This window comes from Odontesthes bonariensis, chromosome 11 (genome assembly GCF_027942865.1).
Source record: "Odontesthes bonariensis isolate fOdoBon6 chromosome 11, fOdoBon6.hap1, whole genome shotgun sequence".
In the NCBI taxonomy this organism is placed as follows: domain Eukaryota; kingdom Metazoa; phylum Chordata; class Actinopteri; order Atheriniformes; family Atherinopsidae; genus Odontesthes; species Odontesthes bonariensis.
This window is the reverse complement of record NC_134516.1, coordinates 17,817,615-17,878,562: the sequence shown is the minus strand read 5'-3', so window position 1 is coordinate 17,878,562 and position 60,948 is coordinate 17,817,615. Positions and strand designations below refer to the sequence as shown.

The 60,948-nt window shown below is 42.1% G+C and overlaps 1 protein-coding gene across 2 annotated transcripts; it reads left to right on the top strand.

Moving 5' to 3' along the window:
• The first annotated feature begins 436 nt into the window (after positions 1-436).
• Positions 437-47,417, top strand: cckbra (cholecystokinin B receptor a). Of its 2 annotated transcripts, none has more exons than XM_075477803.1 (5): positions 437-931; positions 18,325-18,573; positions 33,391-33,652; positions 42,203-42,330; positions 44,904-47,417. In XM_075477803.1, the coding sequence occupies exons 1-5, from the start codon at positions 799-801 to the stop codon at positions 45,467-45,469; spliced, it is 1,338 nt and encodes a 445-aa protein (XP_075333918.1). In that variant the 5' UTR covers positions 437-798; the 3' UTR covers positions 45,470-47,417. The 2 variants fall into 2 exon arrangements, with proteins under 2 accessions (XP_075333918.1, XP_075333917.1); XM_075477802.1 differs by having other exon boundaries at positions 439-931; positions 44,883-47,417.
• The last annotated feature ends 13,531 nt before the right edge of the window (positions 47,418-60,948 follow it).

Sequence of the window (60,948 nt, the reverse complement as noted above, 5' to 3'; positions counted from 1 at the left end):
ACAACAACTGATATTTTTCATGAAAGAGTTTATATTATGTTCTATTGTGAATAAAATATTAGTTTAATATTTATTTATACATTTTACAACTTCTTTGAAAAATGGGGTTGTTTTTTCAATTACAATTAAATGTCATTTTTTGCATGTTTTACTTAACTTTACAAAACTGTCTTTTCACCCCTTTTTTTGGCCCACAAAATTGGTGCTTAAAGCGTCTGAGATCTCCACAAGTTTGAACAAAACCTGCACTCACGTATCTGTGCTTTATTTATAGGTCGGCCGTCATCAACACCTACGCACGCACACCATGTAAACACCTTAACGAGGTTATTTTCAGTCACTAAAAGCGTTCATGGTGGGAACCATCCTTCAGAGAAACGACCCTCACTTCCAGTCTTTGGTGCAGCACCGCAGCTACAGATGAGAAGCCCCCCGTGCGCGGCTTCAGACTCAACATATAGTGCCGGTCGTGAGTTGAATGAAGAGGAGGAGGGAGGGAAGAGGCGCGCGCGCGTGAGGAAGAGGAGAGCTCCTCAGTTGCCTTAGCAGCGCAGCCTCATTCCTCCACAGTCCGCTGCTTAGAGCGCTCCTCGCGACTTAACATCAGTTTAACACGTGCGGTCATTGTCCAATTATTGCAAGCTGCTGATTCTAGGACCGGTTCACTCTACTTTGAGCTCCCTCCAAGTTTCTCAACGCCCCCTTCTCCGGCTGGGATGAAGAAAAAGGCGAGTTGATCCAGTTTGTGCGCAGGTAGAATAACAGCGCTGCTGAGGACTGTCTCCGTGCACGGAGAGGATGGCTCTGCAGGCGGTGAACGGCAGCGCGCGGGGCTGCGGGGAGCAGGGGAACCTCAGCGTGGAAGTTACCGAGTATAACATGAGCTGCGCCAACAGCTCCGACCTCCCCGGACCGGCCGCCAGAACCTTAGGTAAGACCCCGACCCAGAACCTTATGTAAGACCCCGACCCAGAACCTTATGTAAGACCCGGGATCCAGATGATCCAAACTGAGGCGTTAAACTGCTTCAGGCCTGCCCCCATAAACTGATCCTTTATGAACAAATACCTTTTCTACATTTAGAATATGTTTTTTTATTGCAAACAGTCTCTTTCTGTTTTTTTTTTTTTTTGGAATAAGATGTCCATCAACTTTCACTCTTCTTCTCATAAAACTAAGTCTTACAGCGAATATTTACAATAAATAATTACAGACTGCCGTCTATGACTCATTAACTCATTAAAAATGTAATTAACAGACTTAATTTTATCATAAAACTAAGTCTTATAGCGAATATTTACAATAAAGAATCTAAAATAATCACAGACTGATTACCTCATTAAAAATGTAATTAACAGACCTAATTTCATCATAAAACTAAGTCTTATAGCGAATATTTACAATAAATAATTACAGACTGCCGTCTATGACTCATTAACTCATTAAAAATGTAATTAACAGACTTAATTTTATCATAAAACTAAGTCTTATAGCGAATATTTACAATAAAGAATCTAAAATAATCACAGACTGATTAACTCATTAAAAATGTAATTAACAGACCTAATTTTTTCATAAAACTAAGTCTTACAGTGAAAATTTACAATAAAGAATACAAAAATAATTACAGACTCATTAAAAATTTAATTAACAGACCTAATTTCCTCCCAGATATCAAACCCACACACATTTGCCCATGCTCTATCTGTGTTTTTACCAGAAGATAATTGTGTTCTGTTTAAATCAACTTCTCCGGTCTGGGTGAATGCAATCAGTCCCCCAGCAGCCCCGTTTAACGCCGCCTCCCTCTGTTTCAGCAGCGCCGGGCGCTGGATGGGCGAACGTTGTGAAAAGTGGTTTTAATTCAGGATGTTTGTTTATGCTCGCCTCTAATTCCGAAGAGCTAAAGGAGATTAAAGCCGGCGCTGCAGGAGATAAGGTCCCCGACTCCTCCGTCAGGACACCGGTTGAACATGGGGGCCGACTTCGTAATGAGCTCTAAGCACGAGCAAGAGTTCCTATTAATATTTTGCCCTCGCCTTGGCTGCGGCACTCAAAACATCTCCAATCGTTCCCCTATAAATTATTCGGCCGGTCCTCCCTCTGTGCTAAATTACTTTTTAAGACCTTGTATGTGCGGAGGTCAGGCACCTCAGAGGCAGCTCACGCACCCAAAGATGCAGTCGGTGTTCATGTTCTACTCTCGCAGACCTCTTCAGGTCAAAGGGGAGCGTCAGAGCCCGGTGATGCAGGTCTGCTGCTGCTCACAGGGGTCCACACCTGGGCCAGGAAATTAAATCCCACCCCCACTGCCTGTGGAACCAGATGTATTGCTCTTTGCTTGCAGAAGCTTACAGAAATCATTCAAGGCCAACAGGAGCTGCTGCCTTCGTGTCTGTGCTGGATTGTTGGGACGCTGTTTCCACGCCTCACATGTTTAGATTCAGCCCGTCACGGAGCTCTGATGTTTACACCTGATTTTACATCTAACTCACCTCGTGTTGCTCGGCCCACTTTGTCTACACGTAGAGGCTGTTCTTAGCCTGTTTCCTCCTTATTTATCTGTGTAAAAGATAAGTTCCCCAGAGCCTGTGCTGAACCGGGGGGAAGGGCATTTAATTTAGCTGCTCCCTTTGATTGGAATCAACTTCAAAATCACTTCAAATCAAAGAAGCTGATCTCTTTTGGGACTTAGAGGCAGAAGCTTTGAAACGACGATCATTCTTATCGTTTATGTTTTTCTCATTTCACTTTTTATTTTCATGTCTGATTCTTCTGCTTTTTAGTTACAATATTAATCAGAATATCTCACAACCGCTGCAGCAGAAACAGTTGATCACATTACAATAGATCTGTAGTGCTCAAATAACTCTGGCTTTTATTCTATTATATTCACTTTTACATACTTAATTCCTCTATAAAGTATCACAGTATAGTAAAAGAATCTCCATCCCAGTGGCCTAAACCCCATGATGTCTCCTCGGCTAATAGCAAAGACTGTCATAATAATGAAATTCTATGCTGTTATTAACATTTTAATTGGCTCTTTGCTCGTTTTTATGCCACAGCTGGTTTAAGTGTTCCAGGCTCATACGAGTGAATCACGGTAACGTGTTTCCTCAGTTTATAATAATAACCTCAGTTTTCTGTTTATCTGATAGACTCGGCTCAGATGTGGCTTTATTTTAACGTGCTGAATGACAGACTGTTATCTTTGTGTCTCAGTTGTGTATCTTAGATCAGGTTTCTGACTGGTTATTACACGTAGCTTACCGTGCACGCTGTGCAATAAGCACCAACCAACTAGACTAACAGCAGCAGCAGGAAGTGCACAATATCCGCCCCGAGTATAACCTCTGCTGTTAAAAAATGGTGGTAAATACTGCTCACATAAAAGTGGCTTGAATCTGCTTTTGAGGACAATTTCCACTCATGCTTCTGTATGAGTGGACATCAGCCATCCTCAAAAAGGCCATCAGTAACTTCAGAGACTCCGATAGCACCAATGAAAACTTTTTATATGCCCGCCCCTTAGCTAACACTTTAGTGGAGCCTGAATCTATTGCGACTATAAAGAAAAGTAATGGAGCTAAAGGACCTGCTGTGGTGTGGAGACCCCTTCACTCATTGAACAGAGACGCCCCCGGGCCGACTCACCGCATTAAGTTAAAGGCTGCCTACTACTCCCACTACTCCGACTAACTTTAACTTTTTTTAAGTTCCCGGATGCATACTAGATTCTCTGAAATGTTGGGTATGCATCATGAGGTTACTACTCATACTCAAACTACCCAAGATGCAACGTAACGTGACGTCGCCGATCGGCATTTCCTGTCAAAACGGCAGTTTCAAGCTAGCTACAACGAGGGTAGGTTCACTTCCTGTTTTCAAAACAAAAGCACCAATTGTATCGTAATGGCTTTCCCTGTGATAAAAGGCAACAGGTATTTTATTTTGTGAAAATAACCGGAAGTGCGTCGCTCACTGCGGCTAGCTTTAGTAGCGCCGAATTCGTGGGAACAAAATTGTAAATAGCCGGTATTTTGTCAGGTTTTCAACACGTTGGGGATCTAAACGACTACTTTCTCACCTGAAAATGTTTCAAATGTTGCTTAAGTTTACAGAGTTTAGAGCTTAAGCAAAATCAGCTTCGGGCCGGCTGATTTCGGCTCGGGCAGGAGCGAAATGCATTGTGGGTAAACACTTTGCATACTGTCTGATCGATGAGTATGTGTGGGAGAGAAATGTCATGAAATGGCTTAATTACATCGTGTGCCTTGCTGTTCGGTTCATATGAATATTGTTTAAGGTTAGAATGAGCTTGTTTACGATAATGGCGAAAGTCAGGCGCCTGAGAGAGATTTGGGCTTGAGCCACGTACGCACTGTATGATACAGAACGGTATAAAGGCTTGGCACAAACTGAGGTCAGAGGGAATTTCCAGACATTCTGAATGCACATGTCTCTGTGACGGTTTGTTCAATAAACTTCCCCATGAGAGGCTGACTGCGCGGATCCGACTCCTTTTTCTCCACAACATAATGGTGACCCCGACGTGATCACGTCATGACATTTCTCTCCCACATATGTAGTATGTAGTATGTAGTATGTAGTATGTAATTTGAGGTTTCGAACACAGCCAAAGTCTCTGTTTGCCTTTGGGAGGCAAAACTCAGCTTTAAAATCTTGTGTTTCAACTTGAAAAACAACCTTTTTATTTGATAAAAGGGTGTGCCCACGTCTGTCTGACATGACAGTGACATACACAAATATTTGTATTAGGGCTGGGCGAGTTCACTCGTTATTATCGCGTTAACTTGTTAATTATTTAACGATAAATATTTTATTGCGCATTAACGCAGGTTTTATTATTGTAAAAGTCTGTTGAATGCATCACATTCATAGCCTGGCTGACGTGTCCACAATCTCGATGAGATGGTGGTCTGGGAACTAGGTGTGCATTTTCTCGTATTTGAGGCGTGGTTTACGAATGCCTAGAGCCGTTTATTGGGCGCTACGAATGTCTATCAAATGGCGTCTGGTTCTTCCCATGCTGCTTTGCGCGCGATTCATAGCCAATTGTATCACTTATACCAGATGACGACAGAAATTCGACGAGAAAGAAGAAGAAAAAAAAGTAAAATAAAAGTAAACTTGCGCTCTAAGCTACTTAAAACACTTTCTAAGGCTGCATCGAACGGTAACGTTGTGTCCGCTGCCATGTTGGATTAACACTCTACAAGCTTCGGTGTAGCGCATAGACATCGTCATTGTCTTGCCCCCCCCCCCGTTCTGTGATTGGTTCCCAAACTCTGGCAAAAATAAGGGCGGTGGTTTCCAGGCTGACTTTCCAGTGAGAATGAAATCACGCGCAAAGCAGCATGGGAATTCCCAGGCTATCACATTCACACAGTTACAGCAAACACCACGAAGCATAGAGTAATAAAATAAAAATAAACTAGCAGGTAACATCACCGCTACAGGTGCTCCTCGGTCTCTGTGTGAAGCTCACGGAGCTAACCGGCGCTACTTCCTGTTTTACTTGTTTCAACATAAAAGCACGAATTTCAAAATAAATGAAAAAAACTCCTGCATTTACAGCCAAGTTGAATTGTCTTCTCAGCGTAGTAGTTCCAGTCTAAAATATCACTTAAAGGCAAAACACACAACTGATAGCAGCAAGTCATTCAAGGAAACAGACAGTGGAGCGAGGCTTCTACATAAAAACTACAGAAAGATGCTGATGTTAAAAGTGTGTTTGCACAACAAATGTTATGGCACTTTCATTCATATGGCAGCACATTTAAAATAAAACTAAATGCTAAAGGCTACACACTACTTTTGGATTCATTTTTGGATTTTGTGTACAAATGCGATTAATCGTGATTAATCAAGAAAATCATGTGATTAATTAGATTAAACATTTTAATCGTTACCCAGCCCTAATTTTAGTATCTTCCAGCTCTGAGAAGCTTCACTCTTCACGGTGCAGCTGTTTCTGAAGCTGGAGGTTCTCACTTTGGAATAAGCTCATTAAGTATCTCTTAAATATTTCAGGTAACCTTTACAAAGAAAAATGGCCATTTACTAAAATAAAAAAAAATCAATATTGGAATATAAATAAACCAAAATTAGTAAGGGTTGAAATTCTGCGGCCACAGAAGAAGACAGGATGCAACAACATGAGTTTACTCTGTCAAACAAGGAAAATAACATGAAAATATTACATTTCTACCAGTTCCACCCAGCTGGGCCTGTTTCAGCCTGATCCCAGTAGTCAGATCACATAATTGGAACATTTTGGAGCAACCTGGCGAGGCTGAACAATGAGGAAACTTATCAGTTCGCTCCACGAGTAACAGCTTTAAGAAAGATCTCCTCAATAATGGCAGTATTTATCTGTGGCGCCGTTCGCCTGTTTTCTGGTTTTATTAACTTATTAACCAATTATGTAGCATCAGATTAAATGCATACGATGAATGGTTAAAATCAATTAAAAAGAACACAGATGTTATAAATGTTGCATCAACTGTCCGGTTTGAGATTGTCTTGCTGAAATAAGCAAAGCTTTACGTGCTTCATGGCTACATGTAGCTCTCAGCCTGTAAACCAGGACTTTTTTTCTACAAGTGGACCAGTAATACTGACAGAAGTGCAAGGAAACCTGTATTATTGGTGCATTAATATGCTAAATCATGTCTTTATTCAGCTCAGTGCTGCCTGAGGACCCAAATATCACGTCCATTAAATTTTTGTTTTCAGACTTTGTGATAACATGTACAAGTTCTTCGATAATACCCATTATAGTATATACTTTATTTATATTTAGTTAGTTTATACTTTATTATGCCCTTCAATACCTTAAGAGATGATGAAAGATGTTTCAGGAGGTGTGATTTGATTTTTACTCTGAACTTCTGGGTGTAGGAAAAAGTCCAATTGGACAGACGGAAGCTGCTGGCTTGGTTTACAAAATAATTCATGAGATTCAAGGGGAGAGCCGAACGTGTAATTCAATGAATAAATCCCCAAAGAGGCAGCTCTTGTAATAGCTTTGGGATGCCGGCTCCTATTTTTACCACAATGTGGTGAATGAAGAACCCAGAGAATCTGTTTTCAAGTTTGAGGTAAAATCACTTCATTTCTTTTCTTCTCGTAGATTTGAAAAATAACAGCTGCATCAAGCACATTAGAACATGAGCATGAGAACGACACCTGAAACGGGCCGTAAAAAAGTATCTTGGTATAAAAACATGACTTTTTAATGTGATAAAGTATGTCATAAACACACCTCTGGCATTTGTGACTGAAATAAACCGTTTGTAAATTGCTTGAAAATTCAGCTTTATGAATTTAACTGTGGACAGATATTCTGCATCTGCAGACGCAGATATGTGTGCTTCTCTATCCGACTGACAAACTGTTAAACTGATCATTAATGCTGAGAGACTCATCAATAACTTTCCAACCCTTAAATACTAATTTTGTTAGTAATAATTACAGCTGCATTTAATGAGCTTAGTCTTCTTCTTTTTTTTTATCTAATTAAGGTTGTGTACCTACTCTGACTTACACAAAACTCCCTTTTTTACCATTTCTGCTGCAGTCGGTGTGTCTTATATCATATTTTACCATGAAGGCACACACTGCTGGAAACAGGAACTGAGGCTGTGTTCAAAACCGCATACTACATACTACATACTACATACTACATACTGCCATACTGCCATACTGCATACTCATCGATCAGACAGTATGCAGAGCGTTTACCCACAATGCATTTCGCTCCTGCCCGAGCCGAAATCAGCCGGCCTGAAGCTGATTTCGCTTAAGCTCTAAACTCTGTAAACTTTAGCAACATTTGAAACATTTTCAGGCGAGAAAGTAGTCGTTTAGATCCCCAACGTGTTGAAAATCTGACAAAATACCGGCTATTTACAATTTTCTTCCCACGAATTCGGCGCTACTAAAGCTAGCCGCAGTGAGCAACGCACTTCCGGTTATTTTCACAAAATAAAATACCCGTTGCCTTTTATCATAGGGAAAGCTATTACGATACAATTGGTGCTTTTGTTTTGAAAACAGGAAGTGAATCAACCCTCGTTGTAGCTAGCTTGAAACTGCCGTTTTGACAGGAAATGACGATCGGCGACGTCACGTTACGTTGCATCTTGGGTAGTTTGAGTAAATGAGTATTAACAGAGAGTCTCTATTATGAGGAGAGGGAAAACTGGCGGCTATTTCCGGGTGGTACTGCACTCTAGGGGCGCCAACGAAGCAGTGCAGAGCACGCCGAACTCTATGGTGGTACTATGAAATCCACCTTAGATGCAGCCATTGCTTTTGATAGAATTTTTTATATTTTTTCATTTTAATTTTCCTAAAGGCAGGATAAATTATCCTTTCAAACGGCACTTGGTTTGATTTTTTAGACTCACTAGATTTGTTTAAAACACACATTTATTGTCAGTATTGCATCCCGAGTGACGTCACGCATGTGGCATCACTTTACGGCATGGTCAGTCCTAGCGCTGAGCTAGCAGAGAGGTGTTAGCTCAAATAGTTACAGATTTCAGCACAGCCCTTTTACATACTCTCTGACTAGCCTCTGGTTTAGCTTTGGTTGTTGTTAGCGGCACCAGGTTAGCACTCTGGCACAGTGGACGAGTGCCGTAAAGCAGCCGGTCGTAATCAGCCGTGCGTTCTTCAGATTCTGTTAGCTAAATGCTAGCGGATACTGACTCGCAAATGCCAGACCTGTAAGAAAACAGAAAGCTACAACTCCCAGGTTATTGTACTTTCGATATAAATCCACATCCCTCTGTCAGAAATCACAGTATTATTTTCAGGTTTCAGCCGTTAGCGGGGACATTTGTTGAGTTATTAGCGCCAGCCCTATGGAAAATGGTCATTCTGCACTCGCTCGCCAGCGCCCCCAGACATAATCAACTGAACTGCAGCCAAATTTTTTATAATGGGGCGAATAGGAAGTGGAACGGCTGTCTGTAAAAGGGCTGTGGTATTAATCTCATGATGCATACCCAACATTTCGGCGAATCTAGTATGCATCCGGGAACTTCTCGCTTACTCAAACTCGAAAATTAACTCAAAAAGTTAGTAGGAGTAGTATGCGGTTTCATGGCCCATGCTAGCTAAAAGGTTTTTGAGTAATCTTGCTAACAAACAGACAAAAAGTTCCCTTTGTTCTGCCTTCTGGCTTTAATCTAAATTCTACAGCATATTTAAGTGTCTAACAATTACTGACATCTAGTGGTCAAGTTGGAGAAAGCAACCATCTCAAATGCCATTCTCTCACGATCCAACAACAAACTGCGCTTATGCAGATTAGTTGTAGAAAAAAACAAACAACCTTTTATTAATCTGAAGACCTTTGTCCTTCATTTCCAACTGGAAAAATCTACATTCATCTTTAGTCCTGTTTGCTACCGCTGCCCATCCCAACTGGCTTTGCCTCTCTGTGTTTACTTCTCTGAAGCAGGCAATCGACATGCTAATTCCTGTTTTTACATTGCGTAATAAGTATGATCCTCCTCACAAAACTGCATTAAAACCACTGATTGCACCACTGCCTTCGTTGTCATGTGACCATAAATCTTCTTCAAAGTGCCTTTTATTGCGATAACATGGACGCTCTTTTGTGGCGAAGGACAAAAAGAACGGTAACAGGGAGTAAAAACATAACAAAATGAGATATTCATAGTTTATAATCATCTAACGGGAAGTCGTTGCAGTTATTGGAGAATTGGAGTGATGCGTTTGCTTGTTGCTTGCTGAGTTTGTTGGACATTTTGTGAAATACTGCAGCACGTTTGAAGTCTTTCTTCCTACGTATCTGACAATCATCGGGCTGATTATGCAAAGTCTGTCATACCGGTAGGAAGAGATGAGCTGACGGGGCTCATGCTAAAGTAAAGTCTTCTTCACTTGAACAACATCAGAGGTGGAACTTTGGATTTGTGTAACGTTAATCAACATTAAAGCTGTGTATTCCCCATGCAGCTACACGTACAGTTCAGCGTAAAAATGAAGATGCTCTGCTCATTGTTAGCTTGTGCAGCTATCATAAAGATTACTTAGAGACATAATTAAATGTAAGTGAACAGGTGCTTCTCTGTGTCATGATTTATTTGCATGAGTCTGACATGCAAGCCTAATAAGTAGCTGAAGTATAGAAACTTAAAGCCCCAGTAAAGATCTCCAACATGTGATTTCACTCTTAAACACGGCAGCTGAAGCCTGTAGTGTCTGGCAGTCAGACAGAAAATCACTGGACTGTAGATCTTGAGGTATTTCGCCAACATGGAATGACTTTTGGACACTAAACCAGTGTATAAAGAATAGTTTCTGGCCAGCCTGACTGATGAATATGGGCTGGTATCCTGTTTCATGTCACCGTCTTTGCAGAGACAGCAGAGTGGGCACGATTAACTGAATTTGTCACCCTGAGGAAAGGCTGCGATGCAGTTACCGAGCCTCTGTTTGTGCACTAAGTGTTTGGCTTCGAAACAGAAATGAGCTCAGACACGTAATGCACAAGTGCCAAAATGCCATGAAGATTCAGTTTGATGCATATTTCTGTTTTGGATTCTTTTATTTGTACGATTTTATGTCAAAACATCCAGTTTAGTTTGTTCAATTATGCTAATGAACAATTAGCAGCTTTGCAAAGCAATGTGCATGTGTGAATGAGTCTCATGGGTAATCTGATACGGGCTGAGCTTGTTCATGCACTACAAATAAGCCTTTCCAGCTTCAAAATTTTAAAGTAGTGCAGAATCAATATTAATCTCTCATGGGGTGGCATTGTTAGAGGACATGTTCATCTGAATTGTGCTGATGATGCATGTTGTAACTTGCCTAAATGTAGTTATAAAACACAGGTGGACTTCTGCATCGTAAGCAACAAACCTAATTGCTGCCAAAGGACTCATTAGCTGAGACTTTTTAAATACCCAATAAACCAGTAAATCAATCTGAAATCAGTTGGGTTTATTTATGACTGGATCCACAAGCCATCCGCCAAATACCGCCGGACAAAGTCCAGTCAAATCAGCTTTTTATTCAAAGTAAACTCCAAAATGAGGAGGTCAAAAAGCTCCCCGTCTGGATCTCTTCATTGAATCTTTTAGGGAATAATACATGTTGTAAAGCCCCCTGAGCTTACATTTGCAGATAGAAAGGAGTATTGCCTGATCAGCTGAAAAGGTCTGAAAAGATAAGAAGCGCTTTGGGATTTTAGAAACAGGCGTATCGGGAGCTTGGACACAAGAGGAAGAAGGAGCCACCGTTTTCCTCTGAGCAGGCATACCAGGCTTGTTTGTAGGAGTTTACTCACAATTCCGAGTGTTTACTAGTTGCTATTGAAATGAATCCAAAACACAGCCATTCATGGCAATAAGCAGAAGGATGTTTGCATGTTATAACCAGTCGGCTCCTGTTGAGAAAGAAAGAAATCAGCTTCAAAACAGCCTGGACTGAGTTGAATTAAGACCTTTTTTCCTTGTACTTTTTAGATGGTAAATTACCTCAGAACACAATGTCTGTGTTATAAACTGAAGTTGCATTTGCTGTGAAAAATGTAAAAAACAAAAGGCAGTGATTTACAAATCTCATGAACCAATATTTTTATTCACAATAGAAGGTAGATGACGTAAGTATTTAATATTTAATGAATAATATGAGCTCATCTCGAGTCTGACGGCAGCAAAATGTCTCAGAAAAGTTGGGACAGGAGCAGCAAAAGGCTGGGAAAGTAAGTGGAACTGAGAGGAAACAGCTGGAGGAACATGTTGGAACTAATTAGGTTAATTAACAACAGGTCTGTAACATGAGTGGGTATAAAAAGAGCACCTTAGAGAGGTAGAGTCTCTCAGAAGTAAAGGTGAACAGAGGTTCAACAATCTACAGAAACCGTGTCGACAAATTGTCGATCAATTTCAGAATAATGTTCCTCAGAACATAAAATCATCAAAGGATTCAGAGGATCTGGAGACATCTCTGTGGCCTTCAGGCAGCTCTGCATTAAAAACAGACCTGATTCTGTCCTGGAAATCACTGCATGGACTCAGGAACACTTCCAGGAATCATCGCCTGTGAACACAGCTCACCGTAACATCCACAGATGCAGGTTAGAGCTCCATCAGGCAGAGAAGAAGCCACATGTGAACCACATCCTGCATCTATTCCAGCTGCTGGACTGACCTGCCTGCAGTCCAGATGTTTCACCACCTGAAACACTTAAAATACAACAAAGAAGATCCAGGACTGCTGAGCAGCCAGAATCCTCCATCAGACAGGAACGGGACAACATTCCTCTCCCAAAGGTCCAGCAGCTGGTTCCCTCAGTCCCAGATGTTTACAGATGTTGTTAAACAGTTAAACTATCCCAACTTTTTTGAGAAGTGTTGCTGCCATCAGATTCAAGATGAGCTGATATTTTTCACCAAACAATAAAAAGTCTCACTTTAAACATTTGAGATGTTTTCTGTGTTGAATAAAACGTTGGTTTTTGAGATTTGAAAACAGTCGCATTCTGTTTTTTTATTTACATTTAAAGAGTTAAGAACTGTTATGTGGCCGTGTATCTTTGGTGATCTGATCACATTCAGAGGCAGAATGCAGGTGGGCCCTCTCCTCCTCTCATTAAATTTTTTTTTTAAAAATCAGCAGTTCGTCGGGCCCCCAATTCTAATCCATTTGGTTTGCTAAAGGCTGTTGGCCAAATGAACAGGTTAGGGTTAGAGCGTGGAAGTAGTCAATGGTCAAATGACACGTGATTAACTCGTGATTGGAGCCCATAAAAAGCACGCTAATGGAAGTATGAACAGCATCTATCAATCCTTCCTTTAGGAAAAAGTATTATGGGGCCATATTTATCTTTTAATGGCCAAAAAGTCTTACCAAGAATGTAGATTTACCTCCTTTTAATATCGTAGAAAAGCTGGAAGTATCTTAACATACTGAAACAAAACAAATGAGTGCTTTCATTGACAGCTTTTCACCAAAATACATCACGTGTATCGGAGATGTTCAGCAGTAATGGTGAGCACATTACTGTCTAAAAGCTGAGCTTTTAAGGCGTTTTCTCACAGAATTACACACTCTGTGTGTCCAAAAAGTTTCTACAATGGCTCAGGCTTGCTTTGATGTTTATATGCAAACTATTAATGCTCAATGTGGGGTTTTTTGAGGACACCACTCCTAAAATTGCCAAATCTTCCCCTTGGTCTTGTAGTCAAACAGGTTGAGATTTGCCTCTGCTGAGAAGCTCTCTGTGAAATTGTTCTTAGTCATACAGGAACATCATCATTCATGTCAACAGATGTTTTCTAATTCCATGAGAAAGTCAGAGCTTAGAGCCTTTTCCAGTCATACAGGAACAACATCTCCTTTATATGCCTTCACCACTGATTCAGGACGATGTTGTTTTCATACCAACATGCTTGAATATTTTAATTAATTTACCAATCACTTCATGCTCTTTCTAAAGTCCTGAGCATCTCATCTCCTTGGTGACTTCAGGGGTATTTCCAAAGCTTTGTAATCTGCTGTGTTTCTCAATCAAAGTGGAAAAAGGGATCTAAATATGGTGGGATGCCCAAACTCTTACAGGATTCTCAGCTTTATGCAAACTGGACCAGTCTGTGTCTTCAACAGTCAACAGCTTCCTCTTCATCACAACTAGCTGCTGACTCCTACAAGTTCCTCGTGCACTTTCTGACTCGTGCACTGCGTCTCAGGCTACCTCCTCACTTGTAATTTGGACAGTCATTTCTCACAGTTTGGACCGTTTCATCGACTCACAGGGGCTTTCTATATGAAATACAGCCTCGTGGCCAGCTTCTTATTAAAAAGATAGTTCAAAGCTCTTTTTTTCTGCAAGCTCTTAGATTTGCATTGCACATTATTCATGATCTACGAGAGGATTTATTCATGTATCGTGCTGAGATCCAGCCCCACCGATCAAGTCGTAAAAGCACTTCTTTTTCTCCACAACCCCACAAGATATGACAAAGCTCTGAAACGGCTGCATGTGCCTATAGAGTTAATCTCTTCCTAAAGATAAAGCAATGTGAGGTGATGTAATTAAACTTTAATGAATCCTGCGGGGAAACATAAAACCGTCTGCAGCGCAGCAATCAACAGGATGTGCAGCTCAAAGGTTAAATAAACACACCCAATGCTAACATAGCCAGCAGTGCATGTGTTTCAGCCATGTGGTGACCCCGCCCGCTGCACGCCAGTCTCAGGGCTGCACGCACGTGTGTGCAGTGCATGGAAACCAGTGGATCTGAACACACCTGTCACGCTTTACAAAGTCAAAGGAACCAAGGGTATTTGTCCTGCTGGTGCTCAATGAGTAGATAATTCAATTATTCAAAATGCATCAGATCTAAATCAGCAGTTAGATGCTTAATATGTGGAACTCAAACCTAAATGTGTTGCACTTTTATCTTTATATCTTTATGAGACTGAAACAAAGTGCATGTTGATATTGCATTGAGCGTAATGTCGATCTTCAGAGGATTTCCTCATCAAAAGAATAATTCATATCTTTCAGGTGAGGGAGGTGATTAGCATGCATCCCGAAGTGTCCTGGGTTCAGATCTCACTGGCTTTTATCTCTGCAGAGACTTCCCACTGGCTGCAGTGTCTTGTGTTTCACTCTCACTGCAGCTTAGTGGTTCCTCGACATGGACCTGAACAATCAGATCCCATGCAGAGCCACAGCCACAGAGAGAGACTGTGGCTGACGGCCTCAGTAATAAACTGGACACTAAACTGGAGAAAGATGAGGCACTACGCTGATGTGAAACACATAGACCTTCTTTTTCTACCAGGAGAGAGGCTGAGAACTAAGAAACCACACGATGTTAGAAAGCACATTATAGATTTACACCTCCTGCAGCTGTGAGAGAACCCAAAGGCACAAATTCCCTCCTGCTGAGTGCTGGAAACATCTAGAATGCATCACAACTGGCCCAGAACTTTAAAGCTGCTCGGCTTTCACACCCAAATTAGACTCCTCCTGAAACAACAACAAGCAATGGCATTAGCTTGTGTTATGGGAACAAAGATGAAGGCAATGCTTCTTTGGTCAATAAATCTTACTCACTGCAATGGATCCGCTCGTGTAGAAGGTAAAGAAAGAGTCAATCTGATGCTTTGCTGTAATGTTACATGCTTCATAGAGTTGTTTGCATAGTTTTATATTATTTGCTATAGTTAAGGTAACCATTGCAAAAAAAAATCTAATTTTATGCAGCCCAACGCAGCCACAAGTTGTATTGAAGTTGAAGGGTTAAGTGCACGTATTTTGGATGGAACGTGTATTCTTTTGGAAGTCCAAAGTCGGTCCTCGAGGGCCTCTGTCTTGCAGGTTTTAGATGTTTCTCTGCTTCAATAGACCTGATTCAGATCAACGCATCATTAAGAGGCTTGTGGAGAACTTGACAATCTGTTGAAAAGATCCATTTAATCTGAATCAGGTGTGTTGAATCAGGGAAACATCTAAAACCTGCAGGACAGCGACCCTCGAGGACCGACTTTGGACATCCCTGTCTTGCAGAGGGGAGATGCCGTCCCATCATTTATCCCACTGATACTCCACACCACTAGGTGGTGCTATAGAAAAGATAATCTACGCAGAGGCACTGCGACAGATGGATAAATGTATGCCTGATGCATGCTACAGTATCCTGTTACATGGTGGCCGCGCTCATGCTCTGCTCATCAGACACCAACTTTGGGGTTAAAGGACTCCCACCTCACCTTTAAATCCCAAATAAATCTCCTTTATACACTCTCCTTCCACCACCTCCGTAACATTGCCGAACTCCGCCCCAATCACAGGTCTCCAGAGGCTCCAGAACATCCAAAGCGAGCCAGGATCCTGATGACAGTACAGAGATACGAACATATTACTCCCGTTCTTCACTAACTCCGCTGGCTTCCCGTCTCAAACCGGATTGAAAACAAGGTTTCCTTCCTCACTCACCAATGCATCTATGGAAATAGATTCAGACCTTGCTGCAGATCTTCTCTGAGCAGTTGAGGAGAGATTCAGATTAAGATCAGATTTATTGGTCATACATACACACGAAATGTGTCCTCCACTTTTAACCCATCCAGGTTGGCACCTGTTGACACACACACGCACAGGGCCACACATTCATAGAGACAGATGCCAACCTGGAGCGGTGGGCAGCCATTCCCATGGGGTACGGTGCCTTGCTCAAGGACACCTCGCTGTGACAAGGATGTGGACTGACACCCCTCCAGCTGTCAGTTCCACCAATGTTTTTAAGTAGCGAGAGTGGGAATTGAACCTGCCAACCTTCTGGTTATTGGACGGCCGACTCTAACCACTGAGCCACGGCTGCCCTAAAGGATGAGATCACAGAACATCTGAAGGGGTTCTGCCGTGTCTTGTACCAGGACCTCAGCACACCAGGCCCTGTGGGCTGTGGGGATTGGATTCCCACGGATGCTACCAGATCCCCTCAGGTTGGCATCTGGAGAGTTTAGAGGTCAGTGGCTTAGTCAGTGTACATACAAGTAAAAAGAAATCAGCAGAGTAATCAGTGCCAGGTGAGGCGAGACAAGTGGTATACACATTATACACACAGGCTGTGTTCGAAACCGCATACTACATACTACATTCTGCATACTGATCGATCAGACAGTATGTCTACTGTAGTAGTACCCACAATGCATTTTGTACAAATAGAGATGCACAGAGAAGTTGAAAAGACTGAGAACCTAAATGATTTAATGATGTTTTACAAAGCCAAAGGACTTCCACTTTCTGATGTCATACTTATGTATTCATGGGGACTCCTATATGCTAATTCAGGTGCCACATTATCTATATAATCATGTCATCACTTCGCTTGTTTAAAAACAGGTGCAATCGTTCTACTAAGGGGAGAAGAAGGAGTCCGGCCCTCTGACTGGAATGACTGACTCAGAACCTGCTGACAGCCTCCTCCAGGTGTGGATCAGAGGGTGCAAACCCTGTCACAGTCCTGCAGGAAGTGACTCTTCTGAGGCAAAAATAAATTACCGAATCCGTCACAGTCAACCCTGCTGCTCTGGAGCTGTTTCCTTATCCGACTGCAGGTGGAAAATAAATGATTAGAAACAATGGGCTGCCCTTAAAAAGTGTGCTTTCATTCAATTTTCAATTAGTTTTATCTCTAAACTAGAAACATTCGCTGAATGTTACCAATCCACTTAGAAATAAATTACTTTGTTTATTTCAGGTTGTATTCAGTAATGTTATCAGTTTAATATTTTTCCATATTTTCCTGTTTCTGTCGGCATCATTTCAGTCGTTTTAAAAGTTTGTGGCATCTTCTTGTAGTTTGTAGAACTTAGTATCTTCTCGTTTGTTTCCTTTTGAACCCGTTTTTCTCTTTAATTTAGCATCACCGTAGATTTCTTTCATGTTTTTGCAGCTGTTTAGTTTCTCTTTTTAGTCTTCATCTCAGTTATTTTCATTCCTATGTCATTGTTGGTCACCATTTTATCTCTTTTTGTGGTTTTTTCACGAGGTACCAACCTGAAATACAAGCTCTGATCCAGCTTTCCCTGATGTGTTAATCAGCACAAAGACGTGTGGGATACGAAGCAACGTGACTGAGAAGCAGCGCATTGTGAAACAGTCCAGGTTGAAAGGCAGTCTCTAAGTGGGGACCTGTAATTTATAAGCCACTTATCTGTGCATTCAGGGGCAGTCGGATGCTTTTGGGGGACGCCCGTCTTGGCCAATCAGACACCACTTCTCAGACCCTGCGGCCCTCCTCCTTTGATAAACGTCCATGATCCCGAGTGAAGATACCCTCTGCTCACTGCTGATGAAGCCGTTTGTCTTCATTTCTTTTGCTTGGAGTCAAAGGAAGGAAATATTGACATTACACAATTTAAGATGTTTGTGGAAAACCATTCCGTCCTGTAATAGACTTTGGTAATGTTTATGCAAGTGGAGTTTTATTTCCCAGGGGAACAGCCTGATTCAGTCTGTGCTGCTCGAATGCTGATGTTCGGTTGAGTTTTCTCCTTCTCCATCCCTCTACTTTATCACGTTGTTTGCCACGAAGTACATTAGGAGTCTGAATAGCTACTATTCTGTCATCCAGCTCTTGCTCTTCTGTTTCTTCCTCTCTCATGACAACAGAAACATTAACCTTCACTCGGACACTGAAACATGCTGATAAGACTTTCATTAAGTGTGTATTTGGTACTTTGCTTGCTCCTCTTGTACAGCTGATAATGGCCTCTGCCTATCCCCGTCTCTCTCAGAGATCGACTCCTTTCGCATCCTGCTCTACTCGCTCATCTTCCTGATCAGCGTCTTTGGCAACCTGCTGATCATCGTGGTCCTGATGCTGAACAAGCGCATGCGCACCGTCACCAACTCCTTCCTGCTGTCGCTGGCGGTCAGCGACCTGATGATGGCCATCTTCTGCATGCCCTTCACGCTGATCCCCAACATCCTGGAAGACTTCATCTTTGGAGCCACCATGTGCAAGATCGTCACCTACTTAATGGGTGAGTGTGACTTAAAGGAACCTGGTGTATTACAAAAGCTCTCTTTCCTGTTACCTTCAGGCTGAAAAGAGAGAAGAAGAATGGTCAAAGTCGGGTACAAACCTTGTTTCCAGAAAAGTTGGGAAGATTTCTACCTAATTCAACCAAAAAAAAACTTAATTTGTGGGGTGGTCTGTGGTGTACTGGGTTGAGCAGGCGCCCTGTGTACAAGAGGCTTTAGTCCTCGACAGGGGCGTCGCACCCGTGGGGGATGGGGGTGTTTCGACACCCCCACTTTTACAGCAAGGTGATTTCATCCCCCCCACATTTTCCAAAGGTAAACCCGTTTTCCCACCCTCGTAGTGCACCAACATACAAAAAAAGGAGCGCACCTCAGCTCCCTTACGCTGCACGAAAAGGCATTAGTCAAACTGAACGAACATTCACCCAATCACAGACTGTTGTCAGCGACACGGCCCGGGAAATTTGATATTACGTCAGAGACGAACAGCCGGAGCTAGTGATGGGAAGCTCGGCTCTTTTGACTCGGCTCCCAAAGAAGAGCCGGCTCCCGAACGGCCACCTCTGGAACCTGATTGGACACCTCAGGTGTCACTCCAGTTGATTGACAGGCAAGTCTCGTTGAAAGATGAGTGAGAAGTCGGCGTCTTTGAAATGAGTGGCAGGCATAGAGAGTGTCCTGTTGTACTGTCAGAGTGAACCTACTTTTGTGGTTTTAAAGTAAGTTAAAGCACAAGAATGGAGACAAATAGTTTAAGATTAACACAATATTGAGGTTTAACCAGGCTTGTTTTGTGTAGGGACAGATAACAATGAAGAGACCCACCGTAGATCGGCAAAAGAGGGCAATTTCATAGCCTACAGTAAATCCACGGTGATAACTCCGTGATAGTGATTAAATGTTACATTTTGTGATTAAAAATGTGTAAATTATGATACCGTATCTCTATTGTGAGGCTTGACCTTTTTATATACAGTCTTTGGACTTGATGTGGTACTCATGTGCTACCCCTGGAACACCCCCACATCTAAAATCACTGCTCCACCCCTGGTCCTCGATGCAGCTGGCCCCGGTTTGAGTCCCGCATCGGACGGCCCTTTGCTGCGTGTCGTTCCTCCTCTCTCTGCTTCCTGTCTCTCTGATCTTTCCATTAAAGGCACAAAAGCCCCCAAATATATATATATATATATATATATATATATATATATATATATATATGTTAAAAAAAAAACATAATTTGTTAATTCATTTGAACCTTTAAGCAACAAACAAGTACGAAGAAACAAGCAAGCAAGGAAACGATTTGCAGTGTCTTCACTGCCCAGCTTCATTGGCTTTAGAAACACTTCATCCATCATGACCATCTGCCTGATATAGAGTGTGCCCTCCTCGTCCAGCCAAAAGAGCTCTGAGCAGTTGAGGCGAGATTCAGATTAAGATCAGATTTATTGGGCATACATACACACGAAATGTGTCCTCTGCTTTTAACCCATCCAGGTTGGCACCTGTTGACACACACATGCACAGGGCCACACATTCATAGAGACAGATGCCAACCTGGAGCGGTGGGCAGCCATTCGCATGGAGTATGGTGCCTTGCTCAAGGGCACCTTGCTGTGACAAGGAGGTGGACTGACACCCCTCCAGCTGTCAGTTCCACCAATGTTTTTAAGTAGCGAGAGTGGGAATTGAACCTGCCAACCTTCCAGTTATTGGACGGCCGACTCTAACCACTGAGCCACGGCTGCCCTAAAGGATGAGATCACAGAACATCTGAAGGGGTTCTGCCGTGTCTTGTACCAGGACCTCAGCACACCAGGCCCTGTGGGCTGTGGGGATTGGATTCCCACGGATGCTACCAGATCCCCTCAGGTTGGTATCTGGAGAGTTTAGAGGTCAGTGGCTTAGTCAGTGTACATACAAGTAAAAAGAAATCAGCAGAGTAATCAGTGCCAGGTGAGGCGAGACAAGTGGTATACACATTATACACACAGGCTGTGTTCGAAACCGCATACTACATACTACATTCTGCATACTGATCGATCAGACAGTATGCAGAGTGTTTACCCACAATGCATTTCGCTCCTGCCCGAGCCGAAATCAGCCGGCCTGAAGCTGATTTCGCTTAAGCTCTAAACTCTGTAAACTTTAGCAACATTTGAAACGTTTTCAGGTGAGAAAGTAGTCGTTTAGATCCCCAACGTGTTGAAAACCTGACAAAATACCAGCTATTTACAATTTTCTTCCCACGAATTCGGCGCTACTAAAGCTAGCCGCAGTGAGCAACGCACCTCCGGTTATTTTCACAAAATAAAATACCCGTTGCCTTTTATCATAGGGAAAGCCATTACGATACAATCGGTGCTTTTGTTTTAAAAACAGGAAGTGAACCTACCCTCGATTCAGCTAGCTTGAAACTGCCGTTTTGACAGCAAATGACGATCGCCGACGTCACGTTACGTTGCATCTTGGGTAGTTTGAGTATGAGTAGTAACCTCATGATGCATACCCAACATTTCAGAGAATGTAGTATGCATCCGGGAAAAAAGTCACTATGAGTAGTAGGAGTAGTAGGAGTAGTAGGAGAAGTATGCGGTTTCGAACACAGCCACAGTCTTAATTTGAAAGGTTCTTGGATAGAAGGGGGCAGAAGCTAGGACTAAACCAGGCTGGAATCTTCAGCCTCTGTACACGGGGCGACCATCAACCAGCTGAGCTGCCCAGTTACCCAACAAGACTTTATTAAAGCAACGTAGCATTTATCACGTCAGGTTCCCACATTTTCTGTATGGCAGTGCACCTGAACTGGAGCATCCGTATCATCGTGTCATGAAAGGAGGATGTGACCCTTTGTTTCTGCTGTTCATTTTAGGACAACCATCTTGGCTGAACTGAGTGAGAAGGCAGAAGGAGGCTAGCCAGGAGGCTAAGAGTCCTTTGCTTCCACACATTTATCCACAGGGTGAACAAAGCATCCCTTTGTAGCTCAGAAGCACAGATTCATACTTTGCATTTACCACCATTTACTGAGAAACTGTGAAATCTCTTAGAAAGGCCTGTCTTGCAGAGAGTTTCAGATTTTTCTGTCAGAGAATAATCATCCCTCTGAAGGAGCTTGAGCAGTCACACGTCTTCAGGAGTTAGCGAGCGATGACTTAGCGATGAGCTTGCTCCCATCAGGCCAGAGTTGAGGTGCCACGTGAGGCCTGAGTCAGAGCGGAGCATCAGAGATCCGTTGCTGGACTCGGCCTCTTCACTTCACTTTCAGGTTTAAATGCTTGAAGGAAGGTATTGAACGGTGAGGTTTCCAATCCTATTATTGCCTCAGAAAGATGAGGCAGCATGTGTGAGCACAGGCTAGCCCAATCTCCTTTCCAATTTCAGGGCTCTCTGAGCAGTGAAAGGATGGAGGATGGAGGAGGGCAAGCTGCCTCAAACTGAAAATATAAACCTTTTCATTGTGTCAGACAGGACTGTACGGCAGAATAACAACGTTATAAGTTTTATATATGAGCAGGATTCCTGTCCAACGTCATCCTGTCTAACACACGGTTAGGGCTGTAATATTATACATGCTTAGGTGTAGATTTCATGGGGGTTCACGGCTATGTTTTGGAGACGTGAATGAGGATTAAATCACTCATCTGAGTGCTCTGCAAATTCTCCAAAGTTTTATCTTTTTGCATCTTTTTGTAAAAAACCCTGAAGTGTAAGTGTTTATTAATACAGAAATACCAAACAGGTTGTTCTCATTCACATATTTTCCTGTTCCTTCTGTCAGAACCTGACCTAAACGGTCGCTCTGCTCTAATAAAATCCTGATTTTATAACCTCATCTGATAAAAATCACCACTCAGGCGTCTGCAGTTCATTCAACTCAACTTAAATGTATGATGATCTCCCACACAGAAAGTTGGGAGCAGCTGAATATTCAGAACATTTTCTCTCACAGTTTACAGCGTCATGGCGACACAGCCGAGTGGATGAGTTTGTCACTCCATCTGACAAGTCGTGGTGCACTGAGAGGTCATTTTATCTGTCTGAGACAGCAGTGCAATGAATGTAATAGTCCTGTGTCAGCGTTGCTACTGGAAACAGCCTCTTCAGGCCTGTTTTAGGTTCAACGAGAGACGGTTTTAAGCCGGGCTCCTTCCAGCCAAGCTGCTGTAACCTCAGGGACAGACGGTCATTTTCACTGCTCTTTGCTGCAGTTTGATCTGTTTTATACGACCATATCAGTCCAGTGCTCAGGTCTCTGCACTGGCTTCCTGTCGCTCAGGGAATAGACTTTAAAACAGCTCTGCTTGTGTACAAGTCTCTTCATGGTCAAGCGCCAAAGTACATCTCTGACATGTTAGAGCCATATGAACCAACTCAGGGAGGGGTCTCCTGCTGGTGCCCAGAGTCAGGACTAAACAAGGTGAGGCTGCGTTTCAGTTTTATGCCCCTAACATCTGGAACAGTCTTCCAGAAGATGTGAGACAGGCCTCAACTCTGACAATGTTTAAATCCAGGCTGAAAACACTTCTATTTAGCTGTGCATATGACACCTGAAAGTATTTTATCTGGACTCTTCACTTTTTTTTTTTTTTTTTTTTTCCCTTGTCCTGTCCAGCATTATGGCAGCAGAATTGTAATCTGAATACCGTTTATGCTAAACACATTTGCTATGCCAAGGGAAGCTTTATAAATGTAAAGCTCCCCTTGACGCCCATCAACTCCTCATTTTTATTTATTTATTTTTGTTACAATATCTAACATGATATGATAATAGTGCCGAACCGGACCGGGGGACAGAGAGAGAGGGAGAGCGAAGAAGAGAAAAAAAGAACAGAAACATGAAGAGACAAACATAAAAAACAATGAAAAATCCGACAACCAGCTGCTACACCTGTAAAAACAAAACTGAAGACGATTCACGGCTTTTGTGGGGAATCCAACCTTAGAAGCACCAGGAGCACCTGTAAGCAGACAAGCAGAGAACAAACACACAAACAAACAAAAAACACAAGCAGCAGCAATGGACTCTTCACTTTTAAATTAATTAATTAATGATTATTTTTAATGGGTTTTTTAATTATTATTATTATTATTATTTTTTTTTAATTATTTTTTCTTATTTTTATTTATTTATTTATTTTTAATGATTTTATTGCCTTCTTGTGATTTTATATAGCTGTGAAGCACTTTGAATTGCCTTGTGTATGAATTGTGCTCTATAAATAAAATTGCCTTGCCTTGCCTTGCCTTTTAACTCCAAAGTTCATACTTTTTACGCTGGTTTGACCAGCGTAAAAAGTCATGAATAGATCACCAAATGTCTAACAAACAAAAGCCTGTCGGATTTCCTTCGTTTGGATGTTTTTTTCCTCCCAAACTCTTTTTGATGGCGTGAAATGTTGAGCAGCCAGAGGAAAAAGTCTGATTTTACTCATGAACTTTTGGCTCGAATAGTCTCACTAATTGGTCTAATTTATCCTGAATGTTTCTTTTACTATTTTCCCACGTGTGTCTGTAAGGATCTACCAGTTGCTGTGAGAGTACCGTCCTGAACTGGAGTTCCTAAAGAGCCAGATTGGAAAATTATTTGCGTTTTTGGTCAAAAATCGTGTCATAAATCCTCATCTCCCTCTCTGACTGTCCAATCAGTCTTCCATGAGCAAGATTCCTGATCAGCAGAAACCAACCGATCAGAGGAATCAATGGGAGCATCCTAACCAACCGATCAGAGGAATCAATGGGAGCATCCTCACCAATTGATTTTTCTGACCCTTCTTGCTCGACAACCTCATCAACCTTTAGAAAAGTCATCTGTTAACAGGCACAAGACGTGTAATCAGGGGCGTAGCACCAAATTTGGGGCCCCAGGAACAACCACTACCATGCATATTTGAACCAACATCGACTCTATGTTAGGCTTTTGGGACACTTGTATAGGCTAATAGTTATTATGAAAATAAATACATTTAAGACAAATATGGCTTCTATTTCACAATTATGTGGTAGCCAACAAAATGAGAGATTATTTTTTAATTATTTGACTTCGGCTGCTATCAGGGTCGTAGCCAGGATTTAGGAATAGGCGAGGTCCATGATGCGCGCGCATAGCGTGCGCCGAAATTTTTACAATATATATATATATATATTTTAAATTATATAGTTTTTAATATATAGCAGTGTTGCACATTGAGGCTAGTAGCAAAATAAACCATCATAATGTAACAAGAACCCATAGCTAAAAAGAACATGATTATTTCCCAATGCAAGCATACAAATGTTTGGTACAAGCAAAGGCCATTTGGCCAGGCATAGAGTAAGGCTAACTAACCAATATAAAAAATAGAGTTAAATATAGATGGATAGATGCATATTGTAGGCTATAGCTGTTGCTAAACAACCTATAAAGATTTATGGGCTATATTGAATTCATTACTAAATTAGATGTGAAAAATTGTCTCCTGCCTACATAAATGTGCATTGCTATAACAAGGTGCTGTCTTCTTTATTCACGAACCATACATGACATCGATATAACAATCATACCATTCTAAAGAGCTCGAGCTGAGCTTTCCGTCAGTACATAGCAATCGCCGCTGCACTGCAGAGTGGCCGAGGAAATCGTTCGTCAAATTCGTCTAATTTTTCTATTACTGATTGCTGGTATGCAGCTACTATGTTGACGGTACTTTACTCACCGACTACGGAGCGCACACACATGTTATACACACCGTTGGAAAGGGCAGAAACAGACCTTTCAAATGGTACCACGCAGTCACACATTCACGAAAGTGATGTCAACACAAACGTCAATTGAAACGTGTATGCGAAAACCGAGATTAAAAAAATAAATAAATAAAAAATCCCTGAAAATTACAGAGGTCCAGACCTCACTTTCCTCATAGCTGGCTACGGCCATGGCTGGTATCACAGTGGTATGCAACGGAATGTGAATGGGATAATCAGTTACTGTAGGCTGTAATTTTGACATTTGGGCTCACCTTTCTTGGGAAAGAAATCAGTAAGCAGTTGCTTTCCTTCATTTTGTCTCTCTTGCCTTTCTTTTCTTTTCTGAAAGCCTGATTTTTTTTTGGATGACATCTTTCATGTGCCGGCTGCTGCGTTTAATGCCTAATAATGAAGTGAGTGAAATTTATGGCGCATGTACAATCAAAAGGGCATACTAAACCAATGCGCACTGATAATGGGGGTGTCTGATATAGATTATAGCCTATTTGCAGGCTGGGATATACATTTCAACAGATGTATTTCCAGAGAACATTGGATTTTTATAAATTACCAACATATATTGATATTATTTAAAAAAATATTTTTAAAAAATGAAAGAAGAAGAAAATTTCCCTTAGGGCCCCCCCTGTAGGCTGGACCCTGTGAATCAGTCTGACTTTTCCCCCCTGTTCGACGCCGCTGCGTGTAATACTCCATCCACGCTGCGCCCAGGCATCCATTCATCTGCCGCAGCTCGATAATCGTGTGAGTCATGGCCTCGCACTGTTTTGGTGGCAGTAATTAGATCGATGTTATAATATTCCATGTGTGTACACTCCTCAATCACCTTTATGTATCCTTATTTGTGTTTCTGTTGCTGGTCGTATGATGCAATTACCAGCCGACGTACCAGCTCGGCTCTTCAGTTCTCCCCGGGGTGCAGTTTGCACAATGCTTCCGAGTTTCCAGCTGAATTCTACAGAAATGGCTGCTCTCTTTCAGGGTGTGCGGCGCCTCTGAAAACACTAATTCCTTTTGTTCTCGCTTTGGGCTTATTCGGAGTATCGTTCAGCAGAGCATTAGATGAGAGGGAGGAGTTAATTGGTGAAATTCAAATCTTCTCTCGCAGGTTGAGATTCAAAACTCCAGAATTCACAGCTCAGGAGGACTCGGCTTGAGTTTAATAAACAAGAAAAAGGATTAGATAAGTCTCCTGTTCCAGCAGAGGGTGAAAATGTGAGCATTGGGTTCAGTTCCCTGCTGGGGAATTAACTCGGAGGCCAGAATCCTCTCTCCTTTAGTGTCAGGGAGTGAGGCTTTGACAAGCGCTCCCATATTAAAGATGAACCAGAATGGTGTTAAAAAAGGCCATAACTGAGACAGGAGACATGCGCATAATGGGAAAGGGTCCACTGTGTTTAATACACGAGCAGAAAAAGCAGCGATATCAGCTGCAGGGATATGGTGGAGAATATAAAAGTGATGTTTATGGGTTTTTACAGTCATGTTTGGCTCTTGGAGGCTGCTGGTGATGAATCCAAAGATAAGAGTAAAACACTCAGGAATCCAGAATGCATCGGAGTATAATGGATTCTACATGTTCCAGCGGTAATGCTGCTTCATAACTCTTCTTCAGAGATCAAATGAATGTGCAGCGCTGATCTCAGACCCGTGTTGTCTTCCTGTGGCTGTAATAAAACAGATGGCTGAGTGTTACTGGGCTGAAATGTTCGTGAATAAGGACGCAGTGCTGCGACTGTGGCATCAGATTCAATCACTAATAAATAATAAATAATATCAAACATAGAGGACAGGGACAGGGGGACCCAGTTCCATCCCATAGTTCATCATAGTATGACCAGTTGGTAAAAATATGAGGGGGAGACACTTTAAACATCATCCCAGCCAGTGGCGGCTGGTGGCTGAAAGAAGGATTTTTCCTAGATTAAGCGCTTAAACTGAGATTTATTGGGAATTTTTCTGTTCCACTTTGCAATAACAGTGTAATTTACTCCTTTCCTCACTTTCCTCACACCATCTGACAGCTTTAGAAAAGGTTTGTCACCCAAAGAGTGTCAGGAGCTGATGAAATATCGTGGGATTCATTAAAGATTAAACCTCATACCTCCAGCTCACCCTGTAAGAAATATCAGGGGGAACTTGTTGCCATTTTCTTTAATTACTCGGGGTTCAGATTGTTTATCTGTGAATCAATTGAGAAAATAATCATCAACACAATAACCAGCCTGACATCTAATGACAGTGATAATAATTGTATAATAATGAGATATCTACATCATAACAAAGATGAGGATACACCAGCCTGAGTTCTTCTTCCATTACAGACAAATGAAGGTTTAAAATCAGGAGATCTTTCTCTGTTTGCTGGATGATGCTAACAGAAACTCTGAGTTCAGCCTGTGGACAAACGCATTCCTCACGGTTCGACTCAGAGATGCCGCTGACTGACAGTAAGATTGGTTTTTGATTAAGATTAGTAAGATTTCGTTGAGGGAATGAAGACGGTTCTGAGCAACCTGATTGGGCCTGTGGGGCCGTCGTAAAGCCCAGAGATCAGCATCTCTTTGCATTCAAATCCCTGAGTTTCACTCTTCTTCATTATGAAGCACACTGACCTTTGGTATGGACATTCAGGGACCAAAGATATATCCGTCCACAACTCTGTGGCCTCTTCAGCCTGATAACTAATGCATGAATATGATGAATATGGGCTCACACTGAGGCCGTTTCCTGATGGGTGCGCTTTGGTTCCTGTGAAACGGCATCATTCGCAGCCAAAGTGCTGTTTCGGTGTTCCAATTCAAAGGACAATCACAGCCCAGATGTGTTCTTCCTTTACCCAGAATGCACTGCAATCCGGACGAAGGAAAGATCGCAGAGCAGAAAAGTCGGCTTCATAGTAAAACAACTAAAACTTCGACTTCTGCTCAGTCCATTTAAACACTTATTTCTTGTTTTTGTTATCGCTAAAAACAAACTACCAACATACCTGGTGCTACCTCCACATTATTTTACCACCAAAGGGAATGTACATATTATTGTTAAATATTAATGCTAATGTGTCTCAAATGTCTCGTACAGCGTCCACAGGTTTACGTACTTCCGATCTGAAGTTGCCAAGTGCGCACTATGAAATAAGCAAGTCTGGTTGGAAAGTTGTTGGTGTTGATGGGCGAGCCGCCCCGATCCCAACTCATCCCAAAAATGTGCTCTTTTTTTTTTAAACATATATTTATTGTTTTTTCATGTTAATATAACAACCAACCATTTAAACATCCAAAACATATGGCAGAAAAGAAAATAATAGTTAAATGATTAAAAAAGATACAATAAACCACAGTAATTAGACAGCAAATTACTGTGCAATGAATATGAAATGATGAAAATCATAAAAACTAAATAAGTAAATAAACACTTATAAATAAAAATAATAATAATAAATAAATAAATATAAATTATTCAAAATTAGTAGGTTACAGCTTGCACTCCCAAAAACCAATCAAATACTTTTCATTTTCTCTTTCTCCCTCCCTCAAAAATGTGCTTTTAATCAAGGAAAAGGGAATTAACTGCAGCTACTGGTCAAAAATGTACCTATGGTAGGTAAGTAAGACAACCAATTTAAATAAAACCATTTCAGAGGAGCTGGAGTCGGTGTTCTTCTTCTTGGAAGACATGTAGCTCATCTGACGTACAGATGGGGGTAAAAAAGCTATTTTGTGTGCATTCTTTGGGATATTTTAAGAGATTCAGATAATTTTTGTGTGTTTTTCTTTCTTTTTTACCTTAAAAATTTCTGCAAAGCCGACGCAGAATTGTGTGTTTTGCCCGTCCAATCGGATTAGACGGGGCTTCTAATAGAAGTGGGCAGCCTCCTGCTCGTGGTTTCATGGAGACTTGGATGTGTTACTTGGATGCATCGTCCCTGTTTTTTTTAGCTTCCTGCAACGAGTTTTCTTCTGAATTTGACCTCAACCTGTCTAAGCGGCTCTTTTAAAAAGCCTCGTTTTCGATTGGTCCTTTTGAACATTCCCTCACTTTGCCGTGCTTGAATATAACAAACAAACATGTCTTCATCTCCTTCCTTGTAAAGCGGTGCTGCAGGTGGTCATGACCGCCTTCGAGCATCAACAAAAAGAAACCCCCCGTGTGTGATTTGCTGTTTCTCTGTCTGAGCTGAGCTCTTGAAAGAGACGCGTGGGTGTGCGAGACTCTTTCAGTGCCGGTGCGGCGTTAAGGTCTGTATGTGTTGACTGTGCCACCCACCTCCTTCTGCTGGGACAGAGCTGGATGTGGTTGTGCTAGTTGACCAGCGGTGTGCACGGCGGCCTGCGGTCAATCGTGGATGCGTCATGGATGGAAAAGGTTTGGATGCCCCCACACTAAAATAAATAAATTAACCAACACATCTTATTAAATACAAAGAAATGAGCTTGCATAACATAAATTCATTGAGTTTAGATTCGTAAAGTAATTCATTCCTTTTGGTTGCAATTAAATAATAACATTGAAAGCAAAATAGAACAAATTTGCCTTTAATTATGTGACCTTTTGGTTTCAACATGACGTGTTAGGGTTGGTTGCACCAACTGAACCCGTGGAAAAGTTAACGCGCCCTCTGTGTCTTGGCGACCTTTCCACTTACACACTAGTGTCATGTGACCACTCATTTCTGCTGGACTGTATAAACAAGCACATGGGAGGAGTGATGAGCACCAATTTATTTTAAAAAATGTTTGTTTTTTTTAAAGGATTTTATGCACCGGCGCCCAAAAAAATGGCCCAAAATACCCTGTTAAAAGACTAAAAGAATTTAAAAAGATATAAAGATATTAGGCAAACATTTGTTTTTATGTACTTATATTGGTATAAAGAAATGATTAAAACTGGTAGAAGCTTAACAGAAATATATATTTTTACCACTTGCAAACAAAATTAATCTCAGGGCACTTTTAAGAGATAATAAACAAGTTCAATTTGATCCAATTAAAATCCGATTTAATCCATTTATGATTCAATTACAGTCCGATTTAATTAAATGGGGTACATCCTGGACAGGTCACCAATCCCTCACAGAGACTAACCAGACAAACAACCATGCACACTTAAACCTTGGTCACCTATTAACCCAACATGCTTGTTTTTGGACGGAGAATCAAAATAATATTTACAAGTTCTCAAAATGATATAAAGCACATAAAAAAATTCTGATTTTACATTTTAAAATCAATAATTTAGAGAAAGAAAACAAAAAAAAGGATTTCCATGGATTATTTACTGCTTCTTTTACACACAAACAGTCACATCTCACCTCGAAATGATACTGTTTTACTAAACCATATTGAAGTTTTGGATTTCTAAATCTAATTAAAGAAAGTATTCCCCAGATTTTACATGTAAATATGCAACATTTTTCCAGAAATGCACCAAACTCTGCATGTTAGATCAAATGACTGAGAAGCAGAATTATAGTCATTCTGCGTTTCTAACTTGAGGCCGAGCGCTTGCTGAATGACGCTACCTTTACACGGAAACGATCTGAAACCAAAACGCAAAAGTGGCGTTTCGTTTTCACTTTTAAATCTGCATTTAGACGAGCGTTTTAGGGTGAAAATCTGTGTGCATAAGGAAACGCAAAAGTGTGTGACGTTTCATATTTATCGATGCAGTAAACACGCCAGATGGCTAGGTGGCAACACTACCAAGACCAAGTCTTTCTACTTTCTATGCGACGAGAAACGCAGTTTTGTGTTTTTCATCCTTTACACGGTGGCGCGACAGTGGAGCGTTTTCAAGAATTCCACTCTGGGGGGCAGTTTCAATTTTTTGCGTTTTCATGCGCCGTTACCATCTAAACGATACAGTGCATCTGCAAAAAGGTTTTGCGTTTTTAACCCGTTTTCGTTTCCGTGTAAAGTGCCCCTGAGTTTGGTGAAAATCGGCTTTAATTTGATGATCGCCGTGTGCCTCAGTGATAAAGTTAATGTGTGAAAATCCCTGAGTCCCTCAGCTCTGTGACGGTGGCCTAATGGTTCCAGTTTGATGTAGGATCCAGTCAGAGTTCATGCAGCCATAGAGAAATAAATTACCCCTCTTGGAAAGAGCTTTAATAACGCAGAACAGAGTTCAGAGTGCTCGCAGAACAGAAAATGTTCTCTTTGTTCTCTACAAGTCAGCTCCTTTGTTCTGTTGCTGTATGAATTAGATAAAGCCGATATCTGCTGCTGTGAGACTCCACATCCAACGCCACACCAAACATTCTGGCAGCGACCCTCCATCCGTCTGCGGTCAGCACTGCTTTACACTAAATGTGCAACCTTTCAGCCTCTAATACTAAAACTCATCACAGCAGAAAGGAACTCATTCGATTCTACATATCTTTTGTTTTTATCGATGCTTTGCAGCAGACACCTGCTCCCAATTATTTTCCCATACCTGGAGCAGTCCACCACTTACAAGCTTAATGCGTGTAAATTGAATTGCACCACGCTTGCTGCATAACGCACACGTAATGACTTCCTCGCTGTAATGATAATGCAAAGCTACGGATCAGGTGGCGCCGGCTCTTCCGTCCTGAAGGAACAACGAATGGGGATTAATATGCGATGCTGAGACGCTGGATTGAAGCCGTTGTCACACTAACAGGGAGGATCAAAGTGGGGAGTTTATTTCTCAGGGGCAACCAGAATAGGCTGAGAGTTGGCTTGTTACATGCAGGCAAAACACAACATGGCCTTGGATTGTTTAGCCTCTGTAGGGACAGCATGAAAGGGCATGAATTATATATCTGATAAACTCTTTGTCCTCCTGGTCGGATTGATGTGGTGCTAAAGAGGCAGATTGGCATTTAATTAACTCATTTTGGAGGCTCGTGTGTTACAAGAAAGGTGATTCATTTAGCTCCAGCTGCTGCGAATAGCTTTATGGAAGTACATCAGAGCTAAGCTCAAAAACGGTTTCTTCTGTCTTCAAATGGCTGCACGCACAACACATCTGTGTTTAGGAAATACAACTCCAACTCCAAAAGAGTTGAGATGCCGTGTAGAGTCTTTTTTTAAATATCATAAACACAGAAATCATCAAATGATAGAAAATATCAGCTCATCTTGAATCTGATGGCAGCAACACGTCTCATAAAAGTTGTGACAGGTCCATGTTTCCCACTGTGTGGCATCCCCTCTTCTTTTAACAACATCTGTAAACATCTGGAACTGAGGGGACCAGCTGCTGGACCTTTGGGAGAGGAATGTTGTCCCATTCCTGTCTGATGGAGGATTCTAGCTGCTCAGCAGTCCTGGATCTTCTTTGTTGTATTTTAAGTGTTTCAGGTGGTGAAACATCTGGACTGCAGGCAGGTGAGTGCAGCAGCTGGAATAGATGCAGGATGTGGCTTCTTCTCTGCCTGATGGAGCTCTAACCTGCATCTGTGGATGTTACGGTGAGCTGTGTTCAGACGATGAGTCCTGGAAGTGTTCCTGAGTCCATGCAGTGGTTTCCAGGACAGAATCAGGTCTGTTTTTAATGCAGAGCTGCCTGAGAGTCACAGAGATGTCTCCAGATCCTCCGAATCCTTTGATGATTTTATGTTCTGTAGATGATGGAATATTCAAAGTCTGAGGAACATTGCTGAACCTCCGCCCATCTTTTCTTCTGAGAGACTCTGCCTCTCTTAGGTGCTCTTTTTTTAAACTTTCTGAGACACGTTGCTGCCATCAGATTCAACAGAAGCTGATATGTTTCATGAAACTGTAAAACGTCTCACTTTCATCATCTGATATATTTTCTTTGTTCTATTGTGAATAAAATTTAAAAAACTCTTGTAATTTTGTATTTTTATTTACACTTTGAACAGTTTAAGCTCTCTTCAATTAATGTCCTTTCATAACCAAAAAACCTTTGAGTGTCGGGGGATCATGAATGTTATCAGTATATAATTAAATATTTGCCATTTTCTCCAATCAGATTTCTTTTCTGCCAGTTACCTGATGACATCACTCGATAAAAAAGGCCACGGGGTCAGAGCTGGGCGACCCGAGTAACAGAGCAACTCTGTCTTTTCCACCCTGCAGGGGTCACCGTCAGCATCTCCACCTTCAGCCTGGTGGCCATCGCCATCGAAAGGTACAGCGCCATCTGCAACCCACTCAAGTCCCGCGCATGGCAGACCCGCTCCCACGCCTACCGCGTCATAGCTGCCACCTGGGTGCTGTCACTGCTGATCATGGTGCCCTACCCGGTCTTCAGTGTCCACAAGTCTTTCCTGAAGACCAACCGTACCGTCGGCCACAAGTGTCGCCTGGACTGGCCCAGTCAGCGCACTGAGCAGACCTGGTAAGTGCAAGTTGAAGCTAAGCAATGACAACAACCTGGGATTGTTGGGCATTCCAATGACAAACTTCACCCAAAGTCTGTGGGGAACAAGATTTCCTACATATGACAACTATTTCCATATGTGTTTCCACAACTTTAACAGAGATAGAATAGAAAAATACTTTATTCATCCCCCAATGGGGGAAATTCAAATTAGTCAAGTAGCTCAAAAAATTATTAATGTTTACAATGATTGTATATTAACAACAACAATAATAATACCTGAAAATACTACTACTAACTAATAATGATAAATGACTAAATAGCCTACATTTTTTTTTAAAAAGAGAAAAAAATGATGTAAAAAAAAAAAGATAGACGACTAAAAGACGAATGGATTCAGTCAGTGAATGGAAGAGAGCCGGCTTTGCCTCCAATCACGTGGAGAAAATTGGATTCAAGTTCAGGAAATTGTGTAATTTCCATATTTATTACCAGAAGCTTTATTTTCAGAACTGGGCAATCCAACCTTTTTTCTACTGATTGCACATATTTGTTAAAAAAAGAACAAACCTTTGGTGCTCGTCCACTCTCACTGCATTTAAATGCTTTAACCAATCCTAAAAATAAGCAACAGTAAGTGATACGGGTCGCTGTGGTGGAACTACATCTGCTCTGACTGTGCGGACGTCGTTGACCACCACTGTGACCTTAAATCGGATGTCTATCTCCAGGCAGGTCGGGTGAATTAATTGATCGTCTTTCCTATGTGAAGACGTTAGGTTTCCAACTCCAGCAAACAGCTCTCGAGTCCCTTGTGATAAGATTAAGGGGAATGACTCAGCAAAAGGTGAGTCGCAACACAAAGTGTCACAGTGAATTACATCTTCATGTCTTAGTTAAATATTTAATGTCTGAAGCAGGATGACGCAGGAACTACTTCAGCTGGTGACTTATTGACTGTTATGCTATAACAGTCAATTACAATAGCTCTCTGGGCTTCTTTCCATTTTATCAGTTATTTTTCCTTGCTAGCAAGCTTGCTCTGTTAACCAGTGTTAATCTCTCAGCCGGCACGCCGATTTTTCCCAGTGTCCACTCGTGGTATTGCGACAACAAATCCCCTGCGGCCCAAAAAGTTATTTTGTTATTTTCTTATGTTTGTATTCTATATTTTTAAGTCATGGACTTTTTATCCGTAAAAAAAAAACGGCCAGAAAAGCCCCAGAAAAGTCTCTTTTCCCAGCGTGATGTCACAGCTGTGTACGTGCACTGGGATGTGTACGTACGTGCACGTCCTCATCGCCCCGGGGCATGATGGGAGGCCCCAAAGCATCATGGGGGGGGGTTTGACTCTACTGCGCATGCTCCATGGACCGCATAACGTGGAAGTAAACCCGGAAGTCAGAAACTTTTTCGGCATATGCGCCAGGCGAGCAACTCCATTGAAATCAACGGCGGCCATTTTGTGGTCCGGTATCCAGTTAATATAATACATCCATGGTGTTAACACACAGTTAGCTACGGTGCATGCTAATCAGTCTGTTTGTGCTGTAAACATCTGTCTGCAAACCATTGCTTTTTTCCGTATACAAAGCTAACAAGCTAAAGTTTTGCATGTTAAAGTTGGTCACAGCCAAATACAGCATGAACGAGCTTCTTCCTCCATAGTGTGACCAAACCTTTTGGTATGTTCAAACTCAGGGCAGGAAGAAATATGAGAGGTATAAAAGGTATTGGTAATAATAGAGAAGTAGAGAAGGCTAAATTCTTGTCATATTTTAGGACCGACCCTGTGGGCAGAAGATGATGGTGTCTGAGAAAAATTGAAATTCTTTGGTGAGAGTTTTACGAGTTAAAGGTGAGCAGTCTGCCCCTGCTGAGGCCTGAGACTGTATGAAATGGATAAGTTTTTAGCTCAGCAGGGGTCGTAACCAAAGAGGATGAAACTGAGAAAGAAAGTGGAGACCACATCTTTCATGGAAACAGTCGATGTCTATCCTCAGTCTAACAATTTCACCATTATTTTAACTTCTCTGCTACTGACGTTAAAAATGAATACAAAAACAGAGCATTTACTTTCAAAAGAGACTGAATAAAGCGTTTAGTTTATGTGTTGCTTTGCAGAGGATAAGCATTTTAGGAACATTTTCCCAGAACAAGAAAGGGTTCAAATGAAGATAAAGCCAAACCTTGAACAAATCTTTCTTCTTGACAGCCTTTTGTGTTCTAACACTAAAGATTTCTCTTTTTTTTCGACTGTCTATCAAGCTCCCAAGCTTCCCTGGGAGACTTAATTAGTCTGCACAGTGAGGGGGAAGTTGAGGGGAAGGAGGAGGAAAGTCGAGGGCGAGATGTCAAGAGTGTGTGTCACAGAGTGCGAGTATGTCTCAAGTTTTAATTCAACACCGCACATCATGGCCATCTTGTAAATTACATCAGGAGATAACAGCTTCTTCACCTTCTCACTAGATGAAAATGGCCCCTCATTGAGCGGTTACTGGAGCTTCAAGAAATAGGTCGAAATAACAATCAGAGACGATGAGCAAATGGCAGCAAAGCTCAAAGGAGCTACTGTATGAAATGGTTCATGAACCAACTTCTTCGAGTAAAACCAAAGCAGAATTGCAATATATAATCAAGCCTGTGCACTGTGTGCGTTGATAAAGGAGAGCGGGGTCTGAAAATGAGCATATGTGCCTCTGCAGCCCAGACTGGTGATTCTAAACTGGCTGCAGGTGAGTTTGTGCATGCTCGGTCTGTTCAGGATATATCCTTCCACCTGCATAAAACTGCCCTGGACATTGCTACTTTCAAGTCTTTGCTCAAGACCCACCTCTTCTCTTAATTTCGAGTTGATCCCAGACATCTTGGCTTGTCCATGTATTTATTGTAATGTTTTAATCGTTTTAAATCGCTGCCTTTAAAGCACTTTGGTCAACAGTTGTTGTTTTTAAATGTGCTATGAAAATAAAGTTGAGGTAAACTGGTTTATAACTTACTTAAAAGACAAATACTACTTTGTATCTATAGGTAAAAACACATGTAATCGGACAAAAATGGCATATGGAGTTCTTCAAGGTTCAATTCTGGGGCCTTTTTTATTCAACATGGACATGCTCCCGCTGGCTCAGGCAATTTAAAGCAACAAAATATGCCACCACAGTTATGCGGACGACACAGAAACCTACATCACCATATTCCCCAGGGATTATAATCCTTTACAAACACAAATAAACAGAAAAATTATCCAGAATTTCCTTCCATTTTTTTAATTAGCTCTCCGTCCCTTTAAAGCACTTTGGTCAACAGTTGTTGTTTTTAAATGGGCTATAAAAATAAAGTTGAGGTAAACTGGTTTAAATCTTACTTAAAAGACAAATACTACTTTGTATCTATAGATAAAAACACATGTAATCGGACAAAAATGGCATGTGGAGTTCTTCAGGGTTCAATTCTGGGGCCTCTTTTTTTCATCATGGACATGCTCCCGCTGGCTCAGGCTCAGGCTGACTACAAACACATAAACAGATGAATGATCCAGAATTTCCTTCAGTGAAGCCAAAGGAGAAAAACCATAAACCAAGACAGAAGCCAGTTATTATGGACTCAGACCTGAACTTCAAGTCAGTTATGAGGTCGTTCGACGATCACCTGGGGAATTTCACAAAGATTAAAGGACTGATGTCTCAGAGGGATTTAGAAAAGCAGTTTAGAAAACAGTTTATTTTAAAGCACTGCTGATGGTTTAACAAGCTTTAAATGATAAAATGAGGTTAAACTAAACACGGAGAAGCTGCTTTCAGTTTTTATGCACTATTTATGTGGAACAAGCTTCCAGATAACTACAGGTCTGCATCAACTCTTGCTTCTTTTAAATCAGACTTTCCTGTTCACCAACGCATTTGGTTGATTTATTTAACTCAACTGAAGGACTTTGATGAACAACTTTCACTGCATTGTATATTTAAGTGTAAATTTAACCTATAATTAATGCTGTTATGTCCTATGTAAATCACTTTGGATTAACTTGGTTGTTTAACTGTGCTAGATAAATAAATGTGCCTTAAAGTCCATCTAAAGTAAAATTGAAGTCCATCTCATGTAAAACATGGTTTTGGTACAGGAACCGTCATGATTCTATAAGTTCTAAGGAATCAGTAAATTTTGTGTTGATAACACGCCGACTCCTTTCACGCCTCTTAGTATCTAAGTGCTCTGAGTTGTGTCAACAGGTGTGGAAATTAAAGCCCCACAAAGCAGATGTTTAACACGTCTCTGATGAGTATTATAAGCCAGAACACATCTCTCCTGATTGGTAATCATGTAGCTTTCAGGTGCTGTGGTAAAACTATTAAAACACTATGGTTTGCTTTGTTTTTTTTTTTTTGCTTTGTGCTTCAACTCTAATAGTCTGGATTTCCGTTTTGAGCCAAAAATAGGCTCAGATACCCACCGCTATTTTTCATTAAAGCCGTTTCCACACTACGACTTCCAAAAAGCTTTCGTCAGAAAAGATTTTCCACACTATCAAACAGCCAGCTGACTGGAGACTTTGAAGTCCTTTCTTTCAACGAGAATTGAAAGAGAGGTTCTCCGGGAAGACATTAGAATATCAGAGTGAATGAAACGCAGTCTCATCCTCTTTCATGTGCTGACTGATGTGCACTGATCACAACTAAATTAAAATGGAGATTAAAATGGCTGCAGATGTTTGGACAAAAAAAGATTTACAATTAAAAAAGTGACATCTTAGCAGCTTTTTTACCTACTTTGCTTTAAATACACTTATACAGTCCACACTAGATTCAGGTGAGCTTTATGCTAAGCGGTGCAGCACTGGAGGTTACACAGAACGGAAGCAGAGGGTTATCTGCAGGCTGATTGTGGGCCGACTGAGGCTCTCGGCTCTGAATATTAAATAGGATCCTGTAAACATTTATCCACCATAATGAGTTCATGACTTTTCCTTTGATCTGTCACAAATCCTGACACTTAAAGGAACAGTGACAACAGTGAACATGCACATAAAAACAGTGTAAACTCTCAGAAACTCAACAGATGCTTTGATAACGTCTGAGTTAAACACGATGGAACAGAACATAGACCCAAGTGCAGAGTATTTAGCAAAGTAATAGAATTTTCTCCACTTTGCATTCATCATTTTAATGAATCTATTTTTAAAAGAATTTTAGAATTTTAGGGCGATCACCTGAATGCACCAACCAATAAGAAGGCAATAAGAAATAAGAAGAAAACTGCATGTTGATCAACCCAAATATGGCTAAAAAAAAACAAAAAAAAAACTTGAACATCACAGAAGGAATCCAACGTTAAAAACCCGGCTTGTGGATTAAGGTTTAAGCAATGCAACTACTCGGTCAGGTTTAGTAAAACATCCCAGTTCAACAGAGACTCTCTTTATTTGTGCCCGTCAACACGCCTGCAGGAGGTCAGCTTTATTATCTGGGTGGCTGTTTATAACTGATCAGCCCAGACAAAACAAACCCTCCGGCCTTTCAGCGGCTCGCCGATCTGACACATAATTATGGGACTGATAAAATCTGATGTCCATTTAATGAGCTGATAACAGTCGAAGCAATCAGCAGTTTAAATTATTAGTTTGACAGGTCGTTAGATATATTTCTGGCATGTTTTAGGCGAGCTGCTCCTCTGTGGTGTATTTTATTTGTTTGTCTTTTTAAATAACTCCCAAACTTTAATGCCTAAACAAATGGAAAGATTGGTACAAGCCTTATAAATACTGCACATATAACTATAACAGAGTACTAAATCATAAAAAGAAACCGTGATTACTGAACACAGTTGGAGAGTAAGTACACAAACAGAATAAGAACGAACATGTTACTGTCAGAATCTAAGGAAAATACAGAAACGACTGTGTGGCTCCTTTAGTGGATTACAGTACTGTGCAGAAGTGTTGATCACGTCTTCATATTTTACCAGGAAACATGTGCAAACTTAAATTTAAATACAGTTTGAGAGGCAAAAACAGACTTTGTACTGTTCTAACGAACCTGAAAGTAAATATTAGGCATGAGCACCTTTATTCTGCAACAGTCTGACCCCTCTTGGACCAGCTTTCTTGTAAAATTACTTTCAGAGAACAGACTGAGGCAGAGAGAGCTCAGAGTGAAGACAAGCTGGCATTCCTGGACTAATTAATCTCAAAGGGCAAAAGCTTTAAGTGTGCAGCTGTGCAGAAGCCTTGCTGAGCTTCCAGAACATCTCTCTGAAACCAGCAACATTAAGCCTGGGCTCTGAAAGGTCCCATCTCTAAAAGCTTAATGTCCTCTGATCAGTTTCCAGAAGCTTTGACCTGGCAGCACTGACTGCTGTTAGGAACGGCATCAATTTCTGTTCAGGTTCTGAAAGCATAAAGCTACTAAGTGAGATCAATTCTTTCTCTGAACTGGAAAAGGAAACTCAGCAGAGTCGAGTAAACTGCTGTGCAGTGAGTACAGTGTGCATACAGGACTGTGGCAGGCTGCAGACACGCCTGATATCAATATGAATGGACAGGAAGACACAGGGAGCAAGTGTCTGGTGACTGTGAGCCTGATGAAGACACATCCTCCTTCTTATTTACCTGAGATGCTGGAACTCTGCTTTAGAGTGAGTTCAGTGCACATACAGGACTGTGGACAGGCTGCAGACACACCTCATTTCTACACCAGTTACCAGAAGAACAAGAAGCAGGTGCAAATGTAAACACAGAATATAAGGTAGAAACAGTTTGTACAGTTTTAAAGTCAATGTTTGTTCTGAGCTCCTTCATCCTCCAACTCAGCCTGAACCCTCTCAGAAGAGCTTTCTGTCCTTTATTTAACCCTCATACCCTTTTAAAACGACCTAAAAACTCATATGTTAATATTGTTTTCCGCTTTTTTTCCCGTAGATCTTTTATTCCACTTCAGTTCTGATCATAACTACCAAGTTTTGAATTATTTTCAAAAATTTAACCGTTTAAATACTGGTTTATATGATGTAAACGCCAATTTCTGTAAAAAAAAAAAAAAAAAAAAAAAACCACAAAAACTGCTATATTTTCAATATATAGAATGCAAAGTGGAATTATTGAGTTGGGATAATTATGGTCTGAGATGTCAATGATCAGCAACAACATTGATTTTTAGGGATTTTTTAATTTTTTTTCTATGTCTGATTTAAAAAAAACAAAAAAAACTCATTAATTTCTGAAAATTCGAAAAATAGTCAAAAATGCACAACTGGACCAAATATGATGAATATCAGTATTTCCAGTGTGAAATTAGAGGAGAAAGTACACCCCAAGTGGACAAAAATGTCCCCTAACAGGGATTAGGGTTAAGGAGTCTTCAGGAATAGTTCTCCAGGCTTCTTGAAGGACATCCCAAAGCTCTTCTTTGGATGTGGGCTGCCTTTTGTTCCGTTCTCTGCCAACATGATCCCACACTGCTTCAGTAATGTTGAGCTCCGGGCTCTGGGGAGGATTCATCCCTCCATCAGACCTGCTGCCACTGATTTTCAGTCCACTTCTTGTGTCCTTTGGCACAGCTCAGCCTTTTCTCCCTGTTTCCCTTCCTTAAGAACGGCTTCCTGACAGCCACCCTTCCATGGAGCCCATTTCTGATGAGGCTTGGGCCAACAGCAGATGGATCAGCTGAAGGTCCAGATGCATCTCTCAGCTCCTGTGTCAGGGCTTTGCTGGATTTTTTCCTCTTTCTTAAGGACATCACTTTCAGATCCTGTTCATCTGCTGTAGATAGTTCTTTAGGCCTGACACTTCTTCTTTTGCCCTCCACTGGTCCAGTTTCCTCAAATGTTTTAAGGACACACTGCACACCCTGCTGAGATAGGCCAAGTTTTCAGCTAACAGCTCTTTGGGAATCACCTTGTTGCTGCAGAAATCCTGTTTTCTGTCTGTCAGACTGTGTTATCTTTGCTGTTTTTCACAGATGAAGCTAAAGAAATGGGAACAAATGATGTGTCTCTGTGACAGGCTGCTGGGAACAAAGTGCCTAAAGATCCAGTTTAAAACTGGTCAACTGTAAAGTATTTTTCATGTTATGAAAGTTAAGCGTTAAGTGGCCTCTGAAAATGGGGAAAAAGCAGAAAATGTCCAAAGAAAAACTTTAAAAGACCTCCAGAAAGCCTGAAGAACTATTAATCAAAACCACACATCTTGAAAGATTACAAGAAAGTCTGGCTGCTTGGAAGGAAAATATAAAGAAACGAGGGCTGGATCAACACTTCTGTCAGCCTGGATAATGTAAGAATCCTACATATATTCAACATAATAAACCAGTTTTCCTACTAAAAGCTGAACGCAGCATATAAAGTGTGTTGATACATGAATACGGTGCCTGAGTGGGTAAATAAACCTTTGAAAAAAAGAGAGCTGAGGAGTCTGCAGAGAGAGTCTGCAGGGCTGGGCTGGGATACTGCGGCGCTTCTGTCAGATAAAATGGGGCTAAAGGGGCTAAAGGGGGTGTTTTCCAGCTTTGATTGAGTTCCGTCTCTCTGTGTAGTCAACATCCCCCTTTTCATGCCGCCTTTTCTGTCTTTCAGGTACATTCTGCTTCTGTTCACTCTCTTCTTCATCCCGGGAGTGGTGATGATTATAGCCTATGGTTTGATCTCCAGAGAGCTTTACCGGGGCATTCAGTTTGAGCTGAGCCAGAACAAAGAGACCACGGGTGAGTTCTCTCATACATTCAGTCCAAAGTGCAAAAACACTTCCTGTTTACGTCGATTTCACTGGAAATGGAATGGAAATATATTCTAAATATCCACGAGAAAGGAAATAACTGATCAAAGATATTCTTAATACTCAATTTCTAGTTGACAAAAACAGCTATTTTCTGGTAACTGAGGCAGGCAAATGCAGCAGAAAAGGGATTTTATCAACTGATTCTCCAAAATCATAATTCCTCTCAGCTTTTCTAATACCAGTTCCCTTCAGTGTGTTATGTTATACTGCAGCAGGTACGTGTATGTCCCACAGAAAGGGAAATAATCAGGAGTAACGGGTAGTTTCAGTGAGCTCATGCACAGAGTTTTTATTGGTTCTGTGATCCAGAACTTTCAGTCCAAATTACACCAGCTTATCTTGAGCACTCAGTTTTGGAGCGACACAGACCTGCAAACTTTTTACGAGTTAGAAAAAATGACTCGAAAATTAGGTTGAGAAGCTGCAGTAATTTCCCCAGAGAAGAAAACTGCAGTGATTTTAATACACAAACGAGGCCTTTTGGAGGACTGTGAGATCAGATTTCAATGACAAAACAACATATTGTTTTGATAAACAACTACGATTCATTATGTTTTCATTCCTTCAGTTATAATGAAGGAATTAAAACAGCCAAGATGGGCTCAGGAGAAGCTGACGCACCCACAGGGAAACACACAGAAGAGGGAGTTAAAGACAGAAAGTATACTCTGCTTTTCATTAGTTTTTATGATGATTTACAAACTGTCATCAGATCCTTCAGATAAATCCATAAAACTTCCTGCCTTTAAAAAGAAAATAATTAAAGTATGAGCTTAAAATAAACTCAAAACAAGTTTGGATATTTCTTAGTTTAATGACTTTGAAAAGGAGATATAATGCCAAATTGACATCTGGAGATAGAAGGTAGAGACGTGAACCTCCACATCTGGAAACAGAAAGCAGAGACGTGAACCTCCACATCTGGAGACAGAAAGCAGAGACGTGAACCTCCACATCTGGAGACAGAAAGCAGAGACGTGAACCTCCACATCTGGAGATAGAAAGCAGAGACGTGAACCTCCACATCTGGAGATAGAAAGCAGAGACACGAACCTCCACATCTGGCGATAGAAAGCAGAGACGTGAACCTCCACATCTGGAAACAGAAAGCAGAGACGTGAACCTCCACATCTGGAAACAGAAAGCAGAGACGTGAACCTCCACATCTGGAGACAGAAAGCAGAGACGTGAACCTCCACATCTGGAGACAGAAAGCAGAGACGTGAACCTCCACATCTGGAGATAGAAAGCAGAGACGTGAACCTCCACATCTGGAGATAGAAAGCAGAGACACGAACCTCCACATCTGGCGATAGAAAGCAGAGACGTGAACCTCCACATCTGGAGATAGAAAGCAGAGACGTGAACCTCCACATCTGGATATAGAAAGCAGAGACATGAACCTCCACATCTGGAGATAGAAAGCAGAGACATGAACCTCCACATCTGGATATAGAAAGCAGAGACATGAACCTCCACATCTGGATATAGAAAGCAGAGACATGAACCTCCACATCTGGAGATAGAAAGCAGACAGGAACCTCCACATCTGGAGACAGAAAGCAGAGACATGAACCTCCACATCTGGAGACAGAAGGCAGACACATGAACCTCCACATCTGGAGATAGAAAGCAGACATGAACCTCCACATCTGGAGACAGAAAGCAGAGACATGAACCTCCACATCTGGAAACAGAAAGCAGACATGAACCTCCACATCTGGAGATAGAAAGCAGAGACATGAACCTCCACCTTTGGAGATAGAAAGCAGAGACATGAACCTCCACATCTGGAGATAGAAAGCAGACATGAACCTCCACATCTGGAGATAGAAAGCAGAGACGCGAACCTCCACATCTGGGGATAGAAAGCAGACAGGAACCTCCACATCTGGAGACAGAAAGCAGAGACATGAACCTCCAAATCTGGAGATAGAAAGCAGAGACATGAACCTCCACATTTGGAGACAGAAAGCAGAGACATGAACCTCCACATCTGGAGACAGAAAGCAGAGACATGAACCTCCACATCTGGAGACAGAAAGCAGAGACATGAACCTCCACATCTGGAGACAGAAAGCAGAGACATGAACCTCTACATCTGGAGACAGAAGGCAGACACGTGAACCTCCACATATGGAGATAGAAAGCAGAGATGTGAACCTCCACATCTGGAGATAGAAAGCAGAGACGTGAACCTCCACATCTGGAGATAGAAAGCAGAGACATGAACCTCCACATCTGGAGATAGAAAGCAGAGACGTGAACCAAACATAGACAAACACGGTGACCTCATAATGTCAAACCTGAAGTCTCAAAACATCATGAGGGTTTTGTTCATCTTTGAAGTAAAGGATGAGTGATTATGAGTGTCACACTGTGATTTCAGTTATAGTTTTCAGCAGCTACATATATAACGATGCTCAGTCTAATTAAATGTGCTTGCTTTGTCTCCATCACTCTGCCCCATGCTTACAGTTTCACACCAATCCTCCACAGGCCAGAAGAACGGCGTAGGAAGAACTCTGGCCAGGTCGAACGATGATGACGATGGCTGCTACATCCAGGTGTTGAAGAAGCCCTCCTCAGCGGTGGAGCTCCCCACCCTTTCTGCCTCGTCGAGCACCATCCAGGCCAAGACCGAGCGCGCACGTAGCAACACCTCGGAGGCCAAGCTCCAGGCCAAGAGGCGAGTCATCCGCATGCTGATGGTGATCGTGGCACTCTTCTTCGTCTGCTGGATGCCCATATACTCAGCCAACACCTGGAAGGCCTTTGACCTCACCTCTGCCTTCAAGGCCCTCTCAGGCGCTCCCATCTCCTTCATCCACCTGCTGTCCTACACCTCCGCCTGCGTCAACCCCGTCATTTACTGCTTCATGAACACGCGCTTCCGTAAGGCCCTGCTGTCCACCTTCGCCTGCTGCTGCCGTAACCGCCTCTGCAGGTGGTGCGGGCGGAGGGAGGGCGAGGACGGCCTCCACCCCGCCTCCATGGCCACGTCCATGATGACCTCCATGTCCAGGTTCAGCTACACCACCGTCAGCACCACCGGTAACTGCTGAGCTTCGGGCGGCCGTTAATGAGCGCTCCATCTGTTTTTCCAGTCTTCTATTCGTCTCTCCTCATCCTGACACGCTGAGTCATGCGCTGAGTAACATCCATGCCTCCGTTCAGAGGCCTTTTTAAAAGGTCCTGCTCACATTTGGTGTGCATGGTTGCAGAAAGCGAGGCCAAGTAAACACCGCTTCAGTTTGGTGACTTTCTTTTACGTCCAAAGCAACCGCTTCGCTGCATCCTGCAGAGAACATCAAGTGCCTGTGCTCTCCGTGTGGCTTCATTTGTCCTGATTCTGCGTTTCCTGGCTGGGATGGTTGTTTTTGTGAAAAGATGAGTTGGAAATACTCCTGTGTAAGTAAATAAATACTGTCTCTATGTTGTGTGCCGATGGCGGAGTCATACTGCTGAGCAAAGAGGACTCTTTACCTTTTTAGATCCTTTTGAGTTAATTTATTTATCTTTTTATTAATTTTTCTCTGACTATACGATAATTATGTTATTGCTCTACCACCATTTACTTTATTTACCAGTTCTATTACTATGATTATGATCGATTAAAAATACCCACAGCTGAAATTTTGTTTAAAGATTAAACTATCCACGAGAGCCTTTATAAGTCCCTGAATCAGAAGTTTGCTGCTCGCCTACAAGTTACTATGTAAGTAGCTCCATAGCACCATGTTTCCCAAAGCAACGATATACTAAAACAATATAAAGCAAACTAAGACTTATAACCCATAAGAGCTTGGAGCTGCTTTACATCACGACAGTAGGCCAACAGAAACAGGCCTCCAGCCATGAAACATCATCTGGTCCAGGTCTGAAAATGAAGTGAAAAGAACCTCAGATGACAACTCAACATATTACATTGTGTCATTATTTGTCTAAGAAAAACTGAACCAAAATAAAGAAACAAAGTGTGATTTAACACGAGGCCAAGGAGGAAAGACATCAGCAGCTGTTGCTGCCCATCAATCTGGGAAGGGTTATAAGGCCGTTTCCAAACTATCTGGAGTCCATCATTAACAGAGACAAAGATTATTCACAAGTGGAAAACATTCAGGACAGCTGTCAATCTTCCCAGGAGTGGACGTCCCAGCAAGGTCACCCCAAGGTCAGAGACCCAAGAGCTACATCTCAGACTCTGCAGGCCTCAGTTAGCATGTTAAAGGTTAAAGGTCACCCCAAGGTCAGAAACCCAAGAGCTACATCTCAGACTCTGCAGGCCTCAGTTAGCATGTTAAAGGTTAAAGGTCATGACAGCACAGTTAGAAACAGAGTGAACAAGTATGGCTTGTTTGGAAGGGCTGCAGGAGAAAGCCTCTTCTCTCTAAAAAGAACATGGCAGCACAGCTTAGGTTTGCAAAGCTGCATCTGAACAAACCACAAGACTTCTGGAACAATGTCCTTTGGACAGAGCAGACCAAAGTGGAGATGTTTGCTCATAATGCACAGCAGCACGTTTGGAGGAAACCAAACACAGCATATCAGCACAAACACCTCACACCAGCTGTCAAGCACGGTGGTGGAGGGCTGATGATCTGGGCTGGTTCTGCAGCCACAGGACCTGGGCACCTTGCAGTCACTGAGTCCACCATGAACTCCTCTGGATAACAAAGTGTTCTAGAGTCAGAGGTGAGGCCGTTCACTTAGTTTCTCACTGCTGCTACCAGCTGCTGGATCAGGGGTTCACTTAGTTTCTCACACACTGCTTCTGTGTTTTGGTTCAGTCTTTGTTCAGTAACATGGTGTAATATGCGTAATGTGTATCATTTACATGAAGCATGACGCACAACAAGAAAAGTAAATGTAAAGATGTGGATTACTTGAAAAATGTGTTTAAGTGTCAGTACTTCTCTCAACAGTGGTGTTCGGTGTTGTGTTGTGTGTGAAACGTCTTCATGTGAAACCAGAGGAGAAAGTGAGGAAAAAATAAATAAAAACTGCTCCGGCCTCAGTGTCCACAGTCCCTTTTTTTTGTTTTGTTCCTGCTATGAAAATTAGAAACTGATAACACGATGATGTCATGTGATCAGAATTTGATGGATGACTTCAACACCAATGAAATTCACTGATCCTTAAAAGCCGTTTTGTGAGACAAATGCCATGATCAGCAACATTTATCAAAAAGATCAGTGGCTCTGCTAATTCACCATAACTCAAAGCATCAGTTTATCCGTACAGCGCCACCTGGTGGCACCTTACGAAGAAAGCATGAGAAGTTCAGCCAAAGTCCAATCGAATAGAGTCCATATCATCAGCAGAGTCAGGGAAACCCAGAAACGAGCAGCGGGAACATGCAGCCAGGTCGGAAGCTGGCTGGAAGCTGGCTTGCTGTGAAGCTGCTGTTGCTGAGAGCGCCGGGTTACACAGAAAAGAGGGCTGGAACGACCAGCAGCTCTGGTTTATAGTTGCTAACCAATCCTACAATGGAATCAAATCAAATCAAATCAAATTTATTTGTATAGCACATTTCATGTACAAAACAATTCAAAGTTCTTCACATAAAATAAAAGCATTGCAGCAGTGAGTGGAAGAAGCATTAAAAATACATAAAGAATATAAAGAGAAACAAATAAAATAATTTAAATTAATTTAAAATGTCTACATTTGGTGAAAGTTTAATCTCCACTGGCAGTTTGTTCCACTTGTTTGCAGCATAACAGCTAAATGCTGCTTCTCCATGTTTAGTCTGGACTCTGGACTGGACCAGCTGACCTGAGTCCTTGGATCTAAGAGCTCTGCTGGGTTTATATTCTCTGAACAGATCACAGATGTATTCTGGGCCTAAACCGTTCTGGGATTTGTAAACCATGGAAGCGATGTAGAATCACTCCAATGTTTTAATTTGCTGTAGCTATTAAACTCAACCGAACTTAAAACAGTCACTCAACACTGAAAGGATCTCCATATAAATAATGAAATTACTGTTAAAGCCAATAAGCTGTGCCAGTGACAGTTTGGCTGTATTAAGTGCATTAAGCTTCCATGTTTCCCCTCTGTTGTGCACAAACACCATAAAATAAATTCAGTTATCTGATCTGTCCTTGACTCCTCTGCAGCACCTTGCTGTGATCAGGCCACTCCACCAGCATAACTGCAGTTTCACCTAATTTGCTTGCATGAAAGAGCAGAGACTCGGAGTGAATCAGGCCTTTTTGTTCTGTTGATCCACCTCCCAGGGTAACAAGCTGCGATCAGACAGGCTACATTAGGGGAATTAAATATGCAGTCGGTGATGTGGCGGACGTACTCTGAATACTGATGCAGACGTTAACGCTGGGATGCGACGAGGAAGAAGAAATGCAGATAGTCCACCCATGAAAGGCGGATTGCACCTGCTGCAGACATGCACACCTTTGCTGCTTCATTATCTCTGCGGTGGCTTTTATGTGCTACCTTCCGCTGCAGGGCTGCCAATTACCCTGAGCTTCACTTAAGTACAAAGCTCCCTTTTCCAGGCTTAGACTAACGAGGTGTTTCTCTGGGACCTTTCCCTGCAGTGCTAATCTCACGCCTTTGACTTTGTAAAACCGACAACAAATGGCTCCACCAACTCGCCGCATGTGAGCCCCTCAGGTCTTTGATGACAACAACAAAGCTGATTTCCAAAACCCTTTGCCCAAAGAATGCAGCTCCGGGCTTCAGTAGCCATATGTGATGCAATATGTTGGATTTTGAATGAGAAACTTCCTTGATTAGAGCTGATACGGTTGGTAAAACTAGGAAACTTTGAAAGACTGGAAGAGAATACAACCTCTTACCGGTGTTTTAATCTAAACTGAACATCTAGGCTGTGTTCGAAACCGCATACTACATACTTCCATTCTCCATCGATCAGACAGTATGCAGAGCGTTTACCCACAATGCATTTCGCTCCTGCCCGGGCCGAAATCAGCCGGCCTGAAGCTGATTTCGCTTAAGCTCTAAACTCTCTAAACTTTAGCAACATTTGAAACATTGTCAGCCGAGAAAGTAGTCGTTTAGATCCCCAACGTGTTGAAAATCTGACAAAATACCGGCTATTTACAATTTTCTTCCCACGAATTCGGCGCTACTAAAGCTAGCCGCAGTGAGCAACGCACTTCCGGTTATTTTCACAAAATAAAATACCCGTTGCCTTTTATCATAGGGAAAGCCATTATGATACAATTGGTGCTTTTGTTTTGAAAACAGGAAGTGAACCTACCCTCGTTGTAGCTAGCTGGAAACTGCCGTTTAGACCGGAAATGGCGATCGGCGACGTCACGTTACGTTGCATCTTGGGTAGTTTGAGTAAATGAGTAGTAACACAGCCATTATAACGAACAGCCTTGCCACTCTCTATTAAGCCCCATTGTACCGGCTTTTTGGCTGCAGTTCCACCAGAATTCCACTGGGGGCGTCGGTGGAGACCAGAATGAATGGGGCCCAATGGAGCTAGATGCTACAAATGGTCAGTTTCACCTAAGTCTCCTCAAGAGCGCTCAGATTTTAATGTAGTTTCTGAGAGCTCAACATGGGTTTCAAGTCAAAAATCTACTGAACGAGTACATGTATCCCTTTGATTTCTTACAGGTTGGCTTCTTGTTGTCCACCACGCGCTAGCATTGTGCTAATGACAGCGCTCGACCAGAATTACGACCAGAGGCACCGCTTTACGTCTGGCTCCATACCAAGTGACAACAGAATTAAGATGGACTTTTTCCGCTTATGTTACCACAGCCTAAGAATCTGTGATGTTACCACACATTCTCTCTTACTACAGCTCTTCCTTGAAAACGCTGCTGCCTTTGAGACCAACAACAAGCAGGATTGTTGCCGTAAAGCGGCATCTCCGGTCGTAAGCTATGTATGACGTCATATACACTTCAAATCCTTTTTTGTGGTATAGAATCTGTGGTAGTAACACAGATTCTATAATAGGACAGATACGCCACTCACGGTGCAGTTCCGGTTTCCAACGAGGCGATTTTGGTTGCAGTTCCACCCTCTTTCCACGTGGGGCGCCCAATTTTGGAGACCAGAATGAATGGAGTCCTATGGAGCTATACGCCCTTTCGTGCCCTTATCTCAAGATATAATTTTTTCTCTAGTAATTCGAATGTTGTTTTCGAAAGAGGGTGTTTAGAAAATACCCATGGCTGAGTTTTAGATTTTTAGAGCCACTCATTTGCTTAAAAAAAGGATTTGAAGTGTATATGACGTCACACATAGCTGGTCGACCAGCTGTCATTAGCACAATGCTAGCGCGCTGTGGACAACAAGAAGCCAACCTGTAAGAAATCAAAGGGATATATGTACTCGTTCAGTAGATTTTTGACTTGAAACCCATGTTGAGCTCTCAGAAACTACATTCAAATCTGAGCGCTCTTGAGGAGACTTAGGTGAAACTGACCATTTGTAGCATCTAGCTCCATTGGGCCCCATTCATTCTGGTCTCCACCGACGCCCCCAGTGGAATTCTGGTGGAACTGCAGCCAAAAAGCCGGTACAATGGGGCTTAATACAGAGTGGCAAGGCTGTTCGTTATAATGGCTGTGGTAGTAATCTCATGATGCATACCCAACATTTCAGAGAATCTAGTATGCATCCGGCAGTGTTGTGCCAGTTCACAGCTTTTCTGAACTAGTTCAAGTTCAGTTCATACATGCTCAAAGTGAACAGTTCACGTTCAAAGTTCACAATTTTAATTCTGAACTAGTTCAAAGTTCAGTTCATTTTACTTTTTTTGTGAGATATTCAAAAATACTTTTTTTCACACTACGAGCTAGAAATCACTATACGTTCTTTGAAACTGCTCATTGTAGACATTTTCTCATGACACTGCAATTGTGGGTTTCTTACCAGGTGATGAAACTTGCAGCAGTACAGACAAGGTAGACCAGTTCTGTACTTAGTGCAATGAAATCTACCAGCATTTAATTAAAAAAAGAATATATAATATGAAATGCCGTCAGGGTCTTGGTTTGCAAGAGTATAAAATTGTTTTAAATGTTCATGAGAATCGGTGTCTGTCTCCGTGCCATCACTTCCACTAGCCTTTAATTTTTTTAATTGCAGCGCTTTCTCTCACTCTATCGCTCGCTCCTCCAGCCCTCCGCGCTCTCGTCGTTGCCTGCTACGCGGTGTTGTTATGCCTACCCCGCTCTGCTGCAATTCATCACGGGTAAAGACGTGTGGAAGCCAGTATGTTATTCAACTATTCTCAGCCGGACACTACGTTGCCCGCAATGCATTGCGCACACAATGTCAAAACCATTTCTGTCTGGTGATACATGATTTAAGCGGCACCAGCGAGAATACAGGAGGGAGGAACTTTCTCTCGTTGCGTTTCAAAAGAGAAAACAGATGTCACTCAGTTTTCAATGGAAAACAAATTTCAACGTTCATTTACAGTGATGTCTGCCGTTCATGACACATAATGTGAACTCATTCACGTTCAAGTTCTTTATTAAAAAATGTGTTGCGTTCAGTTCAACGTTCACCAAAAAATGAGCGTGTTCAATGAACGCATTCACGCACAACACTGGCATCCGGGAACTTCTCGCTTACTCAAACTCGCTTACTAATGCAAAAAGTTAGTATGAGTAGTAGGAGTAGTAGAAGAAGTATGCGGTTTCGAACACAGCCCTAGTTCCAATGTGACAATAACAAAGTCGAAGTTTAATCAATATTTAGGCAGAACCGCAGATTTACACAAAGAAATAAGGTAATAAGGAACATCTATTGATCTTGGACGAACAACAAAGTAATAAACAAGGCTGCTTTAATGAACCAAAATGCATGAAAAGTACTTTAAATTAACGTCTGGAATGTGCACTTTAATCACCTCTGATTCGTTTGAGGAGGAGGAGCAGAGGGGGAACTCAAAGAAAGACAGTCAGACATCCCAGTCAGGACATGAAACTTTAAACAAAGACCTGGTAGCTGCTTCTGCTGAAGATGAGGAGGAGGAGAGTTTCAGCTTCCACTTCTGAGGCACAGCAAATGCACCATGATGGGATTTTTTGGAGCTGGGTGAATATATAAATGAGGAGGCTGCATACTCAACCAATAACTTAATGAAGTTAAGTCACCAAAGTCACTACATGTACAGTAACTCAAAGAAATGCGCCCAAATATACGACTAAAACACCCCGAATCATACGTCTCGTTGTCTGTAAAAGGTTTTCTGTGAAATTTCTGCAATGACAGTCACATCTGTTCACCAACAAATCAAATTTCCATAGAAATTAGTCATGATTTTTCATGAATTCTATCACTTAAACACAAATATGGATATGATGGCGTCACAGTGAAAGATTTAACGCTGCATTAAGACATCAGAGGACTCCAAATTGTACGGGTTGGCCCAAGCATCAAAGAAATAACTGGATTACGCGGTGACGGATTACAGCTCATTGCTTTCACATCCAGTCAATTCCTCCCATCGTACTCACCGCCCCCCCACAGCCCCCAGATTTCATCCTTTTCATGGCAGAGGCGTCTGAACACATGAATGACAATAGCATGCGGGTGTAGGCTGAGATTTGAAGGCACCGGCGCCATCCAAGAGCAGTTAACCGGCAGAGGTTTCAGCTGTAAACACTTTGTCTGACAGCTTCCACTCACTCTGGGCTTTGGTAGCTTCCACATGGAACAATAAGCATCTCATTAACGGGCCTGTTTGTACATTCCTTCAAGTCTTGGGTAAAATAAGAGTATCAGCCTGGAGGTCTGGAGTATTTTAGATGGCTACAGCTATTCATCAATAATGCCAATACACATAATAATATAGAGTAACCTTTGTTTTGTACTCCGTGTTCTGAAAATGTTTATGTCCCATTGTTTTACGTCTATAAAGAGTTATTTATCTTTAAAACAGCCCATAGAACACATGGCCACCACAAGGAATGAGCTTTCTATATCGGAATATCAAGGTAACATGAAAAAAAGGAGGCTGACATCCCATGACACATTAATAAGGGTGTTTTATATTTTCTATACATAAACTTCCCTGTTCAAATCTCCCCAGAGCATTAAAATTGGAGTAAAATCTGGGCTTTGGTTTGGCCACACCGTTCCCCTTGAGCAATTCCTCAGTGGGTTATTTTCTTTTACTGCTAAAAGGTTCGAGGAGCTTTAACATGAAGACAGATTGGCTCACATCATCTAAAAGCAACTCCATTTGCTCAGGCAGCAGAGCAACACAAATTCAAAAAATGTCCAACTTCTACAGTTGACGAGAAGATGGAGGTTTCACACAATAAAATTCACAATAAAACACAGAAAACATGCTAAATGTGGAACTCATCTCAAAAACGTTGGGACAGGTCCATGTGTCCCACTGTGCAGCATCACATCTTCTTTTAACAACATCTGTAAACATCTGGAACCGATGGACACCAGCTGCTGGACCTCTGGGAGAGGAACGCTGTCCCGTTCTTATCTGATGGAGGATTCTGGCTGCTCAGCAGTCCTGGCTCTTCTTTGTTGTATTTTAAGTGTTTTATGGTGCTATCTGCTGTTGTTTTTGGTCATTAGCACACAGGTCCACTGAGCCACATGGCAAAGCTGGCTTTATACACCACATGACCCTCCTCACTTTGCCTGGAGCCAAAAACTACGACTTCATAACTCTGGACAGAGGAATAAAAAGGTTCCTTATGGCCCTGTCACACTGTTGCGTATGAGAGAAGCGTATGAGTTGCGTATGAAAATTAATCATACGCACGAAAAGTCCTTGAAAATAAAGAATGACTAGCGTATGAGTAGCATATGAACTGCGCATGCCCATCGTACGTTTCAACGCGCCTATTGAGAATGAGGAGTCACGTGACTCCGGTCGGCCGGTCGGCCATGTTGGCAGAAGACGCTATTGGTTGCCAGGGGCAACGCCATTAACTCAGCAGCCTTTCCACATTGCTCCATTATTGCAGTAGACGACGCGCTATCAACATCTCTCAAGACATTCATCTCGATCATGCCTCCCAAGAAGCAATCGTCGTTTGCCCGGGCCCTGGGCCGAGGAAAAGGCAAAAAAACACAAGACTCATTCTCACCCAAACCTGCTGAAATGCCTGATGCACCTGCGGCTGATGAGTTACATGCATCTGAGCGATCAAGATCCCCAACTCCTCCTCCTGACCGCTCCCGTGAATCGTCGGTTGCCTGCCGCCTCCATCTCCGCCCGTCTGGCGCAGATGGAGGCGGCAGATGGGCGGAGGCTATAAAAACGCTAGCTGTACGGTACACCTTCATGCCAATGTATGGCCACTTATGTCCAGCGTTCTCGACCTATCAGTAACGTACCTATATCGTACCTCTAGCGTATTCAGCGTATGCCTAGCGAATACTTAGCGTATTAACCATACGCACAAAAGTTTTGAGCATGTTCAAAAATTTATTCCTGCCTCAGCGTATGCCAACGTATGCCAGCGTGCTTGAAACGTATACAACCTATGCCTAACGTTCCCCTGGTGTATGTCAGCGTATACCAGCGGATGAGTGATGATTTTCATACGCTAGTGCCATACGCAACAGTGTGACAGGGCCATAAGCAGGACCGACAGAACGAGCTGCTTTCAAACTTCCCATTCCAATGTGGGAAGCATGCATCCAGATGCTAGAAACCTGACAAAGCTTTGATACGACAGACTGCAGGAGCAGCCGGTAACTCAGCTGGTGGGGGCAGCACAGAACATAACGTAGCCTAAACAGAAAAGTAGGAATCTCAGCTGCTAATGATGGCTACTCATCCATGCATTCAGTAGGCTTGACTACTGTAACAGCATCTTTACAGGTCTACCTAAAAAGTCAGTTTCAGAACTCTGCCGCTCGAGTCCTCACTAAGACCAAAGAAGTGGACCACATCAGTCCAGCTCTAAGGTCTTTACACCGGCTGCCTGTCCATCAGAGGATAGACTTTAAAGTTCTGATGCTGGTCTATAAAGCTCTGAATGGTCCAGGACCAAAATACATCAGTGACCTCCTGGCCCAGTATGAACCTTTCAGGCCCCTCAGCTCATCTGGATCCGGTCTTCCATCAGTTCCCAGAGTCAGAACCAGACATGAAGGAGCTGCGTTCAGCTTCCATGCTCACCTATTTTGCACATCAATTTTCAGCTGCGTTCGAGTAAAGCTCCAAATCTGAAGCTTGAGTTTCAAAACTTAATCATATTTTAACTCCTGATTTTATCTGATTTGTTCTTATTTCTTTCTTTTGTGTTTAAAATTTAAATCACGCTTTTTATTTCTACTGTTTTAATGCATCTGTAAAGCACATTGAATCACCTTGTTGTTAAATTGTGCCGTACAAATGAACTGGCCTTGATGATTTGAGCCTCCGCTGACTGCTCAACACTCTTCATTTTGTCCTTTTTGATGAGGTGACAGACAGCTGATGTCTTAGAGGACCTCCTTTTTTTAAAATATTATGTTTCAGGAGTTAACCATCTACGAGAATCTATTTATATTTTAGCACTTGGTACTGTATCTCCTCCTACACAGCAAGACATTTCCAATCCTTCGGGGGGAACCATTTGAGACGATTGGTCCACACAACCTAAATGTAAGGTAAAACATCACTTTAATAGCTTTTTATACAAGTCTCTTATGAAAGAAAAAAAAACACAGAGGAGGGTATGATTTGGACTCATCTTCTGCCCACCGTCTCAACGATCCAACTGTGGTGCAAATGGAGCTGGAGAAAAAGATTGAAAACGCATGTTATCCTCCAGACCTTCCAATCCCCCATTAGATGCAGCAGCTAACAGGATTTTTTAATTCAAACATAAGGATTTTTGTGTTTTACCTAATTTGAGAGATTAACTTCTCTTTGGAAACTTTTAATCACGCAAAACACTCATTTAAGAGTGTTGAGAAGTTGCCTTTCTTAGTTGCTGAAGTTTCCCAGGCAGCAGCAAACACTGGCAACACAGCCACGAATCAGAAGAAGCCGTTTTTCAATAATTTATCGCGGCTTCCTGGAGGCTGCGAGTGAAATGAATCCTCCGCTGGACGCATCATTAGTCTTCTCCTGCAGAATTATTTAAAATACTACAAACTGTTTACTGTGCTTGTTACCTCGGGCACAGGAAGAAATATTGTGTTTTGGCTAACAGGGTTTGCACCTGAGCTCTCTGTTCTGCTCTGTTCAGTCATTTGTCATGTTGATGACTCTGTTTGCTCATTACATCTCAGATTTGAATCATTTACTGCGTCACCACCGTGAAATCATGATTTTAACCAAATGAAAATTCACAACAGAGCATAGAAAACATATTAAATGTTGACAGTGAGACATTTTACCATTTCAGACTCAGAGCATAAGTCTAAGGCTAAGCATGAGCGTTAAAGGTTAACAGGTCAGGGTATGGGATGTCTTGTAAATGTCTCGATAAGGCAGAGTGCAGAATGAGCTGAAAGCAGAAGTTACAAGAGGAAAGAAAAGTAGGATTTTGGGTCCTTTTGATGATCCCAGACTGGTTTCAGGCTCTGCTACTCACCCATCAAACAGCTGCAAGGCCACAGAGCTCCACACTGCTGTTAACTGATCAGTAACTCAGACCAAGAGGTGTTTCCTGAGACCTGTGAACAGCGGACGCTCACACCGTGTTCTCTATGCCATTAGCTTTCAGACCCCTGCAGTATTTGTCATGGCTGCAGTAATGGAGGCCAACAGCAGAGCAGAGAGCAAAGGGACACAGCTTCTCTGAGCCCCACAGACCAGTCATTCCTCTTCTTATTCATCTAAACTTCCCTCTTCCCATGATGCATTGCTGAATGTGTCATGAAGCAGCCCAGAGTTAAAGCTGTTATCTGCAGTGTGACAGTAACTCGTTTCCTGGTGAAATAAATAAAGACTGAGCAGCAGGATCGGAGCATCCGACAGCATTTAACAACAGATTTGTTGGTATGGACATTTCCACGTTCCCTGACAAAGCATCTTTTCAGTATTTTTGGAGTCAGTATAACTCAACACATGGAGAAAAGAAAGCCTCAGGCCATCAATTATTACACTCACACACCCTTCAGTCTGAGTAAAACACAGCCGGTGATGAAGGTCTGAAAAGTTAGAGATGGAGGAACTATTGTGAAAGGTCACATTTTAAGAAATGAAGAAATAGAGAGGATCCTGCGTAGAGATCATATATAGATGCAAGGCAATTTTATATGTAGACCCCTCCCTGAGGCAGGAAACCCCTCCCCGAGGCAGCAGACCCCTCCCTGAGGCAGGAGACCCCTCCCTGGGGCAGCAGACCCCTCCCCGAGGCAGGAGACCCCTCCCTGAGGCAGGAGACCCCTCCCTTGGGCAGCAGACCCCTCCCTGAGGCAGCAGACCCCTCACTGAGGCAGGAAACCCCTCCCTGGGGCAGTAGACCCCTCCCTGAGGCAGTAGACCTCTCCCTGGGGCAGCAGACCACTCCTTGAGGCAGCAGACCCCTCCCTGAGGCAGGAGACCCCTCCCTGAGGCAAGAGACCCCTCCCTGAGGCAGCAGACCCCTCCCTGGGGCAAGAGACCCCTCCCTGAGGCAGGAGACCCCTCCCAGGGGCAGTAGACCCCTCCCTGAGGCAGGAGACCCCTCCCTGAGGTTCTCAGAGCCCGAGTTGGTTCATATGGCTCTAACATGGCAGAGATGTACTTTGGCGCTTGACCATGAAGAGACTTGTACACAAGCAGAGCTGTTTTAAAGTCTATTCTCTGAGCGACAGGAAGCCAGTGCAGAGACCTGAGCACTGGACTAATATGGTCGTATTTCCTGGTTCTAGTCAGGACTCGAGCAGCAGCGTTCTGGATGTACTGCAGCTGTCTTACAGCCCGTTTAGAGCCCAGTGAGCAGGCCGGTACAGTAGTCTAATCTGCTGGAGACAAACGCATGGATCAGTCTCTCTAAGTCTGGTTTAGACACTATTCCTTTGATTCTGGCAATGTTTTTTAGATGGTAAAAAGCTGCTGATGTTACAGATTTAATGTGGCTGTTAAAGTTCAGGTCCGAGTCCAATATTACCCCGAAATTTCTAACTTGATTATTAGGTTATGCATATATTATATATATATATATAGAGAGAGAGCCTCAAGATTCTCTGAATCTTTTGATGACATTATATTCTGTAGATGAAATTGAAACTCTGAAATTGATCAGGCAGAGTTTTTGCAGATTGCTGAACCTCTGTCCATCTTTACTTCTGAGACTCTGCCTCTTTAAGGTGCTCTTATTAAACCAAATCATGTTCCTCCAGCTAATTCCTGTTAGTCCCTTTTGTCCCAACTGTTTTTGAGACATGTTGCTGCCATCAGACTCAAGATGAGCTCATATTTTCAACATTTGATGAGTTTTCTACGTTCTTATTGTGAACAAAATACTGCTTTGTGACATTTGCAAATAACTGAAGTCATTTACATTTTGCACAGCTGCATGTTTGGTCATTACAAAAAACAACCTTCTGTGCAGCTATATTTGCCTAAAAATGTCAGATTACAGTCTGAAACAGTCAAATGTGCCACTTTCAACATTTGATGCATCTTTTTCAAACAATAAAAAGTTATATATTCGGATGCTTATGTTGCGTTTTCTTTGTTGAAAGCCACACAACGAGTCTTTCTGCTCTGAGGTTTTAAACTATTGATAAGGACAGCTTCTCCTGTGGGTCCAATCTGGTGTGAATCTAACTGCAGAGGGGGTGAGAAACCCCAGGGTTCAGAATGAGGAGTCTGTACCGTCACAACCAGCCCAAATGCAACTTTAATCTGTTGTTTTGGAGCAGAAAACTATGACAACAGAAATGTCCCTTTCATCTTTTATGTGGAATTTGGCCCGTGTAGAAACAGATGTTTTTCCTGCTCGGGCAGCGCAGACATCCGTGAAGGCTTTTTAAATATTTCACACATTCAGAGAACAGAACAAAACATCCTCATTTTCTTTTCTGCTCTGCACAGCAAAACAGCACTTTCAGCCAGAATGGATGTTGGTGACGGGACACACAGACTAATGACACCGAGGTTGAGATCCGGCGACCCAGCCGTCATTCTTATGCTGCAACTCAGAGCTCAGGTGGCTTTAATAACTTCAGTTACAACTGAAGGATGCGCCAACATCGATGGCCTGTTGTGGGAGGAAAACCTCGAGGTCACCACAGCCACCTGGCACCAGTGTGCGTTCGAAGGACACAGACTCTGTTTTTCTACGGCTTTTACTTTGCAAGATTTGTCATTCAGTTGCTAAGTAACTGAAGTGAAAAGAACAGTTTCAATGTTTTGACCTCCGACGCTGTTGGAGGTTGGATGGCTTTGTTGGGGATTGTCGGGAACAGAGACGGGTCAATTGAGCTTCGGAGCATAAGTATATTACTCGTATAGACACAGATACGTATATACACATTAGACACAGATGCTGTAGTTGTTCAACATGAGGAGAGAAGCTGCGCAAATGGAAGTCAAGGAAGTCGTTATGAGGCTGAAAAACAAGAATAAAGCCCATCAGATACATGGGTCAAACCTCAGGGTTACCAAAATCAGCTGTCTGGAAGATCATTAAGAAGAAGGATGCACAAAAACGATAACTTTAGCATTTATGACGCAATTTTCGGTAAATATTGACCCATAATGTGCATTGATCACTTCGCCGACGATGTATTTTATCAACGTTTTTCTTTTTTGGAGCGGCAGAGACACATATCACCATTTTAAATCGTAGAGGGTACCCCTGCATGCTAGCAGGGGGCAGCTACCTTGTCCTCCTTTATACTGAATCATGCCAGATGTCCAGCTTACCTTCAGATCTACATCCTTCAACAGAGCCTGATGTTACTGTCTGTTCCCAGGATCTGCTCCTGTTGTCCCAAACACTCCATCTGTAGAAGATGTCGTTCAGTCTGTCTGTTCTCTCTGGTGTCGGATGGACAATGAGCCCCCCAACCCCCCCCGACCCGATCGACGGATTCAGCGGGTATAATGGATGGATGGATGGATGGATTAAAATATGAATTTAACTTTTTTTCTGGTTAAAACCATATTAATGACAAAATAAATGTGTCAGTTGTGAAAAAAAATAAACAAAACAGATTTAAACCAAACATTTTATTATAAAATGTCATCATGGAAAATGTAAAACAAGCCTTAAAAAAGAAGTTATTTTAAATTTCAAGGGTTTGGACATTGTAGAAAAGTTCTGAAGTCCTAATGAGGGTTGATCCATGACAGCAGCGAGCACCACATCTGCTGACCTCCCTGACAACAACAAGAGAAATTAATAAATTCATTATCACAGCTGCAAAGTCATGCTGAAAAAACACTTACTTAATTAAAGACCAGTCAGCTAATGCCTCACTATGCCAAAAATGTTGTAATTTAATCAATTTACCGGAGAAAATACATCAGAAATACCAAAAATGTATTAAATATATAGTATTTTGGTAATGTTTTAAAACCTAACAATCAAAACAACTTTACACAATGTCACCTGACAATAAAAAGTTAACGGACTTTAGAAAAATGATCACGTTAATTACCTCACGTTAGCCT

Excerpts from the sequence above, each read along its gene's own strand:
- cckbra (XM_075477802.1), top strand. The coding sequence starts at position 799 with ATGGCTCTGCAGGCGGTGAACGGCAGCGCGCGGGGCTGCGGGGAGCAG. Across the intron at positions 18,574-33,390 it reads GATCGTCACCTACTTAATGG|GGGTCACCGTCAGCATCTCC; the intron begins GTGAGTGTGACT and ends TCCACCCTGCAG. Across the intron at positions 42,331-44,882 it reads CCAGAACAAAGAGACCACGG|TTTCACACCAATCCTCCACA; the intron begins GTGAGTTCTCTC and ends CCATGCTTACAG.